We start from the raw sequence: 67,109 nt of genomic DNA on the forward strand, positions 1-67,109 counted from the left end.
GGTCCATGTTTGGGTCTGGGTTATGGTCTAGGTTCTGGTCCATGTTCGGGTCTAGGTTCTGGTCCATGTTCAGGTCTGGGTTCTGGTCCATGCTTGGGTCTGGGTTCTGGTCCATGTTCGGGTCTGGGTTCTGGTCCATGTTCAGGTCTGGGTTCTGGTCCATGTTCAGGTCTGGGTTCTGGTCCATGTTCAGGTCTAGGTTCTGGTCCATGTTGAGGTCTGGGTTCTGGTCCATGTTAAGGTCTGGGTTGTTGTTTAGCTTCGGGTCCATGTTCAGGTCTGGGTTCTGGTCCACGTTCGGGTCTGGGTTCTGGTCCATATTCAGGTCTGGGTTCTGGTCCATGTTCAGGTCTGGGTTCTGGTCCATGTTCAGGTCTGGGTTCTGGTCCATGTTTGGGTCTGGCTTCTGGTCCAAGTTCAGGTCTAGGTTCTGGTCCATGTTGAGGTCTGGGTTCTGGTCCATGTTCAGGTCTGGGTTCTGGTCCATGTTGAGGTCTGGGTTCTGGTCCATGTTCAGGTCTAGGTTCTGGTCCATGTTCAGGTCTGGGTTCTGGTCCATGTTTGGGTCTGGGTTCTGGTCCATGTTTGGGTCTGGGTTCTGATCCATGTTCAGGTCTGGGTTCTGGTCCATGTTTAGGTCTGGGATGTGGTTTAGGTTCGGGTCCATGTTCAGGTCTGGGTTCTGGTCCATGTTCAGGTCTGGGTTCTGGTCCATGTTCAGGTCTGGGTTGTGGTTTAGGTTCGGGTCCATTTTCAGGTCTGGGTTCTGGTCCATGTTCAGGTCTGGGTTCTGGTCCATGTTCAGGTCTGGGTTCTGGTTTAGGTTCGGGTCCATGTTCAGGTTTGGGTTCTGGTCCATGTTTGGGTCTGGGTTCTGGTCCATGTTCAGGTCTAGGTTGTGGTCCATGTTCAGGTCTGGGTTCTGGTCCATGTTCAGGTCTGGGTTCTGGTCCATGTTCAGGTCTAGGTTCTGGTCCATGTTCAGGTCTGGGTTCTGGTCCATGTTTGGGTCTGGGTTCTGGTCCATGTTTGGGTCTGGGTTTTGGTCGATGTTTGGGTCAGGGTTCTGGTCCATGTTCAGGTCTGGGTTCTGGTCCATGTTTGGGTCTGGGTTCTGGTCCATGTTCAGGTGTGGGTTGTGGTTTAGGTTCGGGTCTGGGTTCTGGTCCATGTTCAGGTCTGGGTTCTGGTCCATGTTCAGGTCTGGGTTTTGGTTTAGGTTCGGGTCCATGTTCAGTTCTGGGTTCTGGTCCATGTCTGGGTCTGGGTTCTGGTCCATGTTCAGGTCTAGGTTCTGGTCCATGTTTGGGTCTGGGTTCTGGTCCATGTTCAGGTCTGGGTTCTGGTCCATGTTCAGGTCTGGGTTCTGGTCCGTGTTCAGCTCTGGGTTCTGGTCCATGCTCAGGTCTGGGTTCTGGTCCATGTTGGGTTCTGGTCCATGTTTCGGGTCTGGGTTCTGGTCCATGTTTGGGTCTGGGTTCTGGTCCATGTTCAGGTCTGGGTTCTGGTCCATGTTTGGGTCTGGGTTCTGGTCCATGTTCAGGTCTAGGTTCTGGTCCATGTTCAGGTCTGGCTTCTGGTCCATGTTCAGGTCTGGGTTCTGGTCCATATTCAGGTCTGGGTTCTGGTCCATGTTTGGGTCTGGGTTCTGGTCCATGTTTGGGTCTGGGTTCTGGTCCATGTTTGGGTCTGGGTTCTGGTCCATGTTCAGGTGTAGGTTCTGGTCCATGGTCGGGTCTGTGTTCTGGTCCATGTTCGGGTCTGGGTTCTGGTCCATGTTTGGGTCTGGGTTCTGTGCCATGTCCAGGTGTAGGTTGTGGTTTAGGTTCGGGTCTGGGTTGTGGTCCATGTTCAGGTCTGGGTCAATGTTCAGGTCTGGGTTCTAGTACATGTTTGGATTTGGGTTCTGGTCCATGTTCAGGTCTGGGTTCTGGTCCATGCTTGGGTCTGCGTTCTGGTCCATGTTCAGGTCTAGGTTCTGGTCCATGTTCAGGTCTGGGTTCTGGTCCATGTTCAGGTCTGGGTTTTGGTCCATGTTCAGGTCTGGGTTCTGGTCCATGTTCAGTTCCGGGTTCTGGTCCATGTTCAGGTCTAGGTTCTGGTCCATGTTGAGGTCTGGGTTCTGGTCCATGTTCAGGTCTGGGTTGTTGTTTAGCTTCGGGTCCATGTTCAGGTCTGGGTTCTGGTCCACGTTCGGGTCTGGGTTCTGGTCCATATTCAGGTCTGGGTTCTGGTCCATGTTCAGGTCTGGGTTCTGGTCCATGTTTGGGTCTGGCTTCTGGTCCAAGTTCAGGTCTAGGTTCTGTTCCATGTTGAGGTCTGGGTTCTGGTCCATGTTCAGGTCTGGGTTCTGGTCCATGTTTGGGTCTGGGTTGTGGTCCATGTTTGGGTCTGGGTTCTGGTCCATGTTCAGGTCTGGGTTGTGGTTTAGGTTCGGGTCCATGTTCAGGTCTGGGTTCTGGTCCATGTTCAGGTCTGGGTTCTGGTCCATGTTCAGGTCTGGGTTGTGGTTTCGGTTCGGGTATATTTTCAGGTCTGGGTTCTGGTCCATGTTGAGGTCTGGGTTCTGGTCCATGTTCAGGTCTGGGTTCTGGTCCATGTTTGGGTCTGGGTTGTGGTCCATGTTTGGGTCTGTGTTCTGGTCCATGTTCAGGTCTGGCTTCTGGTCCATGTTCAGGTCTGGGTTCTGGTCCATGTTCAGGTCTAGGTTCTGGTCCATGTTTGGGTCTGGGTTCTGGTCCATGTTCAGGTCTGGGTTCTGGTCCATGTTCAGGTCTGGGATCTGGTCCATGTTCAGGTCTGGGTTCTAGTCCATGGTCGGGTCTGGGTTCTGGTCCCTTTTTGGGTCTGGGTTCTGGTCCATGTTTGGGTCTGGGTTATGGTCTAGGTTCTGGTCCATGTTCGGGTCTAGGTTCTGGTCCATGTTCAGGTCTGGGTTCTGGTCCATGCTTGGGTCTGGGTTCTGGTCCATGTTCGGGTCTGGGTTCTGGTCCATGTTCAGGTCTGGGTTCTGGTCCATGTTCAGGTCTGGGTTCTGGTCCATGTTCAGGTCTAGGTTCTGGTCCATGTTGAGGTCTGGGTTCTGGTCCATGTTAAGGTCTGGGTTGTTGTTTAGCTTCGGGTCCATGTTCAGGTCTGGGTTCTGGTCCACGTTCGGGTCTGGGTTCTGGTCCATATTCAGGTCTGGGTTCTGGTCCATGTTCAGGTCTGGGTTCTGGTCCATGTTCAGGTCTGGGTTCTGGTCCATGTTTGGGTCTGGCTTCCAGTCCAAGTTCAGGTCTAGGTTCTGGTCCATGTTGAGGTCTGGGTTCTGGTCCATGTTCAGGTCTGGGTTCTGGTCCATGTTGAGGTCTGGGTTCTGGTCCATGTTCAGGTCTAGGTTCTGGTCCATGTTTGGGTCTGGGTTCTGGTCCATGTTTGGGTCTGGGTTCTGGTCCATGTTTGGGTCTGGGTTCTGATCCATGTTCAGGTCTGGGTTCTGGTCCATGTTTAGGTCTGGGATGTGGTTTAGGTTCGGGTCCATGTTCAGGTCTGGGTTCTGGTCCATGTTCAGGTCTGGGTTCTGGTCCATGTTCAGGTCTGGGTTGTGGTTTAGGTTCGGGTCCATTTTCAGGTCTGGGTTCTGGTCCATGTTCAGGTCTGGGTTCTGGTCCATGTTCAGGTCTGGGTTCTGGTTTAGGTTCGGGTCCATGTTCAGGTTTGGGTTCTGGTCCATGTTTGGGTCTGGGTTCTGGTCCATGTTCAGGTCTAGGTTGTGGTCCATGTTCAGGTCTGGGTTCTGGTCCATGTTCAGGTCTGGGTTCTGGTCCATGTTCAGGTCTAGGTTCTGGTCCATGTTCAGGTCTGGGTTCTGGTCCATGTTTGGGTCTGGGTTCTGGTCCATGTTTGGGTCTGGGTTTTGGTCGATGTTTGGGTCAGGGTTCTGGTCCATGTTCAGGTCTGGGTTCTGGTCCATGTTTGGGTCTGGGTTCTGGTCCATGTTCAGGTGTGGGTTGTGGTTTAGGTTCGGGTCTGGGTTCTGGTCCATGTTCAGGTCTGGGTTCTGGTCCATGTTCAGGTCTAGGTTCTGGTCAATGTTTGGGTCTGGGTTCTGGTCCATGTTCTGGTCTGGGTTCTGGTCCATGTTTGGGTCTGGGTTCTGGTCCATGTTCAGGTGTGGGTTGTGGTTTAGGTTCGGGTCTGGGTTCTGGTCCATGTTCAGGTTTGGGTTCTGGTCCATGTTCAGTATTGGGTTCTGGTCCATGTTCAGGTCTAGGTTCTGGTCCATGTTGAGGTCTGGGTTCTGGTCCATGTTCAGGTCTGGGTTGTGGTCCACTTTCAGGTCTGGGTTCTTGTCCATGTTCAGGTCTGGGTTCTGGTCCATGTTCAGGTCTGTGTTCTGGTCCATGTTCGGGTCTGGCTTCTGGTCCAAGTTCAGGTCTAGGTTCCGGTCCATGTTGAGGTCTGGGTTCTGGTCCATGTTCAGGTCTGGGTTGTGGTTTAGCTTCGGGTCCATGTTCAGGTCTGGGTTCTGGTCCACGTTCGGGTCTGGGTTCTGGTCCATGTTCAGGTCTGGGTTCTGGTCCATGTTCAGGTCTGGGTTCTGGTCCATGTTCGGGTCTGTGTTCTGGTGCATGTTCGGGTCTGGGTTCTGGTCCATGTTTGGGTCTGGGTTCTGGTCCATGTTATGGTCTGGGTTCTGGTCCATGTTCAGTTCTGGGTTCTGGTCCATGTTCAGGTCTGGGTTCTGGTCCATGTTCGGGTCTGGGTTCTGGTCCATGTTCAGGTCTGGGTTGTGTTTTAGGTTCGGGTCCATGTTCAGGTTTGGGTTCTGGTCCATGTTTGGGTCTGGGTTATGGTCCATGTTCGGGTCTGGGTTCTGGTCCGTGTTCAGCTCTGGGTTCTGGTCCATGCTCAGGTTTGGGTTCTGGTCCATGTTCATGTTGGGTTCTGGTCCATGTTTCGGGTCTGGGTTCTGGTCCATGTTTGGGTCTGGGTTCTGGTCCATGTTCAGGTCTGGGTTCTGGTCCATGTTTGGGTCTGGGTTCTGGTCCATGTTCAGGTCTAGGTTCTGGTCCATGTTCAGGTCTGGCTTCTGGTCCATGTTCAGGTCTGGGTTCTGGTCCATATTCAGGTCTGGGTTCTGGTCCATGTTTGGGTCTGGGTTCTGGTCCATGTTTGGGTCTGGGTTCTGGTCCATGTTCAGGTCTAGGTTCTGGTCAATGTTTGGGTCTGGGTTCTGGTCCATGTTCGGGTCTGGGTTCTGGTCCATGTTTGGGTCTGGGTTCTGTGCCATGTCCAGGTGTAGGTTGTGGTTTAGGTTCGGGTCTGGGTTGTGGTCCATGTTCAGGTCTGGGTCAATGTTCAGGTCTGGGTTCTAGTACATGTTTGGATTTGGGTTCTGGTCCATGTTCAGGTCTGGGTTCTGGTCCATGCTTGGGTCTGCGTTCTGGTCCATGTTCAGGTCTAGGTTCTGGTCCATGTTCAGGTCTGGGTTCTGGTCCATGTTCAGGTCTGGGTTTTGGTCCATGTTCAGGTCTGGGTTCTGGTCCATGTTCAGTTCCCGGTTCTGGTCCATGTTCAGGTCTAGGTTCTGGTCCATGTTGAGGTCTGGGTTCTGGTCCATGTTCAGGTCTGGGTTGTTGTTTAGCTTCGGGTCCATGTTCAGGTCTGGGTTCTGGTCCACGTTCGGGTCTGGGTTCTGGTCCATATTCAGGTCTGGGTTCTGGTCCATGTTCAGGTCTGGGTTCTGGTCCATGTTTGGGTCTGGCTTCTGGTCCAAGTTCAGGTCTAGGTTCTGGTCCATGTTGAGGTCTGGGTTCTGGTCCATGTTCAGGTCTGGGTTCTGGTCCATGTTTGGGTCTGGGTTGTGGTCCATGTTTGGGTCTGGGTTCTGGTCCATGTTCAGGTCTGGGTTCTGGTCCATGTTCAGGTCTGGGTTCTGGTCCATGTTCAGGTCTAGGTTCTGGTCCATGTTTGGGTCTGGGTTCTGGTCCATGTTCGGGTCTCGGTGCTGGTCCATGTTCAGGTCTGGGATCTGGTCCATGTTCAGGTCTGGGTTCTGGTCCATGGTCGGGTCTGGGTTCTGGTCCCTTTTTGGGTCTGGGTTCTGGTCCATGTTTGGGTCTGGGTTATGGTCTAGGTTCTGGTCCATGTTCGGGTCTAGGTTCTGGTCCATGTTCAGGTCTGGGTTCTGGTCCATGCTTGGGTCTGGGTTCTGGTCCATGTTCGGGTCTGGGTTCTGGTCCATGTTCAGGTCTGGGTTCTGGTCCATGTTCAGGTCTGGGTTCTGGTCCATGTTCAGTTCTGGGTTCTGGTCCATGTTCAGGTCTAGGTTCTGGTCCATGTTGAGGTCTGGGTTCTGGTCCATGTTAAGGTCTGGGTTGTTGTTTAGCTTCGGGTCCATGTTCAGGTCTGGGTTCTGGTCCACGTTCGGGTCTGGGTTCTGGTCCATATTCAGGTCTGGGTTCTGGTCCATGTTCAGGTCTGGGTTCTGGTCCATGTTCAGGTCTTGGTTCTGGTCCATGTTTGGGTCTGGCTTCTGGTCCAAGTTCAGGTCTAGGTTCTGGTCCATGTTGAGGTCTGGGTTCTGGTCCATGTTCAGGTCTGGGTTCTGGTCCATGTTGAGGTCTGGGTTCTGGTCCATGTTCAGGTCTAGGTTCTGGTCCATGTTCAGGTCTGGGTTCTGGTCCATGTTTCGGTCTGGGTTCTGGTCCATGTTTGGGTCTGGGTTCTGATCCATGTTCAGGTCTGGGTTCTGGTCCATGTTCAGGTCTGGGTTGTGGTTTAGGTTCGGGTCCATGTTCAGGCCTGGGTTCTGGTCCATGTTCAGGTCTGGGTTCTGGTCCATGTTCAGGTCTGGGTTGTGGTTTCGGTTCGGGTATATTTTCAGGTCTGGGTTCTGGTCCATGTTGAGGTCTGGGTTCTGGTCCATGTTGAGGTCTGGGTTCTGGTCCATGTTTGGGTCTGGGTTGTGGTCCATGTTTGGGTCTGGGTTCTGGTCCATGTTCAGGTCTGGCTTCTGGTCCATGTTCAGGTCTGGGTTCTGGTCCATGTTCAGGTCTAGGTTCTGGTCCATGTTTGGGTCTGGGTTCTGGTCCATGTTCGGGTCTGGGTTCTGGTCCATGTTCAGGTCTGGGATCTGGTCCATGTTCAGGTCTGGGTTCTAGTCCATGGTCGGGTCTGGGTTCTGGTCCCTTTTTGGGTCTGGGTTCTGGTCCATGTTTGGGTCTGGGTTATGGTCTAGGTTCTGGTCCATGTTCGGGTCTAGGTTCTGGTCCATGTTCAGGTCTGGGTTCTGGTCCATGCTTGGGTCTGGGTTCTGGTCCATGTTCGGGTCTGGGTTCTGGTCCATGTTCAGGTCTGGGTTCTGGTCCATGTTCAGGTCTGGGTTCTGGTCCATGTTCAGGTCTAGGTTCTGGTCCATGTTGAGGTCTGGGTTCTGGTCCATGTTAAGGTCTGGGTTGTTGTTTAGCTTCGGGTCCATGTTCAGGTCTGGGTTCTGGTCCACGTTCGGGTCTGGGTTCTGGTCCATATTCAGGTCTGGGTTCTGGTCCATGTTCAGGTCTGGGTTCTGGTCCATGTTCAGGTCTGGGTTCTGGTCCATGTTTGGGTCTGGCTTCTGGTCCAAGTTCAGGTCTAGGTTCTGGTCCATGTTGAGGTCTGGGTTCTGGTCCATGTTCAGGTCTGGGTTCTGGTCCATGTTGAGGTCTGGGTTCTGGTCCATGTTCAGGTCTAGGTTCTGGTCCATGTTCAGGTCTGGGTTCTGGTCCATGTTTGGGTCTGGGTTCTGGTCCATGTTTGGGTCTGGGTTCTGATCCATGTTCAGGTCTGGGTTCTGGTCCATGTTCAGGTCTGGGATGTGGTTTAGGTTCGGGTCCATGTTCAGGTCTGGGTTCTGGTCCATGTTCAGGTCTGGGTTCTGGTCCATGTTCAGGTCTGGGTTGTGGTTTAGGTTCGGGTCCATTTTCGGGTCTGGGTTCTGGTCCATGTTCAGGTCTGGGTTCTGGTCCATGTTCAGGTCTGGGTTCTGGTTTAGGTTCGGGTCCATGTTCAGGTTTGGGTTCTGGTCCATGTTTGGGTCTGGGTTCTGGTCCATGTTCAGGTCTAGGTTGTGGTCCATGTTCAGGTCTGGGTTCTGGTCCATGTTCAGGTCTGGGTTCTGGTCCATGTTCAGGTCTAGGTTCTGGTCCATGTTCAGGTCTGGGTTCTGGTCCATGTTTGGGTCTGGGTTCTGGTCCATGTTTGGGTCTGGGTTTTGGTCGATGTTTGGGTCAGGGTTCTGGTCCATGTTCAGGTCTGGGTTCTGGTCCATGTTTGGGTCTGGGTTCTGGTCCATGTTCAGGTGTGGGTTGTGGTTTAGGTTCGGGTCTGGGTTCTGGTCCATGTTCAGGTCTGGGTTCTGGTCCATGTTCAGGTCTAGGTTCTGGTCAATGTTTGGGTCTGGGTTCTGGTCCGTGTTCTGGTCTGGGTTCTGGTCCATGTTTGGGTCTGGGTTCTGGTCCATGTTCAGGTGTGGGTTGTGGTTTAGGTTCGGGTCTGGGTTCTGGTCCATGTTCAGGTTTGGGTTCTGGTCCATGTTCAGTATTGGGTTCTGGTCCATGTTCAGGTCTAGGTTCTGGTCCATGTTGAGGTCTGGGTTCTGGTCCATGTTCAGGTCTGGGTTGTGGTCCACGTTCAGGTCTGGGTTCTTGTCCATGTTCAGGTCTGGGTTCTGGTCCATGTTCAGGTCTGTGTTCTGGTCCATGTTCGGGTCTGGCTTCTGGTCCAAGTTCAGGTCTAGGTTCCGGTTCATGTTGAGGTCTGGGTTCTGGTCCATGTTCAGGTCTGGGTTGTGGTTTAGCTTCGGGTCCATGTTCAGGTCTGGGTTCTGGTCCACGTTCGGGTCTGGGTTCTGGTCCATGTTCAGGTCTGGGTTCTGGTCCATGTTCAGGTCTGGGTTCTGGTCCATGTTCGGGTCTGTGTTCTGGTGCATGTTCGGGTCTGGGTTCTGGTCCATGTTTGGGTCTGGGTTCTGGTCCATGTTATGGTCTGGGTTCTGGTCCATGTTCAGTTCTGGGTTCTGGTCCATGTTCAGGTCTGGGTTCTGGTCCATGTACGGGTCTGGGTTCTGGTCCATGTTCAGGTCTGGGTTGTGTTTTAGGTTCGGGTCAATGTTCAGGTTTGGGTTCTGGTCCATGTTTGGGTCTGGGTTATGGTCCATGTTCGGGTCTGGTTTCTGGTCCATGTTTGGGTCTGGGTTCTGGTCCATGTTTGGGTCTGGGTTGTGGTCCATGTTTGGGTCTGGGTTCTGGTCCATGTTCAGGTCTGGGTTCTGGTCCATGTTTGGGTCTGGGTTCTGGTCCATGTTCAGGTGTGGGTTGTGGTTTAGGTTCGGGTCTGGGTTCTGGTCCATGTTCAGGTCTGGGTTGTTGTTTAGCTTCGGGTCCATGTTCAGGTCTGGGTTCTGGTCCACGTTCTGGTCCATATTCAGGTCTGGGTTCTGGTCCATGTTCAGGTCTGGGTTCTGGTCCATGTTCAGGTCTGGGTTCTGGTCCATGTTCGGGTCTGGCTTCTGGTCCAAGTTCAGGTCTAGGTTCTGGTCCATGTTGAGGTCTGGGTTCTGGTCCATGTTCAGGTCTGGGTTGTGGTTTAGCTTCGGGTCCATGTTCGGGTCTGGGTTCTGGTCCACGTTCGGGTCTGGGTTCTGGTCCATGTTCGGGTCTGGGTTCTGGTCCATGTTCAGGTCTGGGTTCTGGTCCATGTTCGGGTCTGGGTTCTGGTCCATGTTTGGGTCTGGGTTCTGGTCCATATTCGTGTCTGGGTTCTGGTCCATGTTCAGGTCTGGGTTCTGGTCCATGTTCAGGTCTGGGTTCTGGTCCATGTTCGGGTCTGGGTTCTGGTCCATGTTCAGGTCTAGTTTCTGGTCCATGTTTGTGTCTGGGTTCTGGTCCATGTTCAGATCTGGGTTCTGGTCCATGTTCAGGTCTGGGTTCTGGTCCATGTTCAGGTCTGGGTTCTGGTCCATGTTTGGGTCTGGGTTCTGGTCCATGTTCAGGTCTAGGTTCTGGTCCATATTCGGGTCTGGGTTGTGGTCCATGTTCAGGTCTGGGTTGTGGTTCAGGTTCGGGTCCATGTTCAGGTCTGGGTTCTGGTCCATGTTCAGGTCTGGGTTGCTGTTTTGCTTCGGGTACATGTTTGGGTCTGGGTTCTGGTCCATGTTCAGGTCTGGGTTCTGGTCCATGTTCGGGTCTAGGTTCTGGTCCGTGTTCGGGTCTGGGTTCTGGTCCGTGTTCGGGTCTGGGTTCTGGTCCATGTTTGGGTCTGGGTTCTGGTCCATGTTTTGGTCTGGGTTCTGGTCCATATTCGTGTCTGGGTTCTGGTCCATGTTATGGTCTGGGTTTTGGTCCATGTTCAGGTCTGGGTTCTGGTCCATGTTCGGGTCTGGGTTCTGGTCCATGTTCAGGTCTGGTTTGTGGTTTAGGTTCGGGTCCATGTTCAGGTTTTGGGTCTGGTCCATGTTTGGGTCTGGGTTATGGTCCATGGTCGGGTCTGGTTTCTGGTCCATGTTTGGGTCTGGGTTCTGGTCCATGTTTGGGTCTGGGTTGTGGTCCATGTTTGGGTCTGGGTTCTGGTCCATGTTCAGGTCTGGGTTCTGTTCCATGTTCAGGTGTGGGTTGTGATTTAGGTTCGGGTCTGGGTTCTGGTCCATGTTCAGGTCTCGGTTCTGGTCCATGTTTGGGTCTGGGTTTTGGTCCATGTTCATGTCTGGGTTCTGGTCCATGTTCAGGTTTGTGTTCTGGTCCATGTTCAGGTCTGGGTTGTGGTATAGGTTCGGGTCCATGTTCAGGTCTTGGTTCTGGTCCACGTTCTGGTCCATGTTTGGGTCTGGGTTCTGGTCCATGTTCAGGTCTGGGTCAATGTTCAGGTCTGGGTTCAGGTACATGTTTGGATTTGGGTTCTGGTCCATGTTCAGGTCTGGGTTCTGGTCCATGCTTGGGTCTGCGTTCTGGTCCATGTTCAGGTCTAGGTTCTGGTCCATGTTCAGGTCTTGGTTCTGGTCCATGTTCAGGTCTGGGTTTTGGTCCATGTTCAGGTCTGGGTTCTGGTCCATGTTCAGGTCTGGGTTCTGGTCCATGTTCAGGTCTAGGTTCTGGTCCATGTTGAGGTCTGGGTTCTGGTCCATGTTCAGGTCTGGGTTGTTGTTTAGCTTCGGGTCCATGTTCAGGTTTGGGTTCTGGTCCACGTTCGGGTCTGGATTCTGGTCCATATTCAGGTCTGGGTTCTGGTCCATGTTCAGGTCTGGGTTCTGGTCCATGTTCGGGTCTGGCTTCTGGTCCAAGTTCAGGTCTAGGTTCTGGTCCATGTTGAGGTCTGGGTTCTGGTCCATGTTCAGGTCTGGGTTGTGGTTTAGCTTCGGGTCCATGTTCAGGTCTGGGTTCTGGTCCACGTTCGGTTCTGGGTTCTGGTCCATGTTCAGGTCTGGGTTCTGGTCCATGTTCAGGTCTGGGTTCTGGTCCATGTTTGGGTCTGGGTTCTGGTCCATATTCGTGTCTGGGTTCTGGTCCATGTTATGGTCTGGGTTTTGGTCCATGTTCAGGTCTGGGTTCTGGACCATGTTCAGGTCTGGGTTCTGGTCCATGTTCGGGTCTGGGTTCTGGTCCATGTTCAGGTCTGGTTTGTGGTTTAGGTTCGGGTCCATGTTCAGGTTTTGGGTCTGGTCCATGTTTGGGTCTGGGTTATGGTCCATGGTCGGGTCTGGTTTCTGGTCCATGTTTGGGTCTGGGTTCTGGTCCATGTTTGGGTCAGGGTTGTGGTCCATGTTTGGGTCTGGGTTTTGGTCCATGTTCAGGTCTGGGTTCTGTTCCATGTTCAGGTGTGGGTTGTGGTTTAGGTTCGGGTCTGGGTTCTGGTCCATGTTCAGGTCTGGGTTCTGGTCCATGTTTGGGTCTGGGTTTTGGTCCATGTTCATGTCTGGGTTCTGGTCCATGTTCAGGTTTGTGTTCTGGTCCATGTTCAGGTCTGGGTTGTGGTATAGGTTCGGGTCTGGGTTCTGGTCCATGTTCGGGTCTGGGTTCTGGTCCATGTTTGGGTCTGGGTTCTGGTCCATGTTCAGGTCTGGGTTCTGGTCCATGTTCAGGTCTGGGTTCTGGTCCATGTTTGGGTCTGGGTTCTGGTCCATGTTCGGGTCTGGGTTCTGGTCCATGTTCAGGTCTGGGATCTGGTCCATGTTCGGGTCTGGGTTCTGGTCCATGGTCGGGTCTGGGTTCTGGTCCCTTTTTGGGTCTGGGTTCTGGTCCATGTTTGGGTCTGGGTTGTGGTCTAGGTTCTGGTCCATGTTCGGGTCTAGGTTCTGGTCCATGTTCAGGTCTGGGTTCTGGTCCATGCTTGGGTCTGGGTTCTGGTCCATGTTCGGGTCTGGGTTCTGGTCCATGTTCAGGACTGGGTTCTGGTCCATGTTCAGGTCTGGGTTCTGGTCCATGTTCAGTTCTGGGTTCTGGTCCATGTTCAGGTCTAGGTTCCGGTCCATGTTTAGGTCTGGGTTCTGGTCCATGTTAAGGTCTGGGTTGTTGTTTAGCTTCGGGTCCATGTTCAGGTCTGGGTTCTGGTCCACGTTCGGGTCTGGGTTCTGGTCCATATTCAGGTCTGGGTTCTGGTCCATGTTCAGGTCTGGGTTCTGGTCCATGTTCAGGTCTGGGTTCTGGTCCATGTTTGGGTCTGGCTTCTGGTCCAAGTTCAGGTCTAGGTTCCGGTCCATGTTGAGGTCTGGGTTCTGGTCCATGATCAGGTCTGGGTTCTGGTCCATGTTGAGGTCTGGGTTCTGGTCCATGTTCAGGTCTGGGTTCTGGTCCATGTTCAGGTCTGGGTTCTGGTCCATGTTTGGGTCTGGGTTCTGGTCCATGTTTGGGTCTGGGTTCTGGTCCATGTTCAGGTCTGGGTTCTGGTCCATGTTCAGGTCTGGGTTGTGGTTTAGGTTCGGGTCCATGTTCAGGTCTGGGTTCTGGTCCATGTTCAGGTCTGGGTTCTGGTCCATGTTCAGGTCTGGGTTCTGGTTTAGGTTCGGGTCCATGTTCAGGGTTGGGTTCTGGTCCATGTTTGGGTCTGGGTTCTGGTCCATGTTCAGGTCTAGGTTCTGGTCCATGTTCAGGTCTGGGTTCTGGTCCATGTTCAGGTCTGGGTTCTGGTCCATGTTCAGGTCTAGGTTCTGGTCCATGTTCAGGTCTGGGTTCTGGTCCATGTTTGGGTCTGGGTTCTGGTCCATGTTTGGGTCTGGGTTGTGGTCGATGTTTGGGTCAGGGTTCTGGTCCATGTTCAGGTCTGGGTTCTGGTCCATGTTTGGGTCTGGGTTCTGGTCCATGTTCAGGTGTAGGTTGTGGTTTAGGTTCGGGTCTGGGTTCTGGTCCATGTTCAGGTCTGGGTTCTGGTCCATGTTCAGGTCTAGGTTCTGGTCAATGTTTGGGTCTGGGTTCTGGTCCATGTTCTGGTCTGGGTTCTGGTCCATGTTCGGGTCTGGGTTCTGGTCCAAGTTCGGGTCTGGGTTCTGGTCCATGTTATGGTCTGGGTTCTGGTCCATTTTCAGGTCTGGGTTCTGGTCCATGTTCAGGTCTGGGTTCTGGTCCATGTTCGGGTCTGGGTTATGGTCCATGTTCAGGTGTGGGTTGTGTTTTAGGTTCGGGTCCATGTTCAGGTTTGGGTTCTGGTCCATGTTTGGGTCTGGTTTATGGTCCATGTTCGGGTCTGGTTTCTGGTCCATGTTTGGGTATGGGTTCTGGTCCATGTTTGGGTCTGGGTTGTGGTCCATGTTTGGGTCTGGGTTCTGGTCCATGTTCAGGTCTGGGTTCTGGTCCATGTTTGGGTCTGGGTTCTGGTCCATGTTCAGGTGTGGGTTGTGGTTTAGGTTCGGGTCTGGGTTCTGGTCCATGTTCAGTTTTGGGTTGTTGTTTAGCTTCGGGTCCATGTTCAGGTCTGGGTTCTGGTCCACGTTCTGGTCCATATTCAGGTCTGGGTTTTGGTCCATGTTCAGGTCTAGGTTCTGGTCCATGTTCAGGTCTGGGTTCTGGTCCATGTTCGGGTCTGGCTTCTGGTCCAAGTTCAGGTCTAGGTTCTGGTCCATGTTGAGGTCTGGGTTCTGGTCCATGTTCAGGTCTGGGTTGTGGTTTAGCTTCGGGTCCATGTTCAGGTCTGGGTTCTGGTCCACGTTCGGGTCTGGGTTCTGGTCCATGCTCAGGTCTGGGTTCTGGTCCATGTTCAGGTCTGGGTTCTGGTCCATGTTCGGGTCTGGGTTCTGGTCCATATTCGTGTCTGGGTTCTGGTCCATGTTCGTGTCTGGGTTAGGGTCCATGTTCAGGTCTGGGTTCTGGTCCATGTTCAGGTCTGGGTTCTGGTCCATGTTCAGGTCTGGGTTCTGGTCCATGTTCGGGTCTGGGTTCTGGTCCATGTTCAGGTCTAGTTTCTGGTCCATGTTTGTGTCTGGGTTCTGGTCCATGTTCAGATCTGGGTTCTGGTCCATGTTCAGGTCTGGGTTCTGTTCCATGTTCAGGTGTGGGTTGTGGTTTAGGTTCGGGTCTGGGTTCTGGTCCATGTTCAGGTCTGGGTTCTGGTCCATGTTTGGGTCTGGGTTTTGGTCCATGTTCATGTCTGGGTTCTGGTCCATGTTCAGGTTTGTGTTCTGGTCCATGTTCAGGTCTGGGTTGTGGTATAGGTTCGGGTCTGGGTTCTGGTCCATGTTCGGGTCTGGGTTCTGGTCCATGTTTGGGTCTGGGTTCTGGTCCATGTTCAGGTCTGGGTTCTGGTCCATGTTCAGGTCTGGGTTCTGGTCCATGTTTGGGTCTGGGTTCTGGTCCATGTTCGGGTCTGGGTTCTGGTCCATGTTCAGGTCTGGGATCTGGTCCATGTTCGGGTCTGGGTTCTGGTCCATGGTCGGGTCTGGGTTCTGGTCCCTTTTTGGGTCTGGGTTCTGGTCCATGTTTGGGTCTGGGTTGTGGTCTAGGTTCTGGTCCATGTTCGGGTCTAGGTTCTGGTCCATGTTCAGGTCTGGGTTCTGGTCCATGCTTGGGTCTGGGTTCTGGTCCATGTTCGGGTCTGGGTTCTGGTCCATGTTCAGGACTGGGTTCTGGTCCATGTTCAGGTCTGGGTTCTGGTCCATGTTCAGTTCTGGGTTCTGGTCCATGTTCAGGTCTAGGTTCCGGTCCATGTTTAGGTCTGGGTTCTGGTCCATGTTAAGGTCTGGGTTGTTGTTTAGCTTCGGGTCCATGTTCAGGTCTGGGTTCTGGTCCACGTTCGGGTCTGGGTTCTGGTCCATATTCAGGTCTGGGTTCTGGTCCATGTTCAGGTCTGGGTTCTGGTCCATGTTCAGGTCTGGGTTCTGGTCCATGTTTGGGTCTGGCTTCTGGTCCAAGTTCAGGTCTAGGTTCCGGTCCATGTTGAGGTCTGGGTTCTGGTCCATGATCAGGTCTGGGTTCTGGTCCATGTTGAGGTCTGGGTTCTGGTCCATGTTCAGGTCTGGGTTCTGGTCCATGTTCAGGTCTGGGTTCTGGTCCATGTTTGGGTCTGGGTTCTGGTCCATGTTTGGGTCTGGGTTCTGGTCCATGTTCAGGTCTGGGTTCTGGTCCATGTTCAGGTCTGGGTTGTGGTTTAGGTTCGGGTCCATGTTCAGGTCTGGGTTCTGGTCCATGTTCAGGTCTGGGTTCTGGTCCATGTTCAGGTCTGGGTTCTGGTTTAGGTTCGGGTCCATGTTCAGGGTTGGGTTCTGGTCCATGTTTGGGTCTGGGTTCTGGTCCATGTTCAGGTCTAGGTTCTGGTCCATGTTCAGGTCTGGGTTCTGGTCCATGTTCAGGTCTGGGTTCTGGTCCATGTTCAGGTCTAGGTTCTGGTCCATGTTTAGGTCTGGGTTCTGGTCCATGTTTGGGTCTGGGTTCTGGTCCATGTTTGGGTCTGGGTTGTGGTCGATGTTTGGGTCAGGGTTCTGGTCCATGTTCAGGTCTGGGTTCTGGTCCATGTTTGGGTCTGGGTTCTGGTCCATGTTCAGGTGTAGGTTGTGGTTTAGGTTCGGGTCTGGGTTCTGGTCCATGTTCAGGTCTGGGTTCTGGTCCATGTTCAGGTCTAGGTTCTGGTCAATGTTTGGGTCTGGGTTCTGGTCCATGTTCTGGTCTGGGTTCTGGTCCATGTTCGGGTCTGGGTTCTGGTCCAAGTTCGGGTCTGGGTTCTGGTCCATGTTATGGTCTGGGTTCTGGTCCATTTTCAGGTCTGGGTTCTGGTCCATGTTCAGGTCTGGGTTCTGGTCCATGTTCGGGTCTGGGTTATGGTCCATGTTCAGGTGTGGGTTGTGTTTTAGGTTCGGGTCCATGTTCAGGTTTGGGTTCTGGTCCATGTTTGGGTCTGGTTTATGGTCCATGTTCGGGTCTGGTTTCTGGTCCATGTTTGGGTATGGGTTCTGGTCCATGTTTGGGTCTGGGTTGTGGTCCATGTTTGGGTCTGGGTTCTGGTCCATGTTCAGGTCTGGGTTCTGGTCCATGTTTGGGTCTGGGTTCTGGTCCATGTTCAGGTGTGGGTTGTGGTTTAGGTTCGGGTCTGGGTTCTGGTCCATGTTCAGTTTTGGGTTGTTGTTTAGCTTCGGGTCCATGTTCAGGTCTGGGTTCTGGTCCACGTTCTGGTCCATATTCAGGTCTGGGTTTTGGTCCATGTTCAGGTCTAGGTTCTGGTCCATGTTCAGGTCTGGGTTCTGGTCCATGTTCGGGTCTGGCTTCTGGTCCAAGTTCAGGTCTAGGTTCTGGTCCATGTTGAGGTCTGGGTTCTGGTCCATGTTCAGGTCTGGGTTGTGGTTTAGCTTCGGGTCCATGTTCAGGTCTGGGTTCTGGTCCACGTTCGGGTCTGGGTTCTGGTCCATGTTCGGGTCTGGGTTCTGGTCCATGTTCAGGTCTGGGTTCTGGTCCATGTTCGGGTCTGGGTTCTGGTCCATATTCGTGTCTGGGTTCTGGTCCATGTTCGTGTCTGGGTTAGGGTCCATGTTCAGGTCTGGGTTCTGGTCCATGTTCAGGTCTGGGTTCTGGTCCATGTTCAGGTCTGGGTTCTGGTCCATGTTCGGGTCTGGGTTCTGGTCCATGTTCAGGTCTAGTTTCTGGTCCATGTTTGTGTCTGGGTTCTGGTCCATGTTCAGATCTGGGTTCTGGTCCATGTTCAGGTCTGGGTTCTGGTCCATGTTCAGGTCTGGGTTCTGGTCCATGTTTGGGTCTGGGTTCTGGTCCATGTTCAGGTCTAGGTTCTGGTCCATATTCGGGTCTGGGTTATTGTCCATGTTCAGGTCTGGGTTGTGGTTTAGGTTCGGGTCCATGTTCAGGTCTGGGTTCTGGTCCATGTTCAGGTCTGGGTTCTGGTCCATGTTCAGGTCTGGGTTGTGGTTTAGCTTCGGGTACATGTTCGGGTCTGGGTTCTGGTCCATGTTCAGGTCTGGGTTCTGGTCCATGTTCGGGTCTGGGTTCTGGTCCGTGTTCGGGTCTGGGTTCTGGTCCGTGTTCGGGTCTGGGTTCTGGTCCATGTTTGGGTCTGGGTTCTGGTCCATGTTTGGGTCTGGGTTCTGGTCCATGTTCAGGTCTAGTTTCTGGTCCATGTTCAGGTCTGGGTTCTGGTCCATGTTCAGGTCTGTGTTCTGGTCCATGTTTGGGTCTGGGTTCTGGTCCATGTTTGGGTCTGGGTTCTGGTCCATGTTTGGGTCTGGGTTCTGGTCCATGTTCAGGTCTGGGTTCTGGTCCATGTTTGGGTCTGGGTTCTGGTCCATGTTCAGGTGTGGGTTGTGGTTTAGGTTCGGGTCAGGGTTCTACTCCATGTTCAGGTCTGGGTTCTGGTCCATGTTCAGGTCTAGGTTCTGGTCAATGTTTGGGTCTGGGTTCTGGTCCATGTTCGACTCTGGGTTCTGGTCCATGTTTGGGTCTGGGTTCTGGTCCATGTCCAGGTGTGGGTTGTGGTTTAGGTTCGGGTCTGGGTTCTGGTCCATGTTCAGGTTTGGGTTCTGGTCCATGTTTGGGTCTGGGTTCTGGTCCATATTCGGGTCTGGGTTCTGGTCCATGTTCAGGTCTGGGTTCTGGTCCATGTTCGGGTCTGGTTTCTGGTCCATGTTCGGGTCTGGGTTCTGGTCCATGTTCAGGTCTAGGTTCTGGTCCATGTTGAGGTCTGGGTTCTGGTCCATGTTCAGGTCTGGGTTGTGGTTTAGCTTCGGGTCCATGTTCAGGTCTGGGTTCTGGTCCACGTTCGGGTCTGTGTTCTGGTCCATGTTCAGGTCTGGGTTCTGGTCCATGTTCAGGTCTGGGTTCTGGTCCATGTTTGGGTCTGGGTTCTGGTCCATATTCGTGTCTGGGTTCTGGTCCATGTTATGGTGTGGGTTTTGGTCCATGTTCAGGTCTGGGTTCTGGTCCATGTTCAGGTCTGGGTTCTGGTCCATGTTCGGGTCTGGGTTCTGGTCCATGTTCAGGTCTGGTTTGTGGTTTAGGTTCGGGTCCATGTTCAGGTTTTGGGTCTGGTCCATGGTCGGGTCTGGTTTCTGGTCCATGTTTGGTTCTGGGTTCTGGTCCATGTTTGGGTCTGGGTTGTGGTCCATGTTTGGGTCTGGGTTCTGGTCCATGTTCAGGTCTGGGTTCTGTTCCATGTTCAGGTGTGGGTTGTGGTTTAGGTTCGGGTCTGGGTTCTGGTCCATGTTCAGGTCTGGGTTCTGGTCCATGTTTGGGTCTGGGTTTTGGTCCATGTTCATGTCTGGGTTCTGGTCCATTTTCAGGTTTGTGTTCTGGTCCATGTTCAGGTCTGGGTTGTGGTATAGGTTCGGGTCTGGGTTCTGGTCCATGTTCGGGTGTGGGTTCTGGTCCATGTTTGGGTCTGGGTTCAGGTCCATGTTCAGGTCTGGGTTCTGGTCCATGTTCAGGTCTAGGTTCCGTTCCATGTTTGGGTCTGGGTTCTGGTCCATGTTCGGGTCTGGGTTCTGGTCCATGTTCAGGTCTGGGATCTGGTCCATGTACAGGTCTGGGTTCTGGTCCATGGTCGGGTCTGGGTTCTGGTCCCTTTTTGGGTCTGTGTTCTGGTCCATGTTTGGGACTGGGTTGTGGTCTAGGTTCTGGTCCATGTTCCGGTCTAGGTTCTGGTCCATGTTCAGGTCTGGGTTGTGGTCCATGCTTGGGTCTGGGTTCTGGTCCATGTTCGGGTCTGGGTTCTGGTCCATGTTCAGGTCTGGGTTCTGGTCCATGTTCAGGTCTGGGTTCTGGTCCATGTTCAGGTCTAGGTTCCGGTCCATGTTGAGGTCTGGGTTCTGGTCCATGTTAAGGTCTGGGTTGTTGTTTAGCTTCGGGTCCATGTTCAGGTCTGGGTTCTGGTCCACGTTCGGGTCTGGGTTCTGGTCCATGTTCAGGTCTGGGTTCTGGTCCATGTTCAGGTCTGGGTTCTGGTCCATGTTCGGGTCTGGGTTCTGGTCCATATTCGTGTCTGGGTTCTGGTCCATGTTTGGGTCTGGGTTCTGGTCCATGTTTGGGTCTGGGTTCTGGTCCATGTTCAGGTCTGGGTTCTGGTCCATGTTCAGGTCTGGGTTCTGGTCCATGTTCGGGTCTGGGTTCTGGTCCATGTTCAGGTCTGGGTTGTGTTTTAGGTTCGGGTCCATGTTCAGGTTTGGGTTCTGGTCCATGTTTGGGTATGGGTTGTGGTCCATGTTCGGGTCTGGGTTCTGGTCCATGTTTGGGTCTGGGTTCTGGTCCATGTTTGGGTCTGGGTTGTGGTCCATGTTTGGGTCTGGATTCTGGTCCATGTTCAGGTCTGGGTTCTGGTCCATGTTCAGGTCTGGGTTCTGGTCCATGTTCAGGTGTGGGTTGTGGTTTAGGTTCGGGTCTGGGTTCTGGTCCATGTTCAGGTACTGGTTGTTGTTTAGCTTCGGGTCCATGTTCAGGTCTGGGTTGTGGTTTGGGTTCTGGTCCATGTTCGGGTCTGGGTTCTGGTCCATGTTTGGGTCTGGGTTCTGGTCCATGTTCAGGTCTGGGTTCTGGTCCATGGTTGGGTCTGGGTTCTGGTCCATGTTCAGGTGTGGGTTGTGGTTTAGGTTTGGGTCTGGGTTCTGGTCCATGTTCAGGTCTGGGTTCTGGTCCATGTTTGGGTCTGGGTTCTGGTCCATGTTCAGGTTTGTGTTCTGGTCCATGTTCAGGTCTGGGTTGTGGTTTAGGTTCGGGTCTGGGTTGTGGTTTAGGTTCGGGTCTGGGTTCTGGTCCATGTTAGGGTCTGGGTTCTGGTCCATGTTTGGGTCTGGGTTCTGGTCCATGTTCAGGTCTGGGTTCTGGTCCATGTTCAGGTGTAGGTTCTGGTCCATGGTCGGGTCTGGGTTCTGGTCCCTTTGTGGGTCTGGGTTCTGGTCCATGTTTGGGTCTGGGTTGTGGTCTAGGTTCTGGACCATGTTCGGGTCTAGGTTCTGGTCCATGTTCAGGTCTGGGTTGTGGTCCATGCTTGGGTCTGGGTTCTGGTCCATGTTCGGGTCTGGGTTCTGGTCCATGTTCGGGTCTGGGTTCTGGTCCATGTTCAGGTCTGGGTTCTGGTCCATGTTCAGTTCTGGGTTCTGGTCCATGTTCAGGTCTAGGTTCTGGTCCATGTTGAGGTCTGGGTTCTGGTCCATGTTCAGGTCTGGGTTGTTGTTTAGCTTCGGGTCCATGTTCAGGTCTGGGTTCTGGTCCACGTTCTGGTCCATATTCAGGTCTGGGTTCTGGTCCATGTTCAGGTCTGGGTTCTGGTCCATGTTCAGTTCTGGGTTCTGGTCCATGTTCAGGTCTAGGTTCTGGTCCATGTTCAGGTCTGGGTTCTGGTGCATGTTCAGGTCTGGGTTGTTGTTTAGCTTCGGGTCCATGTTCAGGTCTGGGTTCTGGTCCACGTTCGGGTCTGGGTTCTGGTCCATGTTCAGGTCTGGGTTCTGGTCCATGTTCAGGTCTGGGTTCTGGTCCATGTTCGGGTCTGGCTTCTGGTCCAAGTTCAGGTCTAGGTTCTGGTCCATGTTGAGGTCTGGGTTCTGGTCCATGTTCAGGTCTGGGTTGTGGTTTAGCTTCCGGTCCATGTTCAGGTCTGGGTTCTGGTCCACGTTCGGGTCTGGGTTCTGGTCCATGTTCAGGTCTGGGTTCTGGTCCATGTTCAGGTCTGGGTTCTGGTCCATGTTCGGGTCTGGGTTCTGGTCCATGTTTGGGTCTGGGTTCTGGTCCATATTCGTGTCTGGGTTCTGGTCCATGTTATGGTCTGGGTTCTGGTCCATGTTCAGGTCTGGGTTCTGGTCCATGTTCAGGTCTGGGTTTTGGTCCATGTTCGGGTCTGGGTTCTGGTCCATGTTCAGGTGTGGGTTGTGGTTTAGGTTCAGGTCTGGGTTCTGGTCCATGTTCAGGTCTGGGTTCTGGTCCATGTTTGGGTCTGGGTTCTGGTCCATGTTCAGCTTTGTGTTCTGGTCCATGTTCAGGTCTGGGTTGTGATTTAGGTTCGGGTCTGGGTTCTGGTCCATGTTCGGGTCTGGGTTCTGGTCCATGTTTGGGTCTGGGTTCTGGTCCATGTTCAGGTCTGGGTTCTGGTCCATGTTCAGGTGTAGGTTCTGGTCCATGTTCGGGTCTGGGTTCTGGTCCATGTTCGGGTCTGGGTTCTGGTCCATGTTCAGGTCTAGGTTCTGGTCCATGTTCAGGTCTGGGTTCTGGTCCATGGTCGGGTCTGGGTTCTGGTCCCTTTTTGGGTCTGGGTTCTGGTACATGTTTGGGTCTGGGTTGTGGTCTAGGTTCTGGTCTGGGTTGTGGTTTAGGTTCGGGTCTGGGTTCTGGTCCATGTTCAGGTCTGGGTTCTGGTCCATGTTCAGGTCTGGGTTCTGGTCCATGTTCGGGTCTGGCTTCTGGTCCAAGTTCAGGTCTAGGTACTGGTCCATGTTGAGGTCTGGGTTCTGGTCCATGTTCGGGTCTGGGTTCTGGTCCATGTTCAGCTTTGTGTTCTGGTCCATGTTCAGGTCTGGGTTCTGGTCCTTGATCGGGTCTGGGTTCTGGTCCATGTTTGGGTCTGGGTTCTGGTCCATATTCGTGTCTGGGTTCTGGTCCATGTTATGGTCTGGGTTCTGGTCCATGTTCAAGTCTGGGTTCTGGTCCATGTTCAGGTCTGGGTTCTGGTCCATGTTCGGGTCTGCGTTCTGGTCCATGTTCAGGTCTAGTTTCTGGTCCATGTTTGTGTCTGGGTTCTGGTCCATGTATAGATCTGGGTTCTGGTCCATGTTCAGGTCTGGGTTCTGGTCCATGTTCAGGTTTGGGTTCTGGTCCATGTTCAGGTCTGGGTTCTTGTCCATGTTCAGGTCTGGGTTGTGGTTTGGGTTCTGGTCCATGTATAGATCTGGGTTCTGGTCCATGTTCAGGTCTGGGTTCTGGTCCATGTTCAGGTTTGGGTTCTGGTCCATGTTCAGGTGTGGGTTCTGGTCCATGTTCAGGTCTGGGTTGTGGTTTGGGTTCTGGTCCATGTTCGGGTCTGGGTTCTGGTCAATGTTTGGGTCTGGGTTCTGGTCCATGTTCAGGTCTGGGTTCTGGTCCATGGTTGGGTCTGGGTTCTGGTCCATGTTCAGGTGTGGGTTGTGGTTTAGGTTTGGGTCTGGGTTCTGGTCCATGTTCAGGTCTGGGTTCTGGTCCATGTTTGGGTCTGGGTTCTGGTCCATGTTCAGGTTTGTGTTCTGGTCCATGTTCAGGTCTGGGTTGTGGTTTAGGTTCGGGTCTGGGTTGTGGTTTAGTTTCGGGTCTGGGTTCTGGTCCATGTTCAGGTCTGGGTTCTGGTCCATGTTCGGGTCTGCGTTCTGGTCCATGTTCAGGTCTAGTTTCTGGTCCATGTTTGTGTCTGGGTTCTGGTCCATGTATAGATCTGGGTTCTGGTCCATGTTCAGGTCTGGGTTCTGGTCCATGTTCAGGTTTGGGTTCTGGTCCATGTTCAGGTCTGGGTTCTTGTCCATGTTCAGGTCTGGGTTGTGGTTTGGGTTCTGGTCCATGTATAGATCTGGGTTCTGGTCCATGTTCAGGTCTGGGTTCTGGTCCATGTTCAGGTTTGGGTTCTGGTCCATGTTCAGGTGTGGGTTCTGGTCCATGTTCAGGTCTGGGTTGTGGTTTGGGTTCTGGTCCATGTTCGGGTCTGGGTTCTGGTCAATGTTTGGGTCTGGGTTCTGGTCCATGTTCAGGTCTGGGTTCTGGTCCATGGTTGGGTCTGGGTTCTGGTCCATGTTCAGGTGTGGGTTGTGGTTTAGGTTTGGGTCTGGGTTCTGGTCCATGTTCAGGTCTGGGTTCTGGTCCATGTTTGGGTCTGGGTTCTGGTCCATGTTCAGGTTTGTGTTCTGGTCCATGTTCAGGTCTGGGTTGTGGTTTAGGTTCGGGTCTGGGTTGTGGTTTAGTTTCGGGTCTGGGTTCTGGTCCATGTTAGGGTCCTGGTTCTGGTCCATGTTTGGGTCTGGGTTCTGGTCCATGTTCAGGTCTGGGTTCTGGTCCATGTTCTGGTGTAGGTTCTGGTCCATGGTCGGGTCTGGGTTCTGGTCCCTTTGTGGGTCTGGGTTCTGGTCCATGTTTGGGTCTGGGTTGTGGTCTAGGTTCTGGTCCATGTTCGGGTCTAGGTTCTGGTCCATGTTCAGGTCTGGGTTCTGGTCCATGTTCAGGTTTGGGTTCTGGTCCATGTTCAGGTCTGGGTTCTGGTCCATGTTCGGGTCTAGGTTCTGGTCCAAGTACAGGTCTAGGTTCTGGTCCATGTTCAGGTCTGGGTTCTGGTCCATGTTTGGGTCTGGGTTCTGGTCCATGTTCAGCTTTGTGTTCTGGTCCATGTTCAGGTCTGGGTTGTGGTTTAGGTTCGGGTCTGGGTTCTGGTCCATGTTCGGGTCTGGGTTCTGGTCCATGTTTGGGTCTGGGTTCTGGTCCATGTTCAGGTCTGGGTTCTGGTCCATGTTCAGGTGTAGGTTCTGGTCCATGTTCGGGTCTGGGTTCTGGTCCATGTTCGGGTCTGGGTTCTGGTCCATGTTCAGGTCTAGGTTCTGGTCCATGTTCAGGTCTGGGTTCTGGTCCATGGTCGGGTCTGGGTTCTGGTCCCTTTTTGGGTCTGGGTTCTGGTCCATGTTTGGGTCTGTGTTGTGGTCTAGGTTCAGGTCTGGGTTGTGGTTTAGGTTCGGGTCTGGGTTCTGGTCCATGTTTGGGTCTGGGTTCTGGTCCATGTTCAGGTCTGGGTTCTGGTCCATGTTCGGGTCTGGCTTCTGGTCCAAGTTCAGGTCTAGGTTCTGGTCCATGTTGAGGTCTGGGTTCTGGTCCATGTTCGGGTCTGGGTTCTGGTCCATGTTCGGGTCTGGGTTCTGGTCCATGTTCAGGTCTGGGTTCTGGTTCTTGATCGGGTCTGGGTTCTGGTCCATGTTTGGGTCTGGGTTCTGGTCCATATTCGTGTCTGGGTTCTGGTCCATGTTATGGTCTGGGTTCTGGTCCATGTTCAGGTCTGGGTTCTGGTCCATGTTCAGGTCTGGGTTCTGGTCCATGTTCGGGTCTGCGTTCTGGTCCATGTTCAGGTCTGGTTTCTGGTCCATGTTTGTGTCTGGGTTCTGGTCCATGTATAGATCTGGGTTCTGGTCCATGTTCAGGTCTGGGTTCTGGTCCATGTTCAGGTTTGGGTTCTGGTCCATGTTCAGGTCTGGGTTCTTGTCCATGTTCAGGTCTGGGTTGTGGTTTGGGTTCTGGTCCATGTATAGATCTGGGTTCTGGTCCATGTTCAGGTCTGGGTTCTGGTCCATGTTCAGGTTTGGGTTCTGGTCCATGTTCAGGTGTGGGTTCTGGTCCATGTTCAGGTCTGGGTTGTGGTTTGGGTTCTGGTCCATGTTCGGGTCTGGGTTCTGGTCCATGTTTGGGTCTGGGTTCTGGTCCACGTTCAGGTCTGGGTTCTGGTCCATGGTTGGGTCTGGGTTCTGGTCCATGTTCAGGTGTGGGTTGTGGTTTAGGTTTGGGTCTGGGTTCTGGTCCATGTTCAGGTCTGGGTTCTGGTCCATGTTTGGGTCTGGGTTCTGGTCCATGTTCAGGTTTGTGTTCTGGTCCATGTTCAGGTCTGGGTTGTGGTTTAGGTTCGGGTCTGGGTTGTGGTTTAGGTTCGGGTCTGGGTTCTGGTCCATGTTAGGGTCTGGGTTCTGGTCCATGTTTGGGTCTGGGTTCTGGTCCATGTTCAGGTCTGGGTTCTGGTCCATGTTCAGGTGTAGGTTCTGGTCCATGGTCGGGTCTGGGTTCTGGTCCCTTTGTGGGTCTGGGTTCTGGTCCATGTTTGGGTCTGGGTTGTGGTCTAGGTTCAGGTCCATGTTCGGGTCTAGGTTCTGGTCCATGTTCAGGTCTGGGTTCTGGTCCATGTTCAGGTTTGGGTTCTGGTCCATGTTCAGGTCTGGGTTCTGGTCCATGTTCGGGTCTAGGTTCTGGTCCAAGTACAGGTCTAGGTTCTGGTCCATGTTCAGGTCTGGGTTCTGGTCCATGTTTGGGTCTGGGTTCTGGTCCATGTTCAGCTTTGTGTTCTGGTCCATGTTCAGGTCTGGGTTGTGGTTTAGGTTCGGGTCTGGGTTCTGGTCCATGTTCGGGTCTGGGTTCTGGTCCATGTTTGGGTCTGGGTTCTGGTCCATGTTCAGGTCTGGGTTCTGGTCCATGTTCAGGTGTAGGTTCTGGTCCATGTTCGGGTCTGGGTTCTGGTCCATGTTCGGGTCTGGGTTCTGGTCCATGTTCAGGTCTAGGTTCTGGTCCATGTTCAGGTCTGGGTTCTGGTCCATGGTCGGGTCTGGGTTCTGGTCCCTTTTTGGGTCTGGGTTCTGGTCCATGTTTGGGTCTGGGTTGTGGTCTAGGTTCAGGTCTGGGTTGTGGTTTAGGTTCGGGTCTGGGTTCTGGTCCATGTTCAGGTCTGGGTTCAGGTCCATGTTCAGGTCTGGGTTCTGGTCCATGTTCGGGTCTGGCTTCTGGTCCAAGTTCAGGTCTAGGTTCTGGTCCATGTTGAGGTCTGGGTTCTGGTCCATGTTCGGGTCTGGGTTCTGGTCCATGTTCGGGTCTGGGTTCTGGTCCATGTTCAGGTCTGGGTTCTGGTCCTTGATCGGGTCTGGGTTCTGGTCCATGTTTGGGTCTGGGTTCTGGTCCATATTCGTGTCTGGGTTCTGGTCCATGTTATGGTCTGGGTTCTGGTCCATGTTCAGGTCTGGGTTCTGGTCCATGTTTGTTTCTGGGTTCTGGTCCATGTATAGATCTGGGTTCTGGTCCATGTTCAGGTCTGGGTTCTGGTCCATGTTCAGGTTTGGGTTCTGGTCCATGTTCGGGTCTGGGTTCTTGTCCATGTTCAGGTCTGGGTTGTGGTTTGGGTTCTGGTCCATGTATAGATCTGGGTTCTGGTCCATGTTCAGGTCTGGGTTCTGGTCCATGTTCAGGTTTGGGTTCTGGTCCATGTTCAGGTGTGGGTTCTGGTCCATGTTCAAGTCTGGGTTGTGGTTTGGGTTCTGGTCCATGTTCGGGTCTGGGTTCTGGTCCATGTTTGGGTCTGGGTTCTGGTCCATGTTCAGGTCTGGGTTCTGGTCCATGGTTGGGTCTGGGTTCTGGTCCATGTTCAGGTGTGGGTTGTGGTTTAGGTTTGGGTCTGGGTTCTGGTCCATGTTCAGGTCTGGGTTCTGGTCCATGTTTGGGTCTGGGTTCTGGTCCATGTTCAGGTTTGTGTTCTGGTCCATGTTCAGGTCTGGGTTGTGGTTTAGGTTCGGGTCTGGGTTGTGGTTTAGGTTCTGGTCTGGGTTCTGGTCCATGTTAGGGTCTGGGTTCTGGTCCATGTTTGGGTCTGGGTTCTGGTCCATGTTCAGGTCTGGGTTCTGGTCCATGTTCAGGTGTAGGTTCTGGTCCATGGTCGGGTCTGGGTTCTGGTCCCTTTGTGGGTCTGGGTTCTGGTCCATGTTTGGGTCTGGGTTGTGGTCTAGGTTCTGGTCCATGTTCGGGTCTAGGTTCTGGTCCATGTTCATTTCTGGGTTCTGGTCCATGTTCAGGTTTGGGTTCTGGTCCATGTTCAGGTCAGGGTTCTGGTCCATGTTCGGGTCTAGGTTCTGGTCCAAGTACAGGTCTAGGTTCTGGTCCATGTTCAGGTCTGGGTTCTGGTCCATGTTCAGGTCTGGGTTCTGGTCCATGTTCAGGTCTGGGTTGTGGTTTGGGTTCTGGTCCATGTTCGGGTTTGGGTTCTGGTCCATGTTCAGGTCTGGGTTCTGGTCCATGTTCAGTTCTGGGTTCTGGTCCATGTTCAGGTCTAGGTTCTGGTCCATGTTCAGGTCTGGGTTCTGGTGCATGTTCAGGTCTGGGTTGTTGTTTAGCTTTGGGTCCATGTTCAGGTCTGGGTTCTGGTCCACGTTCGGGTCTGGGTTCTTGTCCATGTTCAGGTCTGGGTTCTGGTCCATGTTCAGGTCTGGGTTCTGGTCCATGTTCGGGTCTGGCTTCTGGTCCAAGTTCAGGTCTAGGTTCTGGTCCATGTTGAGGTCTGGGTTCTGGTCCATGTTCAGGTCTGGGTTGTGGTTTAGCTTCCGGTCCATGTTCAGGTCTGGGTTCTGGTCCACGTTCGGGTCTGGGTTCTGGTCCATGTTCAGGTCTGGGTTCTGGTCCATGTTCAGGTCTGGGTTCTGGTCCATGTTCGGGTCTGGGTTCTGGTCCATGTTTGGGTCTGGGTTCTGGTCCATATTCGTGTCTGGGTTCTGGTCCATGTTATGGTCTGGGTTCTGGTCCATGCTCGGGTCTGGGTTCTGGTCCATGTTCAGGTCTGGGTTTTGGTCCATGTTCAGGTCTGGGTTCTGGTCCATGTTCAGGTGTGGGTTGTGGTTTAGGTTCAGGTCTGGGTTCTGGTCCATGTTCAGGTCTGGGTTCTGGTCCATGTTTGGGTCTGGGTTCTGGTCCATGTTCAGCTTTGTGTTCTGGTCCATGTTCAGCTTTGTGTTCTGGTCCATGTTCAGGTCTGGGTTGTGGTTTAGGTTCGGGTCTGGGTTCTGGTCCATGTTCGGGTCTGGGTTCTGGTCCATGTTTGGGTCTGGGTTCTGGTCCATGTTCAGGTCTGGGTTCTGGTCCATGTTCAGGTGTAGGTTCTGGTCCATGTTCGGGTCTGGGTTCTGGTCCATGTTCGGGTCTGGGTTCTGGTCCATGTTCAGGTCTAGGTTCTGGTCCATGTTCAGGTCTGGGTTCTGGTCCATGGTCGGGTCTGGGATCTGGTCCCTTTTTGGGTCTGGGTTCTGGTCCATGTTTGGGTCTGGGTTGTGGTCTAGGTTCAGGTCTGGGTTGTGGTTTAGGTTCGGGTCTGGGTTCTGGTCCATGTTCAGGTCTGGGTTCTGGTCCATGTTCAGGTCTGGGTTCTGGTCCATGTTCGGGTCTGGCTTCTGGTCCAAGTTCAGGTCTAGGTTCTGGTCCATGTTGAGGTCTGGGTTCTGGTCCATGTTCAGGTCTGGGTTGTGGTTTAGCTTCCGGTCCATGTTCAGGTCTGGGTTCTGGTCCACGTTCGGGTCTGGGTTCTGGTCCATGTTCAGGTCTGGGTTCTGGTCCATGTTCAGGTCTGGGTTCTGGTCCATGTTCGGGTCTGGGTTCTGGTCCATGTTTGGGTCTGGGTTCTGGTCCATATTCGTGTCTGGGTTCTGGTCCATGTTATGGTCTGGGTTCTGGTCCATGTTCAGGTCTGGGTTCTGGTCCATGTTCAGGTCTGGGTTTTGGTCCATGTTCGGGTCTGGGTTCTGGTCCATGTTCAGGTGTGGGTTCTGGTCCATATTCGTGTCTGGGTTCTGGTCCATGTTATGGTCTGGGTTCTGGTCCATGTTCAGGTCTGGGTTCTGGTCCATGTTCAGGTCTGGGTTTTGGTCCATGTTCGGGTCTGGGTTCTGGTCCATGTTCAGGTGTGGGTTGTGGTTTAGGTTCAGGTCTGGGTTCTGGTCCATGTTCAGGTCTGGGTTCTGGTCCATGTTTGGGTCTGGGTTCTGGTCCATGTTCAGCTTTGTGTTCTGGTCCATGTTCAGGTCTGGGTTGTGGTTTAGGTTCGGGTCTGGGTTCTGGTCCATGTTCGGGTCTGGGTTCTGGTCCATGTTTGGGTCTGGGTTCTGGTCCATGTTCAGGTCTGGGTTCTGGTCCATGTTCAGGTGTAGGTTCTGGTCCATGTTCGGGTCTGGGTTCTGGTCCATGTTCGGGTCTGGGTTCTGGTCCATGTTCAGGTCTAGGTTCTGGTCCATGTTCAGGTCTGGGTTCTGGTCCATGGTCGGGTCTGGGTTCTGGTCCCTTTTTGGGTCTGGGTTCTGGTCCATGTTTGGGTCTGGGTTGTGGTCTAGGTTCAGGTCTGGGTTGTGGTTTAGGTTCGGGTCTGGGTTCTGGTCCATGTTCAGGTCTGGGTTCTGGTCCATGTTCAGGTCTGGGTTCTGGTCCATGTTCGGGTCTGGCTTCTGGTCCACGTTCAGGTCTAGGTTCTGGTCCATGTTGAGGTCTGGGTTCTGGTCCATGTTCGGGTCTGGGTTCTGGTCCATGTTCGGGTCTGGGTTCTGGTCCATGTTCAGGTCTGGGTTCTGGTCCTTGATCGGGTCTGGGTTCTGGTCCATGTTTGGGTCTGGGTTCTGGTCCATATTCGTGTCTGGGTTCTGGTCCATGTTATGGTCTGGGTTCTGGTCCATCTTCAGGTCTGGGTTCTGGTCCATGTTCAGGTCTGGGTTCTGGTCCATGTTCGGGTCTGCGTTCTGGTCCATGTTCAGGTCTAGTTTCTGGTCCATGTTTGTGTCTGGGTTCTGGTCCATGTATAGATCTGGGTTCTGGTCCATGTTCAGGTCTGGGTTCTGGTCCATGTTCAGGTTTGGGTTCTGGTCCATGTTCAGGTCTGGGTTCTTGTCCATGTTTGGGTCTGGGTTCTGGTCCATGTTCAGGTCTAGGTTCTGGTCCATATTCGGGTCTGGGTTCTGGTCCATATTCGGGTCTGGGTTCTGGTCCATGTTCAGGTCTGGGTTGTGGTTTAGGTTCGGGTCCATGTTAAGGTCTGGGTTCTGGTCCATGTTCAGGTCTGGGTTGTGGTTTAGCTTCAGGTACATGTTCGGGTCTGGGTTCTGGTCCATGTTCAGGTCTGGGTTATGGTCCAAGTTCAGGTCTAGGTTCTGGTCCATGTTCAGGTCTGGGTTCTGGTCCATGTTCAGGTGTGGGTTCTGGTCCATGTTCAGGTCTGGGTTGTGGTTTAGGTTCGGGTCCATGTTCAGGTCTGGGTTCTTGTCCATGTTCAGGTCTGGGTTCTGGTCCATGTTCAGGTCTGGGTTCTGGTTTAGGTTCGGGTCCATGTTCAGGGTTGGGTTCTGGTCCATGTTTGGGTCTGGGTTCTGGTCCATGTTCAGGTCTATGTTCTGGTCCATGTTCAGGTCTGGGTTCTGGTCCATGTTCAGGTCTGGGTTCTGGTCCATGTTCAGGTCTGGGTTCTGGTCCATGTTCAGGTGTGGGTTCTGGTCCATGTTTGGGTCTGGGTTCTGGTCCATGTTTGGGTCTGGGTTGTGGTCGATGTTTGGGTCTGGGTTCTGGTCCATGTTCAGGTCTCGGTTCTGGTCCATGTTTGGGTCTGGGTTCTGGTCCATGTTCAGGTGTGGGTTGTGGTTTAGGTTCGGGTCTGGGTTCTGGTCCATGTTCAGGTCTGGGTTCTGGTCCATGTTCAGGTCTAGGTTCTGGTCAATGTTTGGGTCTGGGTTCTGGTCCATGTTCTGGTCTGGGTTCTGGTCCATGTTTGGGTCTGGGTTCTGGTCCATGTTCAGGTGTGGGTTGTGGTTTAGGTTCGGGTCTGGGTTCTGGTCCATGTTCAGGTTTGGGTTCTGGTCCATGTTCAGTTCTGGGTTCTGGTCCATGTTCAGGTCTAGGTTTTGGTCCATGTTGAGGTCTGGGTTCTGGTCCATGTTCAGGTCTGGGTTCTGGTCCATGTTCGGGTCTGGCTTCTGGTCCAAGTTCAGGTCTAGGTTCCGGTCCATGTTGAGGTCTGGGTTCTGGTCCATGTTCAGGTCTGGGTTGTGGTTTAGTTTCGGGTCCATGTTCAGGTCTGGGTTTTGGTCCACGTTCGGGTCTGGGTTCTGGTCCATGTTCGGGTCTGGGTTCTGGTCCATGTTCGGGTCTGGGTTCTGGTCCATGTTCGGGTCTGGGTTCTGGTCCATGTTATGGTCTGGGTTCTGGTCCATGTTATGGTCTGGGTTCTGGTCCATGTTCAGGTCTGGGATCTGGTCCATCTTCGGGTCTGGGTTCTGGTCCATGTTCAGGTCTGGGTTGTGTTTTAGGTTCGGGTCCATGTTCAGGTTTGGGTTCTGGTCCATGTTTGGGTCTGGGTTATGGTCCATTTTCGGTTCTGGTTTCTGGTCCATGTTTGGGTCTGGGTTCTGGTCCATGTTCAGGTCTAGGTTCTGGTCCATATTCGGGTCTGGGTTCTGGTCCATATTCGGGTCTGGGTTCTGGTCCATGTTCAGGTCTGGGTTGTGGTTTAGGTTCGGGTCCATGTTCAGGTCTGGGTTCTGGTCCATGTTCAGGTCTGGGTTGTGGTTTAGCTTCAGGTACATGTTCGGGTCTGGGTTCTGGTCCATGTTCAGGTCTGGGTTCTGGTCCAAGTTCAGGTCTAGGTTCTGGTCCATGTTCAGGTCTGGGTTCTGGTCCATGTTCAGGTGTGGGTTCTGGTCCATGTTCAGGTCTGGGTTGTGGTTTAGGTTCGGGTCCATGTTCAGGTCTGGGTTCTTGTCCATGTTCAGGTCTGGGTTCTGGTCCATGTTCAGGTCTGGGTTCTGGTTTAGGTTCGGGTCCATGTTCAGGGTTGGGTTCTGGTCCATGTTTGGGTCTGGGTTCTGGTCCATGTTTAGGTCTATGTTCTGGTCCATGTTCAGGTCTGGGTTCTGGTCCATGTTCAGGTCTGGGTTCTGGTCCATGTTCAGGTCTAGGTTCTGGTCCATGTTCAGGTGTGGGTTCTGGTCCATGTTTGGGTCTGGGTTCTGGTCCATGTTTGGGTCTGGGTTGTGGTCGATGTTTGGGTCTGGGTTCTGGTCCATGTTCAGGTCTGGGTTCTGGTCCATGTTTGGGTCTGGGTTCTGGTCCATGTTCAGGTGTGGGTTGTGGTTTAGGTTCGGGTCTGGGTTCTGGTCCATGTTCAGGTCTGGGTTCTGGTCCATGTTCAGGTCTAGGTTCTGGTCAATGTTTGGGTCTGGGTTCTGGTCCATGTTCTGGTCTGGGTTCTGGTCCATGTTTGGGTCTGGGTTCTGGTCCATGTTCAGGTGTGGGTTGTGGTTTAGGTTCGGGTCTGGGTTCTGGTCCATGTTCAGGTTTGGGTTCTGGTCCATGTTCAGTTCTGGGTTGTGGTTTAGCTTCAGGTACATGTTCGGGTCTGGGTTCTGGTCCATGTTCAGGTCTGGGTTATGGTCCAAGTTCAGGTCTAGGTTCTGGTCCATGTTCAGGTCTGGGTTCTGGTCCATGTTCAGGTGTGGGTTCTGGTCCATGTTCAGGTCTGGGTTGTGGTTTAGGTTCGGGTCCATGTTCAGGTCTGGGTTCTTGTCCATGTTCAGGTCTGGGTTCTGGTCCATGTTCAGGTCTGGGTTCTGGTTTAGGTTCGGGTCCATGTTCAGGGTTGGGTTCTGGTCCATGTTTGGGTCTGGGTTCTGGTCCATGTTCAGGTCTATGTTCTGGTCCATGTTCAGGTCTGGGTTCTGGTCCATGTTGAGGTCTGGGTTCTGGTCCATGTTCAGGTCTGGGTTCTGGTCCATGTTCAGGTGTGGGTTCTGGTCCATGTTTGGGTCTGGGTTCTGGTCCATGTTTGGGTCTGGGTTGTGGTCGATGTTTGGGTCTGGGTTCTGGTCCATGTTCAGGTCTCGGTTCTGGTCCATGTTTGGGTCTGGGTTCTGGTCCATGTTCAGGTGTGGGTTGTGGTTTAGGTTCGGGTCTGGGTTCTGGTCCATGTTCAGGTCTGGGTTCTGGTCCATGTTCAGGTCTAGGTTCTGGTCAATGTTTGGGTCTGGGTTCTGGTCCATGTTCTGGTCTGGGTTCTGGTCCATGTTTGGGTCTGGGTTCTGGTCCATGTTCAGGTGTGGGTTGTGGTTTAGGTTCGGGTCTGGGTTCTGGTCCATGTTCAGGTTTGGGTTCTGGTCCATGTTCAGTTCTGGGTTCTGGTCCATGTTCAGGTCTAGGTTTTGGTCCATGTTGAGGTCTGGGTTCTGGTCCATGTTCAGGTCTGGGTTCTGGTCCATGTTCGGGTCTGGCTTCTGGTCCAAGTTCAGGTCTAGGTTCCGGTCCATGTTGAGGTCTGGGTTCTGGTCCATGTTCAGGTCTGGGTTGTGGTTTAGTTTCGGGTCCATGTTCAGGTCTGGGTTTTGGTCCACGTTCGGGTCTGGGTTCTGGTCCATGTTCGGGTCTGGGTTCTGGTCCATGTTCGGGTCTGGGTTCTGGTCCATGTTCGGGTCTGGGTTCTGGTCCATGTTATGGTCTGGGTTCTGGTCCATGTTATGGTCTGGGTTCTGGTCCATGTTCAGGTCTGGGATCTGGTCCATCTTCGGGTCTGGGTTCTGGTCCATGTTCAGGTCTGGGTTGTGTTTTAGGTTCGGGTCCATGTTCAGGTTTGGGTTCTGGTCCATGTTTGGGTCTGGGTTATGGTCCATTTTCGGGTCTGGTTTCTGGTCCATGTTTGGGTCTGGGTACTGGTCCATGTTCAGGTCTAGGTTCTGGTCCATATTCGGGTCTGGGTTCTGGTCCATATTCGGGTCTGGGTTCTGGTCCATGTTCAGGTCTGGGTTGTGGTTTAGGTTCGGGTCCATGTTCAGGTCTGGGTTCTGGTCCATGTTCAGGTCTGGGTTGTGGTTTAGCTTCAGGTACATGTTCGGGTCTGGGTTCTGGTCCATGTTCAGGTCTGGGTTCTGGTCCAAGTTCAGGTCTAGGTTCTGGTCCATGTTCAGGTCTGGGTTCTGGTCCATGTTCAGGTGTGGGTTCTGGTCCATGTTCAGGTCTGGGTTGTGGTTTAGGTTCGGGTCCATGTTCAGGTCTGGGTTCTTGTCCATGTTCAGGTCTGGGTTCTGGTCCATGTTCAGGTCTGGGTTCTGGTTTAGGTTCGGGTCCATGTTCAGGGTTGGGTTCTGGTCCATGTTTGGGTCTGGGTTCTGGTCCATGTTCAGGTCTATGTTCTGGTCCATGTTCAGGTCTGGGTTCTGGTCCATGTTCAGGTCTGGGTTCTGGTCCATGTTCAGGTCTAGGTTCTGGTCCATGTTCAGGTGTGGGTTCTGGTCCATGTTTGGGTCTGGGTTCTGGTCCATGTTTGGGTCTGGGTTGTGGTCGATGTTTGGGTCTGGGTTCTGGTCCATGTTCAGGTCTGGGTTCTGGTCCATGTTTGGGTCTGGGTTCTGGTCCATGTTCAGGTGTGGGTTGTGGTTTAGGTTCGGGTCTGGGTTCTGGTCCATGTTCAGGTCTGGGTTCTGGTCCATGTTCAGGTCTAGGTTCTGGTCAATGTTTGGGTCTGGGTTCTGGTCCATGTTCTGGTCTGGGTTCTGGTCCATGTTTGGGTCTGGGTTCTGGTCCATGTTCAGGTGTGGGTTGTGGTTTAGGTTCGGGTCTGGGTTCTGGTCCATGTTCAGGTTTGGGTTCTGGTCCATGTTCAGTTCTGGGTTCTGGTCCATGTTCAGGTCTAGGTTTTGGTCCATGTTGAGGTCTGGGTTCTGGTCCATGTTCAGGTCTGGGTTCTGGTCCATGTTCGGGTCTGGCTTCTGGTCCAAGTTCAGGTCTAGGTTCCGGTCCATGTTGAGGTCTGGGTTCTGGTCCATGTTCAGGTCTGGGTTGTGGTTTAGCTTAGGGTCCATGTTCAGGTCTGGGTTTTGGTCCACGTTCGGGTCTGGGTTCTGGTCCATGTTCGGGTCTGGGTTCTGGTCCATGTTCGGGTCTGGGTTCTGGTCCATGTTCGGGTCTGGGTTCTGGTCCATGTTATGGTCTTGGTTCTGGTCCATGTTATGGTCTGGGTTCTGGTCCATGTTCAGGTCTGGGATCTGGTCCATCTTCGGGTCTGGGTTCTGGTCCATGTTCAGGTCTGGGTTGTGTTTTAGGTTCGGGTCCATGTTCAGGTTTGGGTTCTGGTCCATGTTTGGGTCTGGGTTATGGTCCCTTTTCGGGTCTGGTTTCTGGTCCATGTTTGGGTCTGGGTTCTGGTCCATGTTTGGGTCTGTGTTGTGGTCCATGTTTGGGTCTGGGTTCTGGTCCATGTTCAGGTCTGGGTTCTGGTCCATGTTTGGGTCTGGGTTCTGGTCCATGTTCAGGTGTGGGTTGTGGTTTAGGTTCGGGTCTGGGTTCTGGTCCATGTTCAGGTCTGGGTTGTTGTTTAGCTTCGGGTCCATGTTCAGGTCTGGGTTCTGGTCCACGTTCTGGTCCATGTTTGGGTCTGGGTTGTGGTTTAGCTTCGGGTCCATGTTCAGGTCTGGGTTCTGGTCCATGTTCAGGTCTGGGTTGTGGTTTAGCTTCGGGTAAATGTTCGGGTCTGGGTTCTGGTCCATGTTCAGGTCTGGGTTCTGGTCCGTGTTCGGGTCTAGGTTCTGGTCCGTGTTCGGGTCTGGGTTCTGGTCCGTGTTCGGGTCTGGGTTCTGGTCCATATTTGGATCTGGGTTCTGGTCCATGTTCAGGTCTGGGTTCTGGTCCATGTTCAGGTCTGGGTTCTGGTCCATGTTCAGGTGTAGGTTCTGGTCCATGGTCGGGTCTGGGTTCTGGTCCGTGTTCGGGTCTGGGTTCTGGTCCATGTTCAGGTCTAGGTTCTGGTCCATGTTCAGGTCTGGGTTCTGGTGCATGTTCAGGTCTGGGTTGTTGTTTAGCTTCGGGTCCATGTTCAGGTCTGGGTTCTGGTCCACGTTCGGGTCTGGGTTCTGGTCCATGTTCAGGTCTGGGTTCTGGTCCATGTTCAGGTCTGGGTTCTGGTCCATGTTAGGGTCTGGCTTCTGGTCCAAGTTCAGGTCTAGGTTCTGGTCCATGTTGAGGTCTAGGTTCTGGTCCATGTTCAGGTCTGGGTTTTGGTCCACGTTCGGGTCTGGGTTCTGGTCCATGTTCGGGTCTGGGTTCTGGTCCATGTTCGGGTCTGGGTTCTGGTCCATATTCGGGTCTGGGTTCTGGTCCATGTTTGGGTCTGGGTTCTGGTCCATGTTATGGTCTGGGTTCTGGTCCATGTTATGGTCTGGGTTCGGGTCCATGTTCAGGTCTGGGTTCTGGTCCATCTTCGGGTCTGGGTTCTGGTCCATGTTCAGGTCTGGGTTGTGTTTTAGGTTCGGGTCCATGTTCAGGTTTGGGTTCTGGTCCATGTTTGGGTCTGGGTTATGGTCCATTTTCGGGTCTGGTTTCTGGTCCATGTTTGGGTCTGGGTTCTGGTCCATGTTTGGGTCTGGGTTGTGGTCCATGTTTGGGTCTGGGTTCTGGTCCATGTTCAGGTCTGGGTTCTGGTCCATGTTTGGGTCTGGGTTCTGGTCCATGTTCAGGTGTGGGTTGTGGTTTAGGTTCGGGTCTGCGTTCTGGTCCATGTTCAGGTCTGGGTTGTTGTTTAGCTTCGGGTCCATGTTCAGGTCTGGGTTCTGGTCCACGTTCTGGTCCATGTTTGGGTCTGGGTTGTGGTTTAGCTTCGGGTCCATGTTCAGGTCTGGGTTCTGGTCCATGTTCAGGTCTGGGTTGTGGTTTAGCTTCGGGTACATGTTCGGGTCTGGGTTCTGGTCCATGTTCAGGTCTGGGTTCTGGTCCGTGTTCGGGTCTAGGTTCTGGTCCGTGTTCGGGTCTGGGTTCTGGTCCGTGTTCGGGTCTGGGTTCTGGTCCATATTTGGATCTGGGTTCTGGTCCATGTTCAGGTCTGGGTTCTGGTCCATGTTCAGGTCTGGGTTCTGGTCCATGTTCAGGTGTAGGTTCTGGTCCATGGTCGGGTCTGGGTTCTGGTCCATGTTCAGGTCTGGGTTCTGGTCCATGTTCAGGTTTGGGTTCTGGTCCATGTTCAGGTCTGGGTTCTGGTCCATGTTCGGGTCTAGGTTCTGGTCCAAGTACAGGTCTAGGTTCTGGTCCATGTTCAGGTCTGGGTTCTGGTCCATGTTCAGGTCTGGGTTCTGGTCCATGTTCAGGTCTGGGTTGTGGTTTGGGTTCTGGTCCATGTTCGGGTTTGGGTTCTGGTCCATGTTCAGGTCTGGGTTCTGGTCCATGTTCAGTTCTGGGTTCTGGTCCATGTTCAGGTCTGGGTTCTGGTCCATGTTCAGGTCTGTGTTCTGGTGCATGTTCAGGTCTGGGTTGTTGTTTAGCTTCGGGTCCATGTTCAGGTCTGGGTTCTGGTCCACGTTCGGGTCTGGGTTCTGGTCCATGTTCAGGTCTGGGTTCTGGTCCATGTTCAGGTCTGGGTTCTGGTCCATGTTCGGGTCTGGCTTCTGGTCCAAGTTCAGGTCTAGGTTCTGGTCCATGTTGAGGTCTGGGTTCTGGTCCATGTTCAGGTCTGGGTTGTGGTTTAGCTTCCGGTCCATGTTCAGGTCTGGGTTCTGGTCCACGTTCGGGTCTGGGTTCTGGTCCATGTTCAGGTCTGGGTTCTGGTCCATGTTCAGGTCTGGGTTGTGGTCCATGTTCGGGTCTGGGTTCTGGTCCATGTTTGGGTCTGGGTTCTGGTCCATATTCGTGTCTGGGTTCTGGTCCATGTTCAGGTCTTGGTTCTGGTCCATGTTCAGGTCTGGGTTCTGGTCCATGTTCGGGTCTGGGTTCTGGTCCATGTTCAAGTGTGGGTTGTGGTTTAGGTTCAGGTCTGGGTTCTGGTCCATGTTCAGGTCTGGGTTCTGGTCCATGTTCAGGTCTGGGTTCTGGTCCATGTTCAGCTTTGTGTTCTGGTCCATGTTCAGGTCTGGGTTGTGGTTTTGGTTCGGGTCTGGGTTCTGGTCCATGTTTGGGTCTGGGTTCTGGTCCATGTTCAGGTCTGGGTTCTGGTCCATGTTCAGGTGTAGGTTCTGGTCCATGTTCGGGTCTGGGTTCTGGTCCATGTTCGGGTCTGGGTTCTGGTCCATGTTCAGGTCTGGTTTCTGGTCCATGTTCAGGTCTGGGTTCTGGTCCATGGTCGGGTCTGGGTTCTGGTCCCTTTTTGGGTCTGGGTTCTGGTCCATGTTTGGGTCTGGGTTGTGGTCTAGGTTCAGGTCTGGGTTGTGGTTTAGGTTCGGGTCTGGGTTCTGGTCCATGTTCAGGTCTGGGTTCTGGTCCATGTTCAGGTCTGGGTTCTGGTCCATGTTCGGGTCTAGGTTCTGGTCCAAGTACAGGTCAAGGTTCTGGTCCATGTTCAGGTCTGGGTTCTGGTCCATGTTCAGGTCTGGGTTCTGGTCCATGTTCAGGTCTGGGTTGTGGTTTGGGTTCTGGTCCATGTTCGGGTTTGGGTTCTGGTCCATGTTCCGGTCTGGGTTCTGGTCCATGTTCAGTTCTGGGTTCTGGTCCATGTTCAGGTCTAGGTTCTGGTCCATGTTCAGGTCTGGGTTCTGGTGCATGTTCAGGTCTGGGTTGTTGTTTAGCTTCGGGTCCATGTTCAGGTCTGGGTTCTGGTCCGCGTTCGGGTCTGGGTTCTGGTCCATGTTCGGGTCTGGGTTCTGGTCCATGTTCAGGTCTGGGTTCTGGTCCTTGTTCGGGTCTGGGTTCTGGTCCATGTTTGGGTCTGGGTTCTGGTCCATATTCGTGTCTGGGTTCTGGTCCATGTTATGGTCTGGGTTCTGGTCCATGTTCAGGTCTGGGTTCTGGTCCATGTTCAGGTCTGGGTTCTGGTCCATGTTCGGGTCTGCGTTCTGGTCCATGTTCAGGTCTAGTTTCTGGTCCATGTTTGTGTCTGGGTTCTGGTCCATGTATAGATCTGGGTTCTGGTCCATGTTCAGGTCTGGGTTCTGGTCCATGTTCAGGTTTGGGTTCTGGTCCATGTTCAGGTCTGGGTTCTGGTCCATGTTCAGGTCTGGGTTGTGGTTTAGGTTCGGGTCCATGTTCAGGTCTGGGTTCTGGTCCATGTTCAGGTCTGGGTTCTGGTCCATGTTCAGGTCTGGGTTGTGGTTTAGCTTCAGGTAAATGTTCGGGTCTGGGTTCTGGTCCATGTTCAGGTCTGGGTTCTGGTCCAAGTTCAGGTCTAGGTTCTGGTCCATGTTCAGGTCTGGGTTCTGGTCCATGTTCAGGTGTGGGTTCTGGTCCATGTTCAGGTCTGGGTTGTGGTTTAGGTTCGGGTCCATGTTCAGGTCTGGGTACTTGTCCATGTTCAGGTCTGGGTTCTGGTCCATGTTCAGGTCTGGGTTCTGGTTTAGGTTCGGGTCCATGTTCAGGGTTGGGTTCTGGTCCATGTTTGGGTCTGGGTTCTGGTCCATGTTCAGGTCTAGGTTCTGGTCCATGTTCAGGTCTGGGTTCTGGTCCATGTTCAGGTCTGGGTTCTGGTCCATGTTCAGGTCTAGGTTCTGGTCCATGTTCAGGTGTGGGTTCTGGTCCATGTTTGGGTCTGGGTTCTGGTCCATGTTTGGGTCTGGGTTGTGGTCGATGTTTGGGTCAGGGTTCTGGTCCATGTTCAGGTCTGGGTTCTGGTCCATGTTTGGGTCTGGGTTCTGGTCCATGTTCAGGTGTGGGTTGTGGTTTAGGTTTGGGTCTGGGTTCTGGTCCATGTTCAGGTCTGGGTTCTGGTCCATGTTCAGGTCTGGGTTCTGGTCAATGTTTGGGTCTGGGTTCTGGTCCATGTTCTGGTCTGGGTTCTGGTCCATGTTTGGGTCTGGGTTCTGGTCCATGTTCAGGTGTGGGTTGTGGTTTATGTTCGGGTCTGGGTTCTGGTCCATGTTCAGGTTTGGGTTCTGGTCCATGTTCAGTTCTGGGTTCTGGTCCATGTTCAGGTCTAGGTTTTGGTCCATGTTGAGGTCTGGGTTCTGGTCCATGTTCAGGTCTGGGTTCTGGTCCATGTTCGGGTCTGGCTTCTGGTCCAAGTTCAGGTCTAGGTTCCGGTCCATGTTGAGGTCTGGGTTCTGGTCCATGTTCAGGTCTGGGTTGTGGTTTAGCTTCGGGTCCATGTTCAGGTCTGGGTTTTGGTCCACGTTCGGGTCTGGGTTCTGGTCCATGTTCGGGTCTGGGTTCTGGTCCATGTTTGGGTCTGGGTTCTGGTCCATGTTATGGTCTGGGTTCTGGTCCATGTTATGGTCTGGGTTCTGGTCCATGTTCAGGTCTGGGTTCTGGTCCATCTTCGGGTCTGGGTTCTGGTCCATGTTCAGGTCTGCGTTGTGTTTTAGGTTCGGGTCCATGTTCAGGTTTGGGTTCTGGTCCATGTTTGGGTCTGGGTTATGGTCCATTTTCGGGTCTGGTTTCTGGTCCATGTTTGGGTCTGGGTTCTGGTCCATGTTTGGGTCTGGGTTGTGGTCCATGTTTGGGTCTGGGTTCTGGTCCATGTTCAGGTCTGGGTTCTGGTCCATGTTTGGGTCTGGGTTCTGGTCCATGTTCAGGTGTGGGTTGTGGTTTAGGTTCGGGTCTGGGTTCTGGTCCATGTTCAGGTCTGGGTTGTTGTTTAGCTTCGGGTCCATGTTCAGGTCTGGGTTCTGGTCCACGTTCTGGTCCATGTTTGGGTCTGGGTTGTGGTTTAGCTTCGGGTCCATGTTCAGGTCTGGGTTCTGGTCCACGTTCGGGTCTGGGTTCTGGTCCATGTTCAGGTCTGGGTTCTGGTCCATGTTCAGATCTGGGTTATGGTCCATGTTCAGGTCTAGCTTCTGGTCCATGTTCAGGTCTGGGTTCTGGTCCATGTTCAGGTCTGGGTTGTGGGTTACCTTCGGGTCCATGTTCGGGTTTGGGTTCTGGTCCATGTTCGGGTCTGGGTTCTGGTCCATGTTTGGGTTTGGGTTCTGGTCCATGTTATGGTCTGGGTTCTGGTCCATGTTCAGGTCTGGGTTCTGGTCCATGTTCAGGTGTAGGTTCTGGTCCATGTTCAGGTTTGGGTTCTGGTCCATGTTTGGGTCTGGGTTCTGGTCCATGTTCAGTTTTGTGTTCTGGTCCATGTTCAGGTCTGGGTTGTGGTTTAGGTTCGGGTCTGGGTTCTGGTCCATGTTTGGGTCTGGGTTCTGGTCCATGTTAAGGTCTGGGTTCTGGTCCATGTTCAGGTGTAGGTTCTGGTCCATGTTCAGGTCTGGGTTCTGGTCCCTTTATGGGTCTGGGTTCTGGTCCATGTTTGGGTCTGGGTTGTGGTCTAGGTTCTGGTCCATGTTCGGGTCTAGGTTTCGGTCCATGTTCAGGTCTGGGTTGTGGTCCATGCTTGGGTCTGGGTTCTGGTCCATGTTCGGGTCTGGTTTCTGGTCCATGTTCAGGTCTGGGTTCTGGTCCATGTTCAGTTCTGGGTTCTGGTCCATGTTCAGGTCTAGGTTCGGGTCCATGTTTAGGTCTGGGTTCTGGTCCATGTTCAGGTCTGGGTTGTTGTTTATCTTCGGGTCCATGTTCAGGTCTGGGTTCTGGTCCACGTTCTGGTCCATATTCAGGTCTGGGTTCTGGTCCATGTTCAGGTCTGGGTTCTGGTCCATGTTCAGGTCTGGGTTCTGGTCCATGTTCGGGTCTGGCTTCTGGTCCAAGTTCAGGTCTAGGTTCTGGTCCATGTTGAGGTCTGGGTTCGGGTCCATGTTCAGGTCTGGGTTGTGGTTTAGCTTCGGGTCCATGTTCAGGTCTGGGTTCTGGTCCACGTTCGGGTCTGGGTTCTGGTCCATGTTCGGGTCTGGGTTCTGGTCCATGTTCAGGTCTGGGTTCTGGTCCATGTTCGGGTCTGGGTTCTGGTCCATGTTTGGGTCTGGGTTCTGGTCCATATTCGTGTCTGGGTTTTGGTCCATGTTATGGTCTGGGTTCTGGTCCATATTATGGTCTGGGTTCTGGTCCATGTTCAGGTCTGGGTTCTGGTCCATGTTCGGGTCTGCGTTCTGGTCCATGTTCAGGTCTAGTTTCTGGTCCATGTTTGTGTCTGGGTTCTGGTCCATGTTCAGATCTGGGTTCTGGTCCATGTTCAGGTCTGGGTTCTGGTCCATGTTCAGGTCTGGGTTCTGGTCCATGTTCAGGTCTGGGTTCTGGTCCATGTTTGGGTCTGGGTTCTGGTCCATGTTCAGGTCTAGGTTCTGGTCCATGTTCAGGTCTAGGTTCTTGTCCATATTCGGGTCTGGGTTCTGGTCCATGTTCAGGTCTGGGTTGTGGTCCATGCTTGGGTCTGGGTGCTGGTCCATGTTCGGGTCTGGTTTCTGGTCCATGTTCGGGTCTGGGTTCTGGTCCATGTTCAGGTATGGGTTCTGGTCCAGGTTCAGTTCTGGGTTCTGGTCCATGTTCAGGTCTAGGTTCTGGTCCATGTTGAGGTCTGGGTTCTGGTCCATGTTCAGGTCTGGGTTGTTGTTTAGCTTCGGGTCCATGTTCAGGTCTGGGTTGTTGTTTAGCTTCGGGTCCACGTTCAGGTCTGGGTTCTGGTCAACGTTCTGGTCCATATTCAGGTCTGGGTTCTGGTCCATGTTCAGGTCTGGGTTCTGGTCCATGTTCAGGTCTGGGTTCTGGTCCATGTTCGGGTCTGGCTTCTGGTCCATGTTTGGGTCTGGGTTCTGGTCCATGTTTGGGTCTGGGTTGTGGTCCATGTTTGGGTCTGGGTTCTGGTCCATGTTCAGGTCTGGGTTCTGGTCCATGTTTGGGTCTGGGTTCTGGTCCATGTTCAGGTCTGGGTTCTGGTCCATGTTCAGGTGTGGGTTGTGGTTTAGCTTCGGGTTTGGGTTCTGGTCCATGTTCAGGTCTGGGTTCTGGTCCATGTTCAGGTCTGGGTTCTGGTCCATGTTTGGGTCTGGGTTCTGGTCCATGTTCAGGTTTTTGTTCTGGTCCATGTTCAGTTCTGGGTTGTGGTTTAGGTTCTGGTCCATGTTCAGGTCTGGGTTGTGGTCCATGCTTGGGTCTGGTTTCTGGGCCATGTTCAGGTCTGGGTTCTGGTCCATGTTCGGGTCTGGTTTCTGGTCCATGTTCGGGTCTGGGTTCTGGTCCATGTTCAGGTCTGGGTTCTGGTCCATGTTCAGTTCTGGGTTCTGGTCCATGTTCAGGTCTAGGTTCTGGTCCATGTTGAGGTCTGGGTTCTGGTCCATGTTCAGGTCTGGGTTGTTGTTTAGCTTCGGGTCCATGTTCAGGTCTGGGTTCTGGTCCACGATCTGGTCCATATTCAGGTCTGGGTTCTGGTCCATGTTCAGGTCTGGGTTCTGGTCCATGTTCAGATCTGGGTTCTGGTCCATGTTCGGGTCTGGCTTCTGGTCCAAGTTCAGGTCTGGGTTCTGGTCCATGTTGAGGTCTGGGTTCTGGTCCATGTTCAGGTCTGGGTTGTGGTTAAGCTTCGGGTCCATGTTCAGGTCTGGGTTCTGGTCCACGTTCGGGTCTGGGTTCTGGTCCATGTTCGGGTCTGGGTTCTGGTCCATGTTCAGGTCTGGGTTCTGGTCCATGTTCGGGTCTGGGTTCTGGTCCATGTTTGGGTCTGGGTTCTGGTCCATATTCGTGTCTGGGTTCTGGTCCATGTTCAGGTCTGGGTTCTGGTCCATGTTCAGGTCTGGGTTCTGGTCCATGTTCAGGTCTGGGTTCTGGTCCATGTTCGGGTCTAGGTTCTGGTCCATGTTGAGGTCTGGGTTCTGGTCCATGTTCAGTTCTGGGTTCTGGTCCATGTTCAGGTCTAGGTTCTGGTCCATGTTGAGGTCTGGGTTCTGGTCCATGTTCAGGTCTGGGTTCTGGTCCACGTTCTGGTCCATATTCAGGTCTGGGTTCTGGTCCATGTTCAGGTCTGGGTTCTGGTCCATGTTCAGGTCTGGGTTCTGGTCCATGTTCGGGTCTGGCTTCTGGTCCATGTTTGGGTCTGGGTTCTGGTCCATGTTTGGGTCTGGGTTCTGGTCCATGTTTGGGTCTGGGTTCTGGTCCATGTTCAGGTCTGGGTTCTGGTCCATGTTTGGGTCTGGGTTCTGGTCCATGTTCAGGTCTGGGTTCTGGTCCATGTTCAGGTGTGGGTTGTGGTTTAGGTTCGGGTTTGGGTTCTGGTCCATGTTCAGGTCTGGGTTCTGGTCCATGTTCAGATCTGGGTTCTGGTCCATGTTCAGGTCTGGGTTCAGGTCCATGTTCAGGTCTGGGTTCTATCCATGTTCAGGTCTGGGTTCTGGTCCATGTTTGGGTCTGGGTTCTGGTCCATGTTCAGGTCTGGGTTCTGGTCCATGTTCAGGTCTGGGTTCTGGTCCATGTTTGGGTCTGGGTTCTGGTCCATGTTCAGGTCTAGGTTCTGGTCCATGTTCAGGTCTAGGTTCTGGTCCATGTTTGGGTCTGGGTTCTGGTCCATGTTCAGGTCTAGGTTCTGGTCCATGTTCAGGTCTAGGTTCTGGTCCATATTCGGGTCTGGGTTCTGGTCCATGTTCGGGTCTGGGTTGTGGTCCATGCTTGGGTCTGGGTGCTGGTCCATGTTCGGGTCTGGTTTCTGGTCCATGTTCGGGTCTGGGTTCTGGTCCATGTTCAGGTATGGGTTCTGGTCCAGGTTCAGTTCTGGTTTCTGGTCCATGTTCAGGTCTAGGTTCTGGTCCATGTTGAGGTCTGGGTTCTGGTCCATGTTCAGGTCTGGGTTGTTGTTTAGCTTCGGGTCCATGTTCAGGTCTGGGTTGTTGTTTAGCTTCGGGTCCACGTTCAGGTCTGGGTTCTGGTCCACGTTCTGGTCCATATTCAGGTCTGGGTTCTGGTCCATGTTCAGGTCTGGGTTCTGGTCCATGTTCAGGTCTGGGTTGTGGGTTACCTTCGGGTCCATGTTCGGGTTTGGGTTCTGGTCCATGTTCGGGTCTGGGTTCTGGTCCATGTTTGGGTTTGGGTTCTGGTCCATGTTATGGTCTGGGTTCTGGTCCATGTTCAGGTCTGGGTTCTGGTCCATGTTCAGGTGTAGGTTCTGGTCCATGTTCAGGTTTGGGTTCTGGTCCATGTTTGGGTCTGGGTTCTGGTCCATGTTCAGTTTTGTGTTCTGGTCCATGTTCAGGTCTGGGTTGTGGTTTAGGTTCGGGTCTGGGTTCTGGTCCATGTTTGGGTCTGGGTTCTGGTCCATGTTAAGGTCTGGGTTCTGGTCCATGTTCAGGTGTAGGTTCTGGTCCATGTTCAGGTCTGGGTTCTGGTCCCTTTATGGGTCTGGGTTCTGGTCCATGTTTGGGTCTGGGTTGTGGTCTAGGTTCTGGTCCATGTTCGGGTCTAGGTTCTGGTCCATGTTCAGGTCTGGGTTGTGGTCCATGCTTGGGTCTGGGTTCTGGTCCATGTTCGGGTCTGGTTTCTGGTCCATGTTCAGGTCTGGGTTCTGGTCCATGTTCAGTTCTGGGTTCTGGTCCATGTTCAGGTCTAGGTTCGGGTCCATGTTTAGGTCTGGGTTCTGGTCCATGTTCAGGTCTGGGTTGTTGTTTATCTTCGGGTCCATGTTCAGGTCTGGGTTCTGGTCCACGTTCTGGTCCATATTCAGGTCTGGGTTCTGGTCCATGTTCAGGTCTGGGTTCTGGTCCATGTTCAGGTCTGGGTTCTGGTCCATGTTCGGGTCTGGCTTCTGGTCCAAGTTCAGGTCTAGGTTCTGGTCCATGTTGAGGTCTGGGTTCGGGTCCATGTTCAGGTCTGGGTTGTGGTTTAGCTTCGGGTCCATGTTCAGGTCTGGGTTCTGGTCCACGTTCGGGTCTGGGTTCTGGTCCATGTTCGGGTCTGGGTTCTGGTCCATGTTCAGGTCTGGGTTCTGGTCCATGTTCGGGTCTGGGTTCTGGTCCATGTTTGGGTCTGGGTTCTGGTCCATATTTGTGTCTGGGTTTTGGTCCATGTTATGGTCTGGGTTCTGGTCCATATTATGGTCTGGGTTCTGGTCCATGTTCAGGTCTGGGTTCTGGTCCATGTTCGGGTCTGCGTTCTGGTCCATGTTCAGGTCTAGTTTCTGGTCCATGTTTGTGTCTGGGTTCTGGTCCATGTTCAGATCTGGGTTCTGGTCCATGTTCAGGTCTGGGTTCTGGTCCATGTTCAGGTCTGGGTTCTGGTCCATGTTCAGGTCTGGGTTCTGGTCCATGTTTGGGTCTGGGTTCTGGTCCATGTTCAGGTCTAGGTTCTGGTCCATGTTCAGGTCTAGGTTCTTGTCCATATTCGGGTCTGGGTTCTGGTCCATGTTCAGGTCTGGGTTGTGGTCCATGCTTGGGTCTGGGTGCTGGTCCATGTTCGGGTCTGGTTTCTGGTCCATGTTCGGGTCTGGGTTCTGGTCCATGTTCAGGTATGGGTTCTGGTCCAGGTTCAGTTCTGGGTTCTGGTCCATGTTCAGGTCTAGGTTCTGGTCCATGTTGAGGTCTGGGTTCTGGTCCATGTTCAGGTCTGGGTTGTTGTTTAGCTTCGGGTCCATGTTCAGGTCTGGGTTGTTGTTTAGCTTCGGGTCCACGTTCAGGTCTGGGTTCTGGTCAACGTTCTGGTCCATATTCAGGTCTGGGTTCTGGTCCATGTTCAGGTCTGGGTTCTGGTCCATGTTCAGGTCTGGGTTCTGGTCCATGTTCGGGTCTGGCTTCTGGTCCATGTTTGGGTCTGGGTTCTGGTCCATGTTTGGGTCTGGGTTGTGGTCCATGTTTGGGTCTGGGTTCTGGTCCATGTTCAGGTCTGGGTTCTGGTCCATGTTTGGGTCTGGGTTCTGGTCCATGTTCAGGTCTGGGTTCTGGTCCATGTTCAGGTGTGGGTTGTGGTTTAGCTTCGGGTTTGGGTTCTGGTCCATGTTCAGGTCTGGGTTCTGGTCCATGTTTGGGTCTGGGTTCTGGTCCATGTTCAGGTTTTTGTTCTGGTCCATGTTCAGTTCTGGGTTGTGGTTTAGGTTCTGGTCCATGTTCAGGTCTGGGTTGTGGTCCATGCTTGGGTCTGGTTTCTGGGCCATGTTCAGGTCTGGGTTCTGGTCCATGTTCGGGTCTGGTTTCTGGTCCATGTTCGGGTCTGGGTTCTGGTCCATGTTCAGGTCTGGGTTCTGGTCCATGTTCAGTTCTGGGTTCTGGTCCATGTTCAGGTCTAGGTTCTGGTCCATGTTGAGGTCTGGGTTCTGGTCCATGTTCAGGTCTGGGTTGTTGTTTAGCTTCGGGTCCATGTTCAGGTCTGGGTTCTGGTCCACGATCTGGTCCATATTCAGGTCTGGGTTCTGGTCCATGTTCAGGTCTGGGTTCTGGTCCATGTTCAGATCTGGGTTCTGGTCCATGTTCGGGTCTGGCTTCTGGTCCAAGTTCAGGTCTGGGTTCTGGTCCATGTTGAGGTCTGGGTTCTGGTCCATGTTCAGGTCTGGGTTGTGGTTAAGCTTCGGGTCCATGTTCAGGTCTGGGTTCTGGTCCATGTTCGGGTCTGGGTTCTGGTCCATGTTCAGGTCTGGGTTCTGGTCCATGTTCGGGTCTGGGTTCTGGTCCATGTTTGGGTCTGGGTTCTGGTCCATATTCGTGTCTGGGTTCTGGTCCATGTTCAGGTCTGGGTTCTGGTCCATGTTCAGGTCTGGGTTCTGGTCCATGTTCAGGTCTGGGTTCTGGTCCATGTTCGGGTCTAGGTTCTGGTCCATGTTGAGGTCTGGGTTCTGGTCCATGTTCAGTTCTGGGTTCTGGTCCATGTTCAGGTCTAGGTTCTGGTCCATGTTGAGGTCTGGGTTCTGGTCCATGTTCAGGTCTGGGTTCTGGTCCACGTTCTGGTCCATATTCAGGTCTGGGTTCTGGTCCATGTTCAGGTCTGGGTTCTGGTCCATGTTCAGGTCTGGGTTCTGGTCCATGTTCGGGTCTGGCTTCTGGTCCATGTTTGGGTCTGGGTTCTGGTCCATGTTTGGGTCTGGGTTCTGGTCCATGTTTGGGTCTGGGTTCTGGTCCATGTTCAGGTCTGGGTTCTGGTCCATGTTTGGGTCTGGGTTCTGGTCCATGTTCAGGTCTGGGTTCTGGTCCATGTTCAGGTGTGGGTTGTGGTTTAGGTTCGGGTTTGGGTTCTGGTCCATGTTCAGGTCTGGGTTCTGGTCCATGTTCAGATCTGGGTTCTGGTCCATGTTCAGGTCTGGGTTCAGGTCCATGTTCAGGTCTGGGTTCTATCCATGTTCAGGTCTGGGTTCTGGTCCATGTTTGGGTCTGGGTTCTGGTCCATGTTCAGGTCTGGGTTCTGGTCCATGTTCAGGTCTGGGTTCTGGTCCATGTTTGGGTCTGGGTTCTGGTCCATGTTCAGGTCTAGGTTCTGGTCCATGTTCAGGTCTAGGTTCTGGTCCATGTTTGGGTCTGGGTTCTGGTCCATGTTCAGGTCTAGGTTCTGGTCCATGTTCAGGTCTAGGTTCTGGTCCATATTCGGGTCTGGGTTCTGGTCCATGTTCGGGTCTGGGTTGTGGTCCATGCTTGGGTCTGGGTGCTGGTCCATGTTCGGGTCTGGTTTCTGGTCCATGTTCGGGTCTGGGTTCTGGTCCATGTTCAGGTATGGGTTCTGGTCCAGGTTCAGTTCTGGTTTCTGGTCCATGTTCAGGTCTAGGTTCTGGTCCATGTTGAGGTCTGGGTTCTGGTCCATGTTCAGGTCTGGGTTGTTGTTTAGCTTCGGGTCCATGTTCAGGTCTGGGTTGTTGTTTAGCTTCGGGTCCACGTTCAGGTCTGGGTTCTGGTCCACGTTCTGGTCCATATTCAGGTCTGGGTTCTGGTCCATGTTCAGGTCTGGGTTCTGGTCCATGTTCAGGTCTGGGTTCTGGTCCATGTTCGGGTCTGGCTTCTGGTCCATGTTTGGGTCTGGGTTGTGGTCCATGTTTGGGTCTGGGTTCTGGTCCATGTTCAGGTCTGGGTTCTGGTCCATGTTTGGGTCTGGGTTCTGGTCCATGTTCAGGTCTGGGTTCTGGTCCATGTTCAGGTGTGGGTTGTGGTTTAGGTTCGGGTTTGGGTTCTGGTCCATGTTCAGGTCTGGGATTCTGGTCCATGTTCAGGTTTGGGTTCTGGTCCATGTTTGGGTCTGGGTTCTGGTCCATGTTCAGGTTTTTGTTCTGGTCCATGTTCAGTTCTGGGTTGTGGTTTAGGTTCTGGTCCATGTTCAGGTCTGGGTTGTGGTCCATGCTTGGGTCTGGTTTCTGGTCCATGTTCAGGTCTGGGTTCTGGTCCATGTTCGGGTCTGGTTTCTGGTCCATGTTCGGGTCTGGGTTCTGGTCCATGTTCAGGTCTGGGTTCTGGTCCATGTTCAGTTCTGGGTTCTGGTCCATGTTCAGGTCTAGGTTCTGGTCCATGTTGAGGTCTGGGTTCTGGTCCATGTTCAGGTCTGGGTTGTTGTTTAGCTTCGGGTCCATGTTCAGGTCTGGGTTCTGGTCCACGTTCTGGTCCATATTCAGGTCTGGGTTCTGGTCCATGTTCAGGTCTGGGTTCTGGTCCATGTTCAGATCTGGGTTCTGGTCCATGTTCGGGTCTGGCTTCTGGTCCAAGTTCAGGTCTGGGTTCTGGTCCATGTTGAGGTCTGGGTTCTGGTCCATGTTCAGGTCTGGGTTGTGGTTTAGCTTCGGGTCCATGTTCAGGTCTGGGTTCTGGTCCACGTTCGGGTCTGGGTTCTGGTCCATGTTCGGGTCTGGGTTCTGGTCCATGTTCAGGTCTGGGTTCTGGTCCATGTTCGGGTCTGGGTTCTGGTCCATGTTTGGGTCTGGGTTGTGGTCCATATTCGTGTCTGGGTTCTGGTCCATGTTATGGTCTGGGTTCTGGTCCATGTTCAGGTCTGGGTTCTGGTCCATGTTCAGGTCTGGGTTCTGGTCCATGTTCGGGTCTAGGTTCTGGTCCATGTTGAGGTCTGGGTTCTGGTCCATGTTCAGTTCTGGGTTCGGGTCCATGTTCAGGTCTAGGTTCTGGTCCATGTTGAGTTCTGGGTTCTGGTCCATGTTCAGGTCTGGGTTCTGGTCCACGTTCTGGTAAATATTCAGGTCTGGGTTCTGGTCCATGTTCAGGTCTGGGTTCTGGTCCATGTTCAGGTCTGGGTTCTGGTCCATGTTCGGGTCTGGCTTCTGGTCCATGTTTGGGTCTGGGTTCTGGTCCATGTTTGGGTCTGGGTTCTGGTCCATGTTTGGGTCTGGGTTCTGGTCCATGTTTGGGTCTGGGTTCTGGTCCATGTTCAGGTCTGGGTTCTGGTCCATGTTCAGGTGTGGGTTGTGGTTTAGGTTCGGGTTTGGGTTCTGGTCCATGTTCAGGTCTGGGTTCTGGTCCATGTTCAGGTGTGGGTTCTGGTCCATGTTTGGGTCTGGGTTCTGGTCCATGTTCAGGTTTGTGTTCTGGTCCATGTTCAGGTCTGGGTTGTGGTTTAGGTTCTGGTCCATGTTCAGGTCTGGGTTGTGGTCCATGCTTGGGTCTGGGTTCTGGTCCATGTTCGGGTCTGGTTTCTGGTCCATGTTCAGGTCTGGGTTCTGGTCCACGTTCTGGTCCATATTCAGGTCTGGGTTCTGGTCCATGTTCAGGTCTGGGTTCTGGTCCATGTTCAGATCTGGGTTCTGGTCCATGTTCAGGTCTGGGTTGTGGTTTAGCTTCGGGTCCATGTTCAGGTCTGGGTTCTGGTCCACGTTCGGGTCTGGGTTCTGGTCCATGTTCGGGTCTGGGTTCTGGTCCATGTTCAGGTCTGGGTTCTGGTCCATGTTCGGGTCTGGGTTCTGGTCCATGTTTGGGTCTGGGTTCTGGTCCATATTCGTGTCTGGGTTCTGGTCCATGTTATGGTCTGGGTTCTGGTCCATGTTCAGGTCTGGGTTCTGGTCCATGTTCAGGTCTGGGTTCAGGTCCATGTTCAGGTCTGGGTTCTGGTCCATGTTCAGGTCTGGGTTCTGGTCCATGTTTGGGTCTGGGTTCTGGTCCATGTTCAGGTCTGGCTTCTGGTCCATGTTCAGGTCTAGGTTCTGGTCCATATTCGGGTCTGGGTTCTGGTCCATGTTCAGGTCTGGGTTCTGGTCCATATTCAGGTCTGGGTTCTGGTCCACGTTCGGGTCTGGGTTCTGGTCCATGTTCGGGTCTGGGTTCTGGTCCATGTTCAGGTCTGGGTTCTGGTCCATGTTCGGGTCTGGGTTCTGGTCCATGTTTGGGTCTGGGTTGTGGTCCATATTCGTGTCTGGGTTCTGGTCCATGTTATGGTCTGGGTTCTGGTCCATGTTCAGGTCTGGGTTCTGGTCCATGTTCAGGTCTGGGTTCTGGTCCATGTTCGGGTCTAGGTTCTGGTCCATGTTGAGGTCTGGGTTCTGGTCCATGTTCAGTTCTGGGTTCGGGTCCATGTTCAGGTCTAGGTTCTGGTCCATGTTGAGTTCTGGGTTCTGGTCCATGTTCAGGTCTGGGTTCTGGTCCACGTTCTGGTAAATATTCAGGTCTGGGTTCTGGTCCATGTTCAGGTCTGGGTTCTGGTCCATGTTCAGGTCTGGGTTCTGGTCCATGTTCGGGTCTGGCTTCTGGTCCATGTTTGGGTCTGGGTTCTGGTCCATGTTTGGGTCTGGGTTCTGGTCCATGTTTGGGTCTGGGTTCTGGTCCATGTTCAGGTCTGGGTTCTGGTCCATGTTTGGGTCTGGGTTCTGGTCCATGTTCAGGTCTGGGTTCTGGTCCATGTTCAGGTGTGGGTTGTGGTTTAGGTTCGGGTTTGGGTTCTGGTCCATGTTCAGGTCTGGGTTCTGGTCCATGTTCAGGTGTGGGTTCTGGTCCATGTTTGGGTCTGGGTTCTGGTCCATGTTCAGGTTTGTGTTCTGGTCCATGTTCAGGTCTGGGTTGTGGTTTAGGTTCTGGTCCATGTTCAGGTCTGGGTTGTGGTCCATGCTTGGGTCTGGGTTCTGGTCCATGTTCGGGTCTGGTTTCTGGTCCATGTTCAGGTCTGGGTTCTGGTCCACGTTCTGGTCCATATTCAGGTCTGGGTTCTGGTCCATGTTCAGGTCTGGGTTCTGGTCCATGTTCAGATCTGGGTTCTGGTCCATGTTCAGGTCTGGGTTGTGGTTTAGCTTCGGGTCCATGTTCAGGTCTGGGTTCTGGTCCACGTTCGGGTCTGGGTTCTGGTCCATGTTCGGGTCTGGGTTCTGGTCCATGTTCAGGTCTGGGTTCTGGTCCATGTTCGGGTCTGGGTTCTGGTCCATGTTTGGGTCTGGGTTCTGGTCCATATTCGTGTCTGGGTTCTGGTCCATGTTATGGTCTGGGTTCTGGTCCATGTTCAGGTCTGGGTTCTGGTCCATGTTCAGGTCTGGGTTCTGGTCCATGTTCGGGTCTGCGTTCTGGTCCATGTTCGGGTCTGGGTTCTGGTCCATGTTCGCGTCTGCGTTCTGGTCCATGTTCAGGTCTAGTTTCTGGTCCATGTTTGTGTCTGGGTTCTGGTCCATGTTCAGATCTGGGTTCTGGTCCATGTTCAGGTCTGGGTTCAGGTCCATGTTCAGGTCTGGGTTCTGGTCCATGTTCAGGTCTGGGTTCTGGTCCATGTTTGGGTCTGGGTTCTGGTCCATGTTCAGGTCTGGCTTCTGGTCCATGTTCAAATCTAGGTTCTGGTCCATATTCGGGTCTGGGTTCTGGTCCATGTTCAGGTCTGGGTTCTGGTCCATATTCAGGTCTGGGTTCTGGTCCATGTTCAGGTCTGGGTTCTGGTCCATGTTCAGGTCTGGGTTCTGGTCCATGTTCGGGTCTGGCTTCTGGTCCAAGTTCAGGTCTAGGTTCGGGTCCATGTTCAGGTCTAGTTTCTGGTCCATGTATGTGTCTGGGTTCTGGTCCATGTTCAGATCTGGGTTCTGGTCCATGTTCAGGTCTGGGTTCTGGTCCATGTTCAGGTCTGGGTTCTGGTCCATGTTTGGGTCTGGGTTCTGGTCCATGTTCAGGTCAAGGTTCTGGTCCATGTTCAGGTCTAGGTTCTGGTCCATGTTCAGGTCTAGGTTCTGGTCCATATTCGGGTCTGGGTTCTGGTCCATGTTCAGGTCTGGGTTCTGGTCCATATTCAGGTCTGGGTTCTGGTCCATGTTCAGGTCTGGGTTCTGGTCCATGTTCAGGTCTGGGTTCTGGTCCATGTTCGGGTCTGGCTTCTGGTCCAAGTTCAGGTCTAGGTTCGGGTCCATGTTCAGGTCTAGTTTCTGGTCCATGTATGTGTCTGGGTTCTGGTCCATGTTCAGATCTGGGTTCTGGTCCATGTTCAGGTCTGGGTTCTGGTCCATGTTCAGGTCTGGGTTCTGGTCCATGTTCAGGTCTGGGTTCTGGTCCATGTTTGGGTCTGGGTTCTGGTCCATGTTCAGGTCTAGGTTCTGGTCCATGTTCAGGTCTAGGTTCTGGTCCATATTCGGGTCTGGGTTCTGGTCCATGTTCAGGTCTGGGTTCTGGTCCATATTCAGGTCTGGGTTCTGGTCCACGTTCAGGTCTGGGTTCTGGTCCATGTTCAGGTCTGGGTTCTGGTCCATGTTCGGGTCTGGCTTCTGGTCCAAGTTCAGGTCTAGGTTCTGGTCCATGTTGAGGTCTGGGTTCTGGTCCATGTTCAGGTCTGGGTTGTGGTTTATCTTCGGGTCCATGTTCAGGTCTGGGTTCTGGTCCACGTTCGGGTCTGGGTTCTGGTCCATGTTCGGGTCTGGGTTCTGGTCCATGTTTGGGTCTGGGTTCTGGTCCATGTTCAGGTGTGGGTGGTGGTTTAGGTTCGGGTCTGGGTTCTGGTCCATGTTCAGGTCTGGGTTCTGGTCCATGTTCAGGTCTGGGTTCTGGTCCATGTTTGGGTCTGGGTTCTGGTCCATGTTCAGGTCTGGGTTGTGGTTTAGGTTCGGGTCTGGGTTCTGGTCCATGTTCGGGTCTGGTTTCTGGTCCATGTTTGGGTCTGGGAACTGGTCCATGTTCAGGTCTGGGTTCTGGTCCATGTTCAGTTGTAGGTTCTGGTCCATGGTCGGGTCTGGGTTCTGGTCCCTTTTTGGGTCTGAGTTGTGGTCTAGGTTCTGGTCCAGGTTCGGGTCTAGGTTCTGGTCCATGTTCAGGTCTGTGTTGTGGTCCATGCTTGGGTCTGGGTTCTGGTCCATGTTCAGGTCTGGGTTCTGGTCCATGTTCAGTTCTGGGTTCTGGTCCATGTTCAGGTCTAGGTTCTGGTCCATGTTGAGGTCTGGGTTCTGGTCCATGTTCAGGTCTGGGTTGTTGTTTAGCTTCGGGTCCATGTTCAGGTCTGGGTTGTTGTTTAGCTTCGGGTCCACGTTCAGGTCTGGGTTCTGGTCCACGTTCTGGTCCATATTCAGGTCTGGGTTCTGGTCCATGTTCAGGTCTGGGTTCTTGTCCATGTTCAGGTCTGGGTTCTGGTCCATGTTCGGGTCTGGCTTCTGGTCCATGTTTGGGTCTGGGTTCTGGTCCATGTTTGGGTCTGGGTTGTGGTCCATGTTTGGGTCTGGGTTATGGTCCATGTTCAGGTCTGGGTTCTGGTCCATGTTTGGGTCTGGGTTCTGGTCCATGTTCAGGTCTGGGTTCTGGTCCATGTTCAGGTGTGGGTTGTGGTTTAGGTTCGGGTTTGGGTTCTGGTCCATGTTCAGGTCTGGGTTCTGGTCCATGTTCAGGTCTGGGTTCTGGTCCATGTTTGGGTCTGGGTTCTGGTCCATGTTCAGGTTTTTGTTCTGGTCCATGTTCAGTTCTGGGTTGTGGTTTAGGTTCTGGTCCATGTTCAGGTCTGGGTTGTGGTCCATGCTTGGGTCTGGTTTCTGGTCCATGTTCAGGTCTGGGTTCTGGTCCATGTTCGGGTCTGGTTTCTGGACCATGTTCGGGTCTGGGTTCTGGTCCATGTTCAGGTCTGGGTTCTGGTCCATGTTCAGTTCTGGGTTCTGGTCCATGTTCAGGTCTAGGTTCTGGTCCATGTTGAGGTCTGGGTTCTGGTCCATGTTCAGGTCTGGGTTGTTGTTTAGCTTCGGGTCCATGTTCAGGTCTGGGTTCTGGTCCACGTTCTGGTCCATATTCAGGTCTGGGTTCTGGTCCATGTTCAGGTCTGGGTTCTGGTCCATGTTCAGATCTGGGTTCTGGTCCATGTTCGGGTCTGGCTTCTGGTCCAAGTTCAGGTCTGGGTTCTGGTCCATGTTGAGGTCTGGGTTCTGGTCCATGTTCAGGTCTGGGTTGTGGTTTAGGTTCTGGTCCATGTTCAGGTCTGGGTTGTGGTCCATGCTTGGGTCTGGTTTCTGGTCCATGTTCAGGTCTGGGTTCTGGTCCATGTTCGGGTCTGGTTTCTGGACCATGTTCAGGTCTGGGTTCTGGTCCATGTTCAGGTCTGGGTTCTTGTCCATGTTCAGGTCTGGGTTCTGGTCCATGTTCGGGTCTGGGTTCTGGTCCATGTTTGGGTCTGGGTTCTGGTCCATATTCGTGTCTGAGTTCTGGTCCATGTTATGGTCTGGGTTCTGGTCCATGTTCAGGTCTGGGTTCTGGTCCATGTTCAGGTCTGGGTTCTGGTCCATGTTCGGGTCTGGGTTCTGGTCCATGTTCAGGTCTGGGTTCTGGTCCATGTTCAGGTCTGGGTTCTGGTCCATGTTCGGGTCTGGGTTCTGGTCCATGTTTAGGTCTGGGTTCTGGTCCATGTTTAGGTCTGGTTTCTGGTCCATGTTTGGGTCTGGGTTTTGGTCCATGTTCAGGTCTGGGATCTGGTCCAGGTTCAGGTCTGGGTTCTGGTCCATGTTCAGGTCTGGGTTCTGGTCCATGTTCAGGTCTGGGTTCTGGTCCATGTTCAGGTCTGGGTTGTGGTTTGGGTTCTGGTCCATGTTCGGGTTTGGGTTCTGGTCCATGTTCAGGTCTGGGTTCTGGTCCATGTTCAGTTCTGGGTTCTGGTCCATGTTCAGGTCTAGGTTCTGGTCCATGTTGAGGTCTGGGTTCTGGTGCATGTTCAAGTCTGGGTTGTTGTTTAGCTTCGGGTCCATGTTCAGGTCTGGGTTCTGGTCCACGTTCGGGTCTGGGTTCTGGTCCACGTTCAGGTCTGGGTTCTGGTCCATGTTCAGGTCTGGGTTCTGGTCCATGATCGGGTCTGGCTTCTGGTCCAAGTTCAGGTCTAGGTTCTGGTCCATGTTGAGGTCTGGGTTCTGGTCCATGTTCAGGTCTGGGTTGTGGTTTAGCTTCGGGTCCATGTTCAGGTCTGGGTTCTGGTCCATGTTCAGGTCTGGGTTCTGGTCCATGTTCGGGTCTGGGTTCTGGTCCATGTTTGGGTCTGGGTTCTGGTCCATATTCGTGTCTGAGTTCTGGTCCATGTTATGGTCTGGGTTCTGGTCCATGTTCAGGTCTGGGTTCTGGTCCATGTTCAGGTCTGGGTTCTGGTCCATGTTCGGGTCTGGGTTCTGGTCCATGTTCAGGTCTGGGTTGTGTTTTAGGTTCGGGTCCATGTTCAGGTTTGGGTTCTGGTCCATGTTTGGGTCTGGGTTATGGTCCATGTTCGGGTCTGGGTTCTGGTCCATGTTTGGGTCTGGGTTCTGGTCCATGTTTGGGTCTGGGTTGTGGTCCATGTTTGGGTCTGGGTTCTGGTCCATGTTCAGGTCTGGGTTCTGGTCCATGTTTGGGTCTGGGTTCTGGTCCATGTTCAGGTCTGGGTTCTGGTCCATGTTCAGGTGTGGGTTGTGGTTTAGGTTCGGGTTTGGGTTCTGGTCCATGTTCAGGTCTGGGTTCTGGTCCATGTTCAGGTCTGGGTTCTGGTCCATGTTTGGGTCTGGGTTCTGGTCCATGTTCAGGTCTGGGTTGTGGTCCATGCTTGGGTCTGGTTTCTGGTCCATGTTCAGGTCTGGGTTCTGGTCCATGTTCGGGTCTGGTTTCTGGACCATGTTCGGGTCTGGGTTCTGGTCCATGTTCAGGTCTGGGTTCTGGTCCATGTTCAGTTCTGGGTTCTGGTCCATGTTCAGGTCTAGGTTCTGGTCCATGTTGAGGTCTGGGTTCTGGTCCATGTTCAGGTCTGGGTTGTTGTTTAGCTTCGGGTCCATGTTCAGGTCTGGGTTCTGGTCCACGTTCTGGTCCATATTCAGGTCTGGGTTCTGGTCCATGTTCAGGTCTGGGTTCTGGTCCATGTTCAGATCTGGGTTCTGGTCCATGTTCGGGTCTGGCTTCTGGTCCAAGTTCAGGTCTGGGTTCTGGTCCATGTTGAGGTCTGGGTTCTGGTCCATGTTCAGGTCTGGGTTGTGGTTTAGGTTCTGGTCCATGTTCAGGTCTGGGTTGTGGTCCATGCTTGGGTCTGGTTTCTGGTCCATGTTCAGGTCTGGGTTCTGGTCCATGTTCGGGTCTGGTTTCTGGACCATGTTCAGGTCTGGGTTCTGGTCCATGTTCAGGTCTGGGTTCTGGTCCATGTTCAGGTCTGGGTTCTGGTCCATGTTCGGGTCTGGGTTCTGGTCCATGTTTGGGTCTGGGTTCTGGTCCATATTCGTGTCTGAGTTCTGGTCCATGTTCGGGTCTGGGTTCTGGTCCATGTTCAGGTCTGGGTTCTGGTCCATGTTCAGGTCTGGGTTCTGGTCCATGTTCGGGTCTGGGTTCTGGTCCATGTTCAGGTCTGGGTTCTGGTCCATGTTCAGGTCTGGGTTCTGGTCCATGTTCGGGTCTGGGTTCTGGTCCATGTTTAGGTCTGGGTTCTGGTCCATGTTTAGGTCTGGTTTCTGGTCCATGTTTGGGTCTGGGTTTTGGTCCATGTTCAGGTCTGGGATCTGGTCCAGGTTCAGGTCTGGGTTCTGGTCCATGTTCAGGTCTGGGTTCTGGTCCATGTTCAGGTCTGGGTTCTGGTCCATGTTCAGGTCTGGGTTGTGGTTTGGGTTCTGGTCCATGTTCGGGTTTGGGTTCTGGTCCATGTTCAGGTCTGGGTTCTGGTCCATGTTCAGTTCTGGGTTCTGGTCCATGTTCAGGTCTAGGTTCTGGTCCATGTTGAGGTCTGGGTTCTGGTGCATGTTCAAGTCTGGGTTGTTGTTTAGCTTCGGGTCCATGTTCAGGTCTGGGTTCTGGTCCACGTTCGGGTCTGGGTTCTGGTCCACGTTCAGGTCTGGGTTCTGGTCCATGTTCAGGTCTGGGTTCTGGTCCATGATCGGGTCTGGCTTCTGGTCCAAGTTCAGGTCTAGGTTCTGGTCCATGTTGAGGTCTGGGTTCTGGTCCATGTTCAGGTCTGGGTTGTGGTTTAGCTTCGGGTCCATGTTCAGGTCTGGGTTCTGGTCCATGTTCAGGTCTGGGTTCTGGTCCATGTTCGGGTCTGGGTTCTGGTCCATGTTTGGGTCTGGGTTCTGGTCCATATTCGTGTCTGAGTTCTGGTCCATGTTATGGTCTGGGTTCTGGTCCATGTTCAGGTCTGGGTTCTGGTCCATGTTCAGGTCTGGGTTCTGGTCCATGTTCGGGTCTGGGTTCTGGTCCATGTTCAGGTCTGGGTTGTGTTTTAGGTTCGGGTCCATGTTCAGGTTTGGGTTCTGGTCCATGTTTGGGTCTGGGTTATGGTCCATGTTCGGGTCTGGGTTCTGGTCCATGTTTGGGTCTGGGTTCTGGTCCATGTTTGGGTCTGGGTTGTGGTCCATGTTTGGGTCTGGGTTATGGTCCATGTTCAGGTCTGGGTTCTGGTCCATGTTTGGGTCTGGGTTCTGGTCCATGTTCAGGTGTGGGTTGTGGTTTAGGTTCGGGTTTGGGTTCTGGTCCATGTTCAGGTCTGGGTTCTGGTCCATGTTCAGGTCTGGGTTCTGGTCCATGTTTGGGTCTGGGTTCTGGTCCATGTTCAGGTTTGTGTTCTGGTCCATGTTCAGGTCTGGGTTGTGGTTTAGGTTCGGGTCTGGGTTCTGGTCCATGTTCGGGTCTGGGTTCTGGTCCATGTTTGGGTCTGGGTTCTGGTCCATGTTCAGGTCTGGGTTCTGTTCGATGTTCAGGTGTAGGTTCTGGTCCATGTTTAGGTCTGGGTTCTGGTCCATGTTCGGGTCTGGGTTCTGGTCCATGTTCGGGTCTGGGTTCTGGTCCATGTTCGGGTCTGGTTTCTGGTCCATGTTCAGGTCTGGGTTCTGGTCCATGTTCGGGTCTGGGTTCTGGTCCCTTTTTGGGTCTGGGTTCTGGTCCATGTTTGGGTCTGGGTTGTGGTCTAGGTTCTGGTCCATGTTCAGGTCTGGGTTCTGGTCCATGCTTGGGTCTGGGTTCTGGTCCATGTTCGGGTCTGGTTTCTGGTCCATGTTCGGGTCTGCGTTCTGGTCCATGTTCAGGTCTGGGTTCTGGTCCATGTTCAGGTCTGGGTTCTGGTCCATGTTCAGGTCTAAGTTCTGGTCCATGTTGAGGTCTGTGTTCTGGTCCATGTTCAGGTCTGGGTTGTTGTTTAGCTTCGGGTCCATATTCAGGTCTGGGTTCTGGTCCATGTTCAGGTTTGGGTTCTGGTCCATGTTCAGGTCTGGGTTCTGGTCCATGTTCGGGTCTGGCTTCTGGTCCAAGTTCAGGTCTGGGTTCTGGTCCATGTTGAGGTCTGGGTTCTGGTCCATGTTCAGGTCTGGGTTGTGGTTTAGCTTCGGGTCCATGTTCAGGTCTGGGTTCTGGTCCACGTTCGGGTCTGGGTTCTGGTCCATGTTCGGGTCTGGGTTCTGGTCCATGTTCAGGTCTGGGTTCTGGTCCATGTTCGGGTCTGGGTTCTGGTCCATGTTTGGGTCTGGGTTCTGGTCCATGTTCAGATCTGGGTTCTGGTCCATGTTCAGGTCTGGGTTGTGGTTTAGCTTCGGGTCCATGTTCAGGTCTGGGTTCTGGTCCACGTTCGGGTCTGGGTTCTGGTCCATGTTCGGGTCTGGGTTCTGGTCCATGTTCAGGTCTGGGTTCTGGTCCATGTTCGGGTCTGGGTTCTGGTCCATGTTTGGGTCTGGGTTCTGGTCCATATTCGTGTCTGGGTTCTGGTCCATGTTATGGTCTGGGTTCTTTTCCATGTTCAGGTCTGGGTTCTGGTCCATGTTCAGGTCTGGGTTCTGGTCCATGTTCGGGTCTGCGTTCTGGTCCATGTTCGGGTCTGCGTTCTGGTCCATGTTCAGGTCTGGGTTCTGGTCCATGTTATGGTCTGGGTTCTTGTCCATGTTCAGGTCTGGGTTCTGGTCCATGTTCAGGTCTAGTTTCTGGTCCATGTTTGTGTCTGGGTTCTGGTCCATGTTCAGGTCTGGGTTCTGGTCCATGTTCAGGTCTGGGTTCTGGTCCATGTTCAGGTCTGGGTTCTGGTCCATGTTCAGGTCTAGGTTCTGGTCCATATTCGGGTCTGGGTTCTGGTCCATATTCGGGTCTGGGTTCTGGTCCATGTTCAGATCTGGGTTGTGGTTTAGGTTCGGGTCCATGTTCAGGTCTGGGTTCTGGTCCATGTTCAGGTCTGGGTTCTGGTCCATGTTCAGGTCTGGGTTGTGGTTTAGCTTCGGGTACATGTTCGGGTCTGGGTTCTGGTCCATGTTCAGGTCTGGGTTCTGGTCCATGTTCGGGTCTGGGTTCTGGTCCATGTTTGGGTCTGGGTTCTGGTCCATGTTTGGGTCTGGGTTCTGGTCCGTGTTTGGGTCTGGGTTCAGGTCCATGTTCAGGTCTGGGTTGTTGTTTAGCTTCGGGTCCATGTTCAGGTCTGGGTTCTGGTCCACGTTCGGGTCTGGGTTCTGGTCCATATTCAGGTCTGGGTTCTGGTCCATGTTCAGGTCTGGGTTCTGGTCCATGTTCGGGTCTGGGTTCTGGTCCATGTTCAGGTCTGGGTTCTGGTCCATGTTCAGGTCTGGGTTCTGGTCCATGTTCAGGTCTAGGTTCTGGTCCATGTTCGGGTTTGGGTTCTGGTCCATGTTCAGGTCTGGGTTCTGGTCCATGTTCGGGTTTGGGTTCTGGTCCATGTTCAGGTCTGGGTTCTGGTCCATGTTTGGGTCTGGGTTATGGTCCATGTTCGGGTCTGGTTTCTGGTCCATGTTTGGGTCTGGGTTCTGGTCCATGTTTGGGTCTGGGTTCTGGTCCATGTTTGGGTCTGGGTTCTGGTCCATGTTCAGGTCTGGGTTCTGGTCTATGTTTGGGTCTGGGTTCTGGTCCATGTTCAGGTGTGGGTTGTGGTTTAGGTTCGGGTTTGGGTTCTGGTCCATGTTCAGGTCTGGGTTCTGGTCCATGTTTGGGTCTGGGTTCTGGTCCATGTTCAGGTTTGTGTTCTGGTCCATGTTCAGGTCTGGGTTGTGGTTTAGGTTCTGGTCCATGTTCGGGTCTGGGTTCTGGTCCATGTTCAGGTCTAGGTTCTGGTCAATGTTCGGGTCTGGGTTCTGGTCCATGTTTGGGTCTGGGTTCTGGTCCATGTTTGGGTCTGGGTTCTGGTCCATGTTTGGGTCTGGGTTCAGGTCCATGTTCAGGTCTGGGTTGTTGTTTAGCTTCGGGTCCATGTTCAGGTCTGGGTTCTGGTCCACGTTCGGGTCTGGGTTCTGGTCCATATTCAGGTCTGGGTTCTGGTCCATGTTCGGGTCTGGGTTCTGGTCCATGTTCGGGTCTGGGTTCTGGTCCATGTTCAGGTCTGGGTTCTGGTCCATGTTCGGGTCTGGGTTCTGGTCCATGTTCGGGTTTGGGTTCTGGTCCATGTTCAGGTCTGGGTTCTGGTCCATGTTCGGGTTTAGGTTCTGGTCCATGTTCAGGTCTGGTTTCTGGTCCATGTTTGGGTCTGGGTTATGGTCCATGTTCGGGTCTGGGTTCTGGTCCATGTTTGGGTCTGGGTTCTGGTCCATGTTTGGGTCTGGGTTGTGGTCCATGTTTGGGTCTGGGTTCTGGTCCATGTTCAGGTCTGGGTTCTGGTCCATGTTTGGGTCTGGGTTCTGGTCCATGTTCAGGTGTGGGTTGTGGTTTAGGTTCGGGTTTGGGTTCTGGTCCATGTTCAGGTCTGGGTTCTGGTCCATGTTTGGGTCTGGGTTCTGGTCCATGTTCAGGTTTGTGTTCTGGTCCATGTTCAGGTCTGGGTTGTGGTTTAGGTTCTGGTCCATGTTCGGGTCTGGGTTCTGGTCCATGTTCAGGTCTAGGTTCTGGTCAATGTTCGGGTCTGGGTTCTGGTCCATGTTCGGGTCTGGGTTCTGGTCCATGTTTGGGTCTGGGTTCTGGTCCATGTTTGGGTCTGGGATCAGGTCCATGTTCAGGTCTGGGTTGTTGTTTAGCTTCGGGTCCATGTTCAGGTCTGGGTTCTGGTCCACGTTCGGGTCTGGGTTCTGGTCCATATTCAGGTCTGGGTTCTGGTCCATGTTCAGGTCTGGGTTTTGGTTTAGGTTCGGGTCTGGGTTCTGGTCCATGTTCAGGTCTGGGTTCTGGTCCATGTTCGGGTCTGGGTTCTGGTCCATGTTCGGGTCTGGGTTCTGGTCCATGTTTAGGTCTGGGTTCTGGTCCATGTTCGGGTCTGGGTTCTGGTCCATGTTCGGGTCTGGGTTCTGGTCCATGTTCAGGTCTGGGTTCTGGTCCATGTTCAGGTCTGGGTTGTGGTCCATGTTCGGGTCTGGGTTCTGGTCCATGTTCGGGTCTGGGTTCTGGTCCATGTTCGGGTCTGGGTTCTGGTCCATGTTTAGGTCTGGGTTCTGGTCCATGTTTAGGTCTGGTTTCTGGTCCATGTTCGGGTCTGGGTTCTGGTCCATGTTCAGGTCTGGGTTCTGGTCCATGTTCAGGTCTGGGTTCTGGTCCATGTTCAGGTCTGGGTTGTGGTTTGGGTTCTGGTCCATGTTCGGGTCTGGGTTCTGGTCCATGTTCAGGTCTGGGTTCTGGTCCATGTTCAGGTCTGGGTTCTGGTCCATGTTCAGGTCTGGGTTCTGGTCCATGTTCAGGTCTGGGTTCTGGTCCATGTTCGGGTTTGGGTTCTGGTCCATGTTCAGGTCTGGGTTCTGGTCCATGTTCGGGTCTGGGTTCTGGTCCATGTTCAGGTCTGGGTTCTGGTCCATGTTCAGGTCTGGGTTCTGGTCCATGTTCGGGTCTGGGTTCTGGTCCATGTTCGGGTCTGGGTTCTGGTCCATGTTCGGGTCTGGGTTCTGGTCCATGTTTAGGTCTGGGTTCTGGTCCATGTTTAGGTCTGGTTTCTGGTCCATGTTTGGGTTTGGGTTTTGGTCCATGTTCATGTCTGGGATCTGGTCCAGGTTCAGGTCTGGGTTCTGGTCCATGTTCAGGTCTGGGTTCTGGTCCATGTTCAGGTCTGGGTTCTGGTCCATGTTCAGGTCTGGGTTGTGGTTTGGGTTCTGGTCCATGTTCGGGTTTGGGTTCTGGTCCATGTTCAGGTCTGGGTTCTGGTCCATGTTCAGTTCTGGGTTCTGGTCCATGTTCAGGTCTAGGTTCTGGTCCATGTTGAGGTCTGGGTTCTGGTGCATGTTCAAGTCTGGGTTGTTGTTTAGCTTCGGGTCCATGTTTAGGTCTGGGTTCTGGTCCACGTTCGGGTCTGGGTTCTGGTCCACGTTCAGGTCTGGGTTCTGGTCCATGTTCAGGTCTGGGTTCTGGTCCATGATCGGGTCTGGCTTCTGGTCCAAGTTCAGGTCTAGGTTCTGGTCCATGTTGAGGTCTGGGTTCCGGTCCATGTTCAGGTCTGGGTTGTGGTTTAGCTTCGGGTCCATGTTCAGGTCTGGGTTCTGGTCCATGTTCAGGTCTGGGTTCTGGTCCATGTTCAGGTCTGGGTTCTGGTCCATGTTCGGGTCTGGGTTCTGGTCCATGTTTGGGTCTGGGTTCTGGTCCATATTCGTGTCTGAGTTCTGGTCCATGTTATGGTCTGGGTTCTGGTCCATGTTCAGGTCTGGGTTCTGGTCCATGTTCAGGTCTGGGTTCTGGTCCATGTTCGGGTCTGGGTTCTGGTCCATGTTCAGGTCTGGGTTGTGTTTTAGGTTCGGGTCCATGTTCAGGTTTGGGTTCTGGTCCATGTTTGGGTCTGGGTTATGGTCCATGTTCGGGTCTGGGTTCTGGTCCATGTTTGGGTCTGGTTTCTGGTCCATGTTTGGGTCTGGGTTGTGGTCCATGTTTGGGTCTGGGTTATGGTCCATGTTCAGGTCTGGGTTCTGGTCCATGTTTGGGTCTGGGTTCTGGTCCATGTTCAGGTGTGGGTTGTGGTTTAGGTTCGGGTTTGGGTTCTGGTCCATGTTCAGGTCTGGGTTCTGGTCCATGTTTGGGTCTGGGTTCTGGTCCATGTTCAGGTTTGTGTTCTGGTCCATGTTCAGGTCTGGGTTGTGGTTTAGGTTCGGGTCTGGGTTCTGGTCCATGTTCGGGTCTGGGTTCTGGTCCATGTTTGGGTCTGGGTTCTGGTCCATGTTCAGGTCTAGGTTCTGTTCCATGTTCAGGTGTAGGTTCTGGTCCATGTTCGGGTCTGGGTTCTGGTCCATGTTCAGGTTTGTGTTCTGGTCCATGTTCAGGTCTGGGTTGTGTTTTAGGTTCTGGTCCATGTTCGGGTCTGGGTTCTGGTCCATGTTTAGGTCTGGGTTCTGGTCCATGTTCGGGTCTGGTTTCTGGTCCATGTTTGGGTCTGGGTTCTGGTCCATGTTCAGGTCTGGGTTCTGTTCCATGTTCAGGTGTAGGTTCTGGTCCATGTTCGGGTCTGGGTTCTGGTCCATGTTCGGGTCTGGGTTCTGGTCCATGTTCGGGTCTGGGTTCTGGTCCATGTTCAGGTCTGGGTTGTGGTTTGGGTTCTGGTCCATGTTCGGGTCTGGGTTCTGGTCCATGTTCAGGTCTGGGTTCTGGTCCATGTTCGGGTCTGGGTTCTGGTCCATGTTCGGGTCTGGGTTCTGGTCCATGTTCAGGTCTGGGTTCTGGTCCATGTTCAGGTCTGGGTTCTGGTCCATGTTCGGGTTTGGGTTCTGGTCCATGTTCAGGTCTGGGTTCTGGTCCATGTTCGGGTTTGGGTTCTGGTCCATGTTCAGGTCTGGGTTCTGGTCCATGTTCAGTTCTGGGTTCTGGTCCATGTTCAGGTCTAGGTTCTGGTCCATGTTGAGGTCTGGGTTCTGGTGCATGTTCAAGTCTGGGTTGTTGTTTAGCTTCGGGTCCATGTTCAGGTCTGGGTTCTGGTCCACGTTCGGGTCTGAGTTCTGGTCCACGTTCAGGTCTGGGTTCTGGTCCATGTTCAGGTCTGGGTTCTGGTCCATGATCGGGTCTGGCTTCTGGTCCAAGTTCAGGTCTAGGTTCTGGTCCATGTTGAGGTCTGGGTTCTGGTCCATGTTCAGGTCTGGGTTGTGGTTTAGCTTCGGGTCCATGTTCAGGTCTGGGTTCTGGTCCATGTTCAGGTCTGGGTTCTGGTCCATGTTCAGGTCTGGGTTGTGGTCCATGTTCGGGTCTGGGTTCTGGTCCATGTTTGGGTCTGGGTTCTGGTCCATATTCGTGTCTGAGTTCTGGTCCATGTTATGGTCTGGGTTCTGGTCCATGTTCAGGTCTGGGTTCTGGTCCATGTTCAGGTCTGGGTTGTGTTTTAGGTTCGGGTCCATGTTCAGGTTTGGGTTCTGGTCCATGTTTGGGTCTGGGTTATGGTCCATGTTCGGGTCTGGGTTCTGGTCCATGTTTGGGTCTGGGTTCTGGTCCATGTTTGGGTCTGGGTTGTGGTCCATGTTTGGGTCTGGGTTATGGTCCATGTTCAGGTCTGGGTTCTGGTCCATGTTTGGGTCTGGGTTCTGGTCCATGTTCAGGTGTCGGTTGTGGTTTAGGTTCGGGTTTGGGTTCTGGTCCATGTTAAGGTCTGGGTTCTGGTCCATGTTCAGGTCTGGGTTCTGGTCCATGTTTGGGTCTGGGTTCTGGTCCATGTTCAGGTTTGTGTTCTGGTCCATGTTTGGGTCTGGGTTGTGGTTTAGGTTCGGGTCTGTGTTCTGGTCCATGTTCGGGTCTGGGTTCTGGTCCATGTTTGGGTCTGGGTTCTGGTCCATGTTCAGGTCTGGGTTCTGTTCCATGTTCAGGTGTAGGTTCTGGTCCATGTTCGGGTCTGGGTTCTGGTCCATGTTCGGGTCTGGGTTCTGGTCCATGTTCGGGTCTGGGTTCTGGTCCATGTTCGGGTCTGGTTTCTGGTCCATGTTCAGGTCTGGGTTCTGGTCCATGTTCGGGTCTGGGTTCTGGTCCCATTTTGGGTCTGGGTTCTGGTCCATGTTTGGGTCTGGGTTGTGGTCTAGGTTCTGGTCCATGTTCAGGTCTGGGTTGTGGTCCATGCTTGGGTCTGGGTTCTGGTCCATGTTCGGGTCTGGTTTCTGGTCCATGTTCGGGTCTGCGTTCTGGTCCATGTTCAGGTCTGGGTTCTGGTCCATGTTCAGTTCTGGGTTCTGGTCCATGTTCAGGTCTAGGTTCTGGTCCATGTTGAGGTCTGGGTTCTGGTCCATGTTCAGGTCTGGGTTGTTGTTTAGCTTCGGGTCCATGTTCAGGTCTGGGTTCTGGTCCATGTTCGGGTCTGGCTTCTGGTCCAAGTTCAGGTCTGGGTTCTGGTCCATGTTGAGGTCTGGGTTCTGGTCCATGTTCAGGTCTGGGTTGTGGTTTAGCTTCGGGTCCATGTTCAGGTCTGGGTTCTGGTCCACGTTCGGGTCTGGGTTCTGGTCCATGTTCGGGTCTGGGTTCTGGTCCATGTTCAGGTCTGGGTTCTGGTCCATGTTCGGGTCTGGGTTCTGGTCCATGTTTGTGTCTGGGTTCTGGTCCATTTTCAGATCTGGGTTCTGGTCCATGTTCAGGTCTGGGTTGTGGTTTAGCTTCGGGTCCATGTTCAGGTCTGGGTTCTGGTCCACGTTCGGGTCTGGGTTCTGGTCCATGTTCGGGTCTGGGTTCTGGTCCATGTTCAGGTCTGGGTTCTGGTCCATGTTCGGGTCTGGGTTCTGGTCCATGTTTGGGTCTGGGTTCTGGTCCATATTCGTGTCTGGGTTCTGGTCCATGTTATGGTCTGGGTTCTTGTCCATGTTCAGGTCTGGGTTCTGGTCCATGTTCAGGTCTGGGTTCTGGTCCATGTTCGGGTCTGCGTTCTGGTCCATGTTTGGGTCTGGGTTATGGTCCATGTTCGGGTCTGGTTTCTGGTCCATGTTTGGGTCTGGGTTCTGGTCCATGTTTGGGTCTGGGTTGTGGTCCATGTTTGGGTCTGGGTTCTGGTCCATGTTCAGGTCTGGGTTCTGGTCCATGTTTGGGTCTGGGTTCTGGTCCATGTTCAGGTGTGGGTTGTGGTTTAGGTTCGGGTTTGGGTTCTGGTCCATGTTCAGGTCTGGGTTCTGGTCCATGTTTGGGTCTGGGTTCTGGTCCATGTTCAGGTTTGTGTTCTGGTCCATGTTCAGGTCTGGGTTGTGGTTTAGGTTCTGGTCCATGTTCGGGTCTGGGTTCTGGTCCATGTTCAGGTCTGGGTTCTGGTCAATGTTCGGGTCTGGGTTCTGGTCCATGTTTGGGTCTG

Source organism: Telmatherina bonti, assembly GCF_933228915.1.
Source record: "Telmatherina bonti genome assembly, chromosome: 2".
NCBI lineage: Eukaryota > Metazoa > Chordata > Actinopteri > Atheriniformes > Telmatherinidae > Telmatherina > Telmatherina bonti.